The sequence below is a fragment of the Grammomys surdaster genome, unplaced genomic scaffold, assembly GCF_004785775.1.
Source record: "Grammomys surdaster isolate TR1022 unplaced genomic scaffold, NIH_TR_1.0 125672, whole genome shotgun sequence".
NCBI lineage: Eukaryota > Metazoa > Chordata > Mammalia > Rodentia > Muridae > Grammomys > Grammomys surdaster.
Window position 1 is genome coordinate 322,696 of NW_021620509.1, and position 67,716 is coordinate 390,411.

Below are 67,716 nucleotides of genomic sequence, written 5' to 3' on the forward strand. Positions count from 1 at the left end.
GAAAATAATAAAGTGAAATCTCTGAAGGAAGGAGACAGTTCCAGAGATTAAAAAGAAAATATATTCTGTTTTGAAAAATAGAGACTACCATGACAGGGCACTTGGAGTCCAATTTATTTTAAAGATTCATTTTTTTATTTATATGAGTACACTGCAGCTGTCTTCAGACACAAAAAGAGGGCATCGGATCCCATCACAGATGGTTGTGAGCCACTGTGGTAGCTGGGAATTGAACTCAGGACCTCTGGAACAATAGTCAATAATTATCTTTTCAGTAATGATTGCAAGTTTATATATTCTTTTAAGAGATATTAAAGCAGACTTAGATAAGAAGATGACTGAAAAAATTGAACACTAGGTTATAAGTGATAAATTAGACAGTCCTTTGAATCAGAATAAAAAATTGTCAGAGGAGGGCTGGTGAGATGGCTCAGCAGTTAAGAGCACTGACTGCTCTTCTGGAGGTCATGAGTACAAATCTCAGCAACCACATAGTGGCTCACCATCATCCATAATGAGATCTGATGCCTTTGGGCCGGAGTGACAGGGAGAAGGGAAGGATGGAAAAAAAAAATCGTCAGAGGAATCCAATCTAAAGCCTGTGATGAGATTACAGAATGGTACCCCATATAGATGCAATATTCTAAATTAAGACTACAGATTATGTTTAATGCCATTTTAGAGCAATCTCATACAATAACTTATGTGTTTCATTTTGTAGAATTTGAAGTTTAAAGTGTGTACATGTGGATACATCATACAATTGATTTGTATTCAGGATTTCAAGGGGCTTCTTTCTTAAATTTTGAAAAGGATGATTCCAAAATTGCACATTTATTAAAGGTAATAGCTAATAGAGGAGATGCCTTGGTATCAATCGAAGGTAAGGATACTCCAACATGTATCTAGTAGAATAAAACAATTTTTTAGACATTATGACATAAAACATGTTACAGATATATCTTACAGTCATACAGGTCAAGCAATTGTAAAAAGATCTAACTACACTTTAAAGGAAATGCTCATAGAACAGAGGGGTAAAAATGTTAAATGTCAATCAGACAGGTAGCACAGCCTGCTGTGGAAAAACCTGGACTTGAGAAAGTACTGCCGAATTAAATCAACCTATTTATGTGATAATCTCAGAATGGAGGTCAGGAAATGTGTTGCATTGGGGGGAGAGGCCATGTCTGTGTTTCCTCAGGAAATGAAATGTTGTGGATTCCTTCAAAGTTAATAAAGACTCAATTTGACCAGGGAAGACCTGAAAATCGTGGCTGCAGACATGAAGAACAAAACCAAGAACAACAACAAAACAGGTGACATATATGCCGATCCCTCTACATGGAGACAGCTCTGAGACAGGCTGAGATAGGAATGCCTTTTTGTAGCCAATAATCTTGTTGGGTACTGTTAGTGTGATGTTTTTGTACACTGTGTGAAGATGTGTCTCTGTCCTTCCTTCCATGCCTAAAGCCCCTTCTGATTGGCTAAAATAAAAAGCCTAAGGCTTTTAAAATAAGTGTTGCAGTTTTTCTCTTAACCCAGTTAGCCTCCAAATAATTGAGACTACACTTTTATATTTTATCTAACAAGCTTTAAGAGCACAACAACTAAGCAGTATTAATCTATTTTAATCTTCCATGCTAATCTGGCTATCTCCTAGCCCAAATCCCTGAGATAACTGTATTTTGTGGCTTTCTCTGCTTTAGATGTTTTTCTATGGTCTCTCCTGGACTCTCTCCATGGCTGTTCCCCACTTCCTTTCCCTTCTTCCCCCTCTCCTGGCAGGGAGGAAGTCCAGCCCTATTATCTCCCCTGCTCAGTCACTGACTGATCAGCTAGTTTTATTGACCAATAAGGGAATTATTGGGATCAATGTTTACACAACAGGACAGGAGATTCCTAGAATAAGGGTTGCAACCAGTTATGGGAGCAGAGAAATCAGGATTTTAATAATGCAAGGATGAGCTTTACATAGTGTGCAATAACATTATGCCTACACTGTGGCCTGTAGCAAAAGGCAGAGTGGTAAGGTCAGACTTCCAGACAGAGAAGGGAACTCTGGAAAGGGGATTGACATGTGAGACTTACCACCAAGATGAGGAGGAAGTTGAATGTAATGAAACTGAGGAGAGGTAACCATCCACATGGAAGAACTTAGATTAGTATAAATGAGGTAAGTTAGTTGTGAGTTAACCGGGAACAAGCCTAGCTTAAGACTTAGACATTCATTACTAAATAAAAAGAACTCCTTGTCATTACTTGGGAGCAAGCATGGACATAAAAAGGCCCACTGTAAATTAACTATTTCTATCCCCGTCTAGCTTCCAAATGATTGAGACTCAGACTATCATTTACTTATTTTTTTTACTGGATATCTTAGGGTTTTACTGCTGTGAACAGACCAAAGCAACTCTTTAAAAGAACATTTGATTGGGGCTGGCTCAGGCAGAGACAGGCAGATTTCTGAGTTCGAGGCCAGCCTGGTCTACAGAGTGAGTTCCAGGACAGCCAGGGCTATACAGAGAAACCCTTGTCTCAAAAAACCAAAAAAAAAAAAAAAAAAAAAAAAGAAAAAAATTGGGGCTGGCTTACAGGTTCAGCAGTTCAGTAAATTCAAGGCAGGAACATGGCAGCATCTAGGCAGGCATAGTGCAGGCAGAGCTGAGAGTTCTACATCTTCATCTGGAGGCTGGTAGCAGAATACTGACTTCCAGGCAGCTAGAATGAGAAATTTATAATCCACATATACAATGACACCCCTTCTCCAGCAGGGCCACACTTTCTAATCCTGACAGTCCCTGGGTGGAGCATATACAAACCATCACACTGAGGATTGCCCCTAGTCTGTATTTCTATTTGCTAGGCTGTCTACTTCCCAGCTTAGTCACCCAAATACTTGCTGGTTGAATCTGGGGCATTTCACTCGGGCATATGCTCCTTGTCCATCATATCTAATGGCGACCTGTTTTCTCCATCTTCTTTCTCCTTTACCCCACTTCACTCTCATCCACTCTCCTCCTCTACTCATGGTCCCTACTTTCAACTCTCAGCCTAGTAAATGAAAATACCACCTATTTCTATTTTCCCCAGTAATTGACTGTAGCCACTTTATTTTAATCAATAGTTTTCAGTAGCATCACTTGGTGTATGTAAGGATCTGCTTGTCAGGGGCAACCAGATCTTGAGGACCACTATCTAACATTTGAATACATGGTAGCTCCAGACCAATGCCCAACAGTCCACCATTACATTTACCATCCAACATTGGGCACAGAATCCAAGCTTACACAGAAGATTCATGTATTAGAAAAAGTCCAAGCCGGGCAGTGGTGGCGCACGCCTTTAATCCCAGCACTTGGGAGGCAGAGACAGGTGGATTTCTGAGTTTGAGCCCAGCCTGGTCTACAGAGTGAGTTCCAGGACAGCCAGGGCTACACAGAGAAACCCTGTCTCGAAAAACCAAAAAGAAAAAAAAAAAGAAAAAGTCCAAGGTGGAAGGCAGGAAAAATGTTTCCCTAACAATCGAAGTTTCTCATGAAGGCCCGGTGCTCATGGCTCCTTTAAGAGACTGCCCCATGGTACAGCATGGCTGGCAGCCTGGCACAGTGAGTGAAGAGCACATGCCAGCCCAAGGAATGCCTTCCGTGGGTCCAGAAACTTCTCAGAGCTGCCAGCCAATGCTAGCAGGCTAAATACAGCAAGTGCAGCTCCGGAGCCAGGTGGAGTGTGAGGCTGATGAGAACAGCAGAAGCTGCCACCAACTGCCATGCCTGAATCAGGGGATGGGGCTGTGTGGTGCCCGCTGATGATGAGCGGCAGAGTACAGGAAGATGAGATCCAGAAGTCCCAAGCACAGAGAAGCCTCTGGTGTGGAACAGTAACTAGCAATCCCAAAATATAAGCGTTTATATAAGCTTGCATAAAGAGATAAATATTAAGTTTGGAAGTGGACGAGAAATAAAATAGGATCTCCAAAGGAAGGAGAAAGAAAAATAAGTTAAAATGCTCTATAAATGTACATAATAAAGTCTCTGTAAAGGAGAGAGAGAGATTAAAAAGAAAATACTTCCCATGTTAAAACACAAAATGGGGCTGAAGAGATGGCTCAGCAGTTAAGAACACTGACTCTCTTCCAGAGGTCCTGAGTTCAATTCCCAGCAACCACATGGTGGCTCACAACCATCTGTAATGGGAGCCAATAGCTTCTTCTGGTGTGTCTGAAGACAGGTATAGTGTACATTAAATAAGTAAATTTTTTAATACAGAAAACAATGTAGAAGAGAGTAATTGGACCCTTGTATAATTTTGTTTCAATTATCAGCATACAAATAACTCTATTTTCAGTAATGATTACAATTTTGTTTATCCTTTTTAAAGAGAGATCAGGATATAACAGACTTAGAGAAGGAATAGACAGTAAAAAAATAAATGTTAGTGTGGAGGCAATAGAAAAGTGATTGGGGAATCCTTGATTCAAAATAAAGGATCTTCAAAAGAATTCAATCTAAAGCCTATGGCACTATCTTGTGACAAGACTGCAGAATGGCAGCCTATTCAAATGCTATGGCACTATCTTGTGACAAGACTGCAGAATGGCAGCCTACTCAAATGCTAGACAAAGAGGCTTCAGCTATAAACCTACTTAATCAATTAGATATTATATTAATATCGTCAAGGTTCAGTTACTAAATGAAGGTCTAGATGCTAAATTAAGAGTACATATTAAGCCGGGCGGTGGTGGCGCATGCCTTTAATCCCAGCATTTAGGAGGCAGAGGCAGGTGGATTTCTGAGCTCGAGGCCAGCCTGGTCTACAGAGTGAGTGCCAGGGCTACACAGAGAAACCCTGTCTCTAAAAACAAAAAACAACAAAAAAAAAAGAGTACATATTATATTTGATGCCACCTTAGAACAATGCCATACAAAAGCTTATATGTTTGATTTTGTAATTGAAAATTTAAAACACGTATGTATGTTGATACATCATACTATTAATACATATTCAGAATTCCAATGGACTTTTGTCTTGAATTCTGAAAAGGATGATTCTGAGATTGCACATATAAATTTTCAAAGGTAATGTACATTGCTGTATTAGCATACATATAAAATACACAGTGGGCACAGATTAGCTAAAGGCGAGTCTCTGCTCTTTGAGAAGGTAAAGCGTCTATTTTTTTATAAGTTAGTTTGGACTGTATAACCAAACTAATATAAGTTATTATTCATGCCATTTGAAAGGATGGCATGATAAGTCCTGAGGACTCTGTAGCCAACAAGATTTATTGCCTATGCTTAGCTCAAGTTCTGGCTGGAGACATTTTCATGTCTAGCCACTCTCAGAGCTGTTCCCTAGAGGGATTAATGTAGGCATAATTTTTTTTCAGCCTATTAAATGTTCAACTTCTCCTCTTGCCCACCACCCACCAACTGCAGTGGAAGAGAAAAGTTATTAGGATATGGGGAAGTGGACCTGTTGAGCAATAGTTCTTCGGGGGGTGAGCTTGATCTTCTTTGGCAGCAGTTCAGTCCCATAGCAAACACCCAATATGACTCAGCAGCTGCAGTCCAGTCCTCTCAGCAGGCAGACACCACATATGGACCAGCAGCTGTACATCAATCCCGAAGAAATTTCAAGGCTCACCAACCAGCCAGAGGTAAGGCCTTAGAAGCAGCAAGCTGCTGCAGGAACCACATTAGCAGTTCTTTGGAAAGTTTCAATGGCAGCATTACCACAAATGAAGCTCAACAATGCTGTGTAAGGCAAACCAATACATGCATGTTAGCAAAGAATAGTGAGGTGGAGCAAACCAATGTTCCATCTCCCACTGTCTATGGGTCATATTTATACTCCTTCATCACTTGTCCTTTTTTGTATCTTTTAAAACAAAACATCCTTTCACATCTATGCCCCAGCAAAACATCGTTTGATATAACTGACTTTCCAAAGAAACTAGAAGTTTCCACTTTAGATCAGCATTCATGTTACTTGTTGTTATTCTTGGTTTCTTTCTTCATTTCTGTAGCCAGGATTTTCACAGGTCTCCCTGGTCAAATCTAATTTTGATGGAATGCATTTCTTGTTTTTCTCCTGTTGAAACAAAGATGAAACCTCTTCCCCAATGCAACATATTTCCTTCCTTCCATTCTGAAGTTAAGGTATGTATAGGCTGATTTAATTCATCAGTACTTTTTAAAATCCAGTGTCTTTCAGCAACTGCGATATCTGTCTTAGTGACATTTAAAAAATTTAAAGTTGCCGGGCGGTGGTGGCACACGCCTTTAATCCCAGCACTTGGGAGGCAGAGGCAGGCAGATTTCTGAGTTTGAGGCCAGCCTGGTCTACAGAGGACAGCCAGGGCTACACAGAGAAACCCTGTCTCGAAAAACCAAAAAAAAAAAAAATTAAAGTCAATAAAATTTTATTTAATCTATCTCTGGGAGATCCCATACCCCCTTCTTTTAAAGTTCTGTAAGATCTCTCTACAATTGTTTTACCTGTAGGATTGTGAGATATATCTGTAACACATTTTATGTCATAATGTCTAAAACATTGTATTCTAATGGACGCATGCTGAAGCATTTTCCCCTTCAGTCTAGATAACCATCACCTCTAATAAGTGTACAATCTCAGAATCAGCCTTTTCAGAACTCAAGGCAAACACCTATTGAAATCTTGAATATCAATTATATGATGTAGTTACACAGGTACATATTTTAAATTTTAAAACTCTACAAAATGAAATATAGAAGCTATTGTAGGACATTGTGCTAAGGTGACTTCATTAGGGAGAATCTGCCCCCTTTTAACTCAGTATGTTGCATCTGTCAGTTAACATTTTAATTCCTCAAGCCTTTGTGGATTTTCCTCATCTAGAACTACCTTTTTTTTTTTTTTTTCTGTCATTGTAGGTTCCTATTTGGATTCTTCCAAAGATTCTTTATTCTGATTTAAAGAATTGTCTAATTTCTTTTCTATTGGCTCAATTCTAGCATTCAAGTTTCAGTATTTTCTTTCTCCAAGTCTGCTTTGCTTTGATCTGTCTTAAAGAGGATGTATAAAATTACAGTCATTATTGCACATACAATTATTTTTATGTTGACAGTCAACGTTGTATGGCATCCATGTGCCATCTTCTATTGTGTTTCTTCATTTTTACTGTGGAAAGTTGTGTTTTTTAATCTCTTTAATTCGCTCCACTTTTGGAGACTCTGTTTTTATTTCTCTCTCCTTTCTTTTTTTTTTTGTTTTGTTTTGTTTTTTGTTTTGTTTTGTTTCGAGACAGGGTTTCTCTGTGTAGCCCTGGCTGTCCTGGAACTCACTCTGTAGACCAGGCTGGCCTCGAACTCAGAAATCCACCTGCCTCTGCCTCCCAAGTGCTGGGATTAAAGGCGTGCGCCACCACTGCCTGGCATTCTCTCTCCTTTCTTTGGATGCTTTCTCTTTGTCTCATTTCTTCAGACACTTTATGTTTTTATATTTAAATTGAGTATTTCTATGACTATGTTCTGTTTTTCTTTTTTCTTTCTTTTTTTTTTTTAGCATCTATGCACCTTTTAAAACACTTCTATCTATTTTACCTTTTTTCTTTAGGGACTTTAATTTTCTTTCTCCTTCTTTTGGAGACTCTATTTTTTATGTGCATTTATTTATTTCTCCCTTACCACTTTCTAAACTTAATACTTTTATATTTAATTTTCTCTAAACTCTTCATTCTGGAGAATTCTTTTTAATATTATTTGACTCTCTTTGTTTCTTTTGTTTTATTAACTTCAAACTATATCAGCCTGTGATGTTTTATACCCAGTCTCTCTCTTTCCTTATTATTTAATCACAAATTCAAACATTTTTTACCTGAGCAGAAGTTTGGATCAGATTTCTTCTGCATGTTCTCTCTGTGTATGCCCCACTTCTGCTTCCTGTGACTGTGCCTTTCACTCACAGGGAAGAGGCCCTCTAGCCCTGCACCTAACTCTGGCCTTAGATTGGCCTGTATTCCCCTGATTTTCCAAGGCCCACCTGACACCCTGGGCTGGGCTGCTGTTTACAAACTCATGCCAAATCTCTCCTACTGCTGCACAGTCTTTTACTGTAGCTGTGGCTAGCCCCATATTAGAGGTCACACTTAGGGGAGAAAGGGGAAGGCAGTGGGGAAGTTTGCCCCATATTGGACATCAAATATTACATTAATTCAGGATTTTCTATGTCTGCTCTAGCTCCCAAATAAAGATACAAGACCTTACATTTTTTAAAAGGCTTCTTGCACTAGAGCTGGGCAGATATTCATCTATTCCAATTCATCTATGGCTGCCTACCCAGCCACATGTCCCATTACCTGCCAACTTAGTCTTGCCCTAATTGCTCTTGCTCTATTGACATCCTCATGGCAACCCCTCTGGTGACTTCCTCGTGGGGAACGCTCACGGTGAATCTCCTTTTCTGGTCTCCCTCAGAGACTCTTTCACTGGGATAGGAGTCCCGCCCCTTCTACTGCCCAGCTATTGGCTGATCAGCTCTCTATTAGCCAATCAGAGATGACTGACTGAAAACAATTCATACACAGCATTGAGACAGGAGATGCATGGCAATGCCAATGTCCAGACAAAAACTAGATCTCTGGGCACAGTAATCAACATCTGAATTCACAGTGCACAAACCATCCGCCAACATATCAAAGGCAAAGCTGCTCTTTGGGGGGTTGGTCTGGTGCTGCTACGTATTCATATGCTAGATTCTGTACCCCAAGATCTGGTTGCCCCTGAGGAGAGATCTTCACATACACCAAGTGATGCTATGTAAACCATGCTCCCCAATTTAAAGTTAACTGGTTAATAAAAAGTTAAAGCTTGTAATTGGGCAGTAGGGAGAGAAAGACAGGACTTGAGTGAGGGGGTCTCTGAAGAGATAGAAGGAGAAAGGAGATGGATGGAGGAGAAGGCTGTCATGAGAGGAGATGGATCGTGAGCCAGTGGCCAGGAGAAACAGCAAGTAACAGGGGTCATTTGACTGGGATATAAGAATAGCTCCAAAACCTGCCCAACCTAGGCTTACAGTCTGTAAATAAAATACCAAAACTGAGTGTCTTTCATGGAGGATAGCAAGAATTTACAATTCATTTAATAGTACTCCAGTAAAAAGAACAGAAAGTTGTGGGGGTTTTTTTTGTTTTGTTTTGTTTTTGTTTTTTTTGAGACAGGGTTTCTCTGTGTAGCCCTGGCTGTCCTGGAACTCACTCTGTAGACCAGGCTGGCCTCGAACTCAGAAATCGGCCTGCCTCTGCCTCCCAAGTGCTGGGATTAAAGGCGTGTGCCACCACTGCCCAGCTTCAGAAAGGTTTGAAAGAACTGGAAAACATGTTCTGGCAAACAGTTGTTACAGATCAGAGACCAAAATTAAAGTTGCAAATGAATGACATTGAAATAGGTTTGGTGAATACAGGAGCTGATGTGACTACTATTTCACAACAATCTTGACATTCAGAATGAACACTTTGAAGGGTTTATATAAAACAAATGGAAGAAAATGTATGATTTATGTGTCTGGCCCTTTAAAGGACACTATACCCTTCAGTGCCTGTTGCCTCTTGGAATTCTGGGCACAGGAAAGGATATAAAAAGACAGCAGAAGCTGGCAAAGAGGGAGTACCATTCAAGAGTATGAATGAGATTACAGGAAACAGAAGAGTAGGCTCAGAGGGTAGAGTTAGAAAAGACGACGGTTGGTGACAGCTTAGCCTGGAGAAGCTGTCCTGAGCCAGAGAAGACACTGTTAGGAGAAGAACTCATGAAGAACCCACAAACAAAGAGGAAAAAGAGGAAAACATAAAACAGAAGATATGAACAACCTAAAAGCAATTTTTGTTTTAAGTCAATAAATTTTTATTTATTGAATATTTATATTAATATATTAATTAAAACTATAAATTGCTCTCTTTCCCCTCCGCCATTCCTTCCATTTCTCTCCCCACTTTTGTCCTCTGCCCTAAATAAACTCCCTCCCCTCGTGAAAAAAAAAACCTATAAATTATATAGATTATAAATATAAAAATAATATATAAATATATATTGAGTATATATATATATATATGTGTATACACACACACACACACACACACACATATATAATGCAGATTTTTGCAGGAATGTTATGCCAAGTAAAGACAGAGAAGGTTCTTAATTTAGATTCCTTTGTGGTTCATAAAGATCACTCACAAGATTTCTGGAAATAAACTGGGGTAATCTCAGCACTTGGGAGGCAGAAGCAGGCAGATCTCTGAGGTGGAGGCCAGCCTGGTCTACAGAGAAAGTTCCCGAACAGCCAGGGCTACACAGAGAAACCCTGTCTCAAAAAAACAAAAAAAAAAAAAACAAAAATAAAAAACAAACAAACAAAAAAAGATTCCTGAGAATAACCCTTTCTCAAATAAAGATATTTAATTAAGTTCTCTTATTAACCCTTTATTATTTTATCTCTCTTTGCAATAAAGACATACTTATTACAACTTTGAATCTCCCACTGAAAAAAAAACTGGCTCTTTTTTTTTTTTTTTTTTTTTTTGGTTTTTCGAGACAGGGTTTCTCTGTGTAGCCCTGGCTGTCCTGGAACTCACTCTGTAGACCAGGCTGGCCTCGAACTCAGAAATCTGCCTGCCTCTGCCTCCCAAGCGCTGGGATTAAAGGCATGCGCCACCACTGCCCAGCCGCTTTTTTTTTTTTTTCAATTTACTCAGGAATCATTTTAAAGTAAATTTTCTTGATTTCTTATACCCCACATCTCTTAAGAGTTCAGTTCATATTCTTTCCTAATTTACTGAGAATACTAATCTGTAGGTAGAATATGCCAGTCCTACACTCAAGCAAACATCCATTTACAGGCATCTTCAGCTATGACCTCATTTTCAAGACAAGCGTCATCAGTCCATCATTCCACTGAGCTGTCTTATATGCCATAGTTTTTCCTGAATGTATCAAAACTCATTTTGAGCAATGAGTTCTGAGTTGCAAAACAAAATTTATTTTTGTACCTGTGTAGCTTACTTTATTCTTCCTTTTTGCCACTTTGTGTGGGTTATTCTTCTAACTATTTCCAAAAATATCTTCTCTGGCTCAGCTTAGCTTCTCATGGCTTAATGGATACCAACTGTCTTCTCACTGTTAGCTTAATTCACTTTTTTCTTTCTTTTTTTTTTTTTTTTTTTTTTGGTTTTTTCGAGACAGAATTTCTCTGTATAGCCCTGGCCGTCCTGGAACTCACTCTATAGACCAGGCTGGCCTCAAACTCAGAAATCCACCTGCCTCTGCCTCCCAAGTCCTGGGATTAAAGGCATGTGCCACCACTGCCCTGTGCTTAATTCACTTTCAACTGTTTTATTTTTCTCAATCTCTTCTCTAGCCCTATATAATCTTCCTTCTTCCTACATCAACTATTTTCCTTAACCCTACTCTCTGACCCTACCCTTATGCCACCTGGACTCTACTAAATCCTAATATCCTCTCGGCCTCTGTTGGATTTTAAATATCCTCTCCTGTTCCCAGAAAAACAAGAGGGAATAGGTACTGAAGGTCATAGAGTCAAGCAGTTCTAATGGCTAAGCATTCCCAAAGAGTCAGTTGGCCAGCCACTGGGAACCCTTTCAAGAGACAGGTACACAAATCACACTATAGACCTGTCTTCTCTGTTTTTGTCCACTGGTTGAACAAAAAGGTAAGTGCTATAAAAGTAAATAGTTTTAGCTGAATAGTGGTGACAAACACCTTTAAACCCAGCACCCAAGAGGCAGAGGCTCATGAATCCTTGTGAGTTTGAGGATAGCCTGGTCTACACGAAGTTTCAGGACAGCCAAGGCTACACAGAGAAACTCTGTCTTAAAAACAAAACAGTAAATGGACTTTAAAAGAATATTTATGGAAAAGTTTGTATTCTAACTTTATCATATTTCTCTTTGAAATATTTTTCTATTAAGTCATATTCCATAAACTTAGCTGGGATAGTGGCATATGTTAATTTCAGTGCTTGGGAGGTGGAGGCAGGAGTTGAAGTCCAGCAGCCTGGTCTCTATAGTGAGATCCAGGATGGCCAGTACTACATAATAAGACCTCATATACTGTTGGGGATCACAAAATAATAAATCAGAGATGGATAATGCTCTGTTATGCTGAGAGGTTTTATAATCTTCCACAGAGTCAAAGTCCCTTTGACCTCTTTTCTTCCTGTATTGAGCACAAATAGACGCTTTGTACAAAATTCTTATCAATCTTACTGGATTCAGGGAGAGAGGAAGACAGATGCAGCTGGATTTTGCTACTTTGTAGTGTGATTTATTTTATGTGCCTGGCTCTTTAAAGAAACCTATGCCCTTGAAATTCTTGGAATTCTGGGAACAGGAGAGGATTTTTTTTTTTACAAGATTTTTTTTTTTAATTTATATGAGTACACACTGTAGCTATCTTCAGACACACACCAGAAGAGTGCATCGAATCACATGACAGATGGTTGCGTCACCATGTGGTTGCTGGGAATTGAACTCAGGACCTCTGGCAGAACAGTCAGTGCTCTTAACCACTGAGCCATCTCTCCAGACCCAGGAGAGGGTTTTTAAAAAGCCAGCAGAGGCTGAGAGCTGAGGACTAGAGTTGGGAAAGAGGTAGGAGTAATCAAGTGGAAACCTAAGGGTTCTTTAGAAAGTCAGTTGGATGGTGTTTTGCTGGGGCAAACATGAACTTGTCATTAAAATGGACACAGGTGTGAAAGGCTAAGGCAGACTCATGAAGGAATGTTTCACTGAAGGAGACACAGGAGAGAAGACCTGAGGAACGATTCTTTGCTAATGTATTGGTCTGCCCTACAGAGCTACATAGTTGCTTTAGTTGAGCTGCATTTGTTGGGACTCCCTAGAGAGAAATGCACTAAAAAACTTCTGGTGGTGTACTACAGTTTCTTGTTGCTTCCACAGACTCGGGCTGATTGGATGCATGCGCTGAGGCAAGGCACGTGGAAGACACGTGATGTTTGGAGCCTATAAATAGGACTCAGTCAACAGAGACAGGCCTGGCTTGCTGATACAGCTAGCTGTGAAATGCCTATGAATCTTTTGTCTTCGCTGATCTTTGTTTCCTCGAGAGAGGCACAGCTGAGAACCCCTGGTGTTCCTGCTGGTCCCTCCTGCTGACTCAAGCCAAATCTAGGTTGAGGCCTCGCTATCTCTGCTAGGTAGTGCTACCGCTGTTGCTAACCCAACTCTACCGAACTGGACTGCTGGTGTATCCATGAAGTGTCTGTGAGTAGATCAAGCTCCGACTGCTAACCTGTGAACTGAACTGCTAGTTTCCAGACAATACAGACAAGAGTTGCTCCAAAGAACCTTTCTAAACAGGTCCGCTGCCCCCACCCCCATCCTTTCTTTTCCAATACCTCTTGTTCGGTGGTGGGCTACAAGGAAAGTTAAAACATTTAAGAACTATCATTAAAAATAAGGTTTGAGGGGCTGGAGAGATGGCTCAGTAGTTAAGAGCACTGACTGAGCCGGGCAGTGGTGCTGCACGCCTTTAATCCCAGCACTTGGGAGGCAGAGGCAGGTGGATTTCTGAGTTTGAGAGTTCGAGGCTAGCCTGGTCTACAGAGTGAGTTCCAGGACAGCCAGGGCTACACAGAGAAACCCTGTCTCGAAAAACCAAAAAAAAACCCAAACAAACAAAAAAAAACCAAACAAACAAAAAAAGAAGTCATGTTACAGGGAACAATTCTATATTGAGTAGCCCAATTATTTTGTTTCACATAAGGAGAGTGTACCTTATAAGGTATCATTGCCTCTTTTTTTTTGTTTGTTTTGTTTTTTTTCTTCAAGATATCACCTTTCAATAATTTCAATGAATCACCTGACTCATGTAATTACATGTAATTACAGCAAGACAGTCTCTGGAGTATCTTTGGGTCTGTGTCCTTCCTGGGTCTCCCCCTTGGAGGAGTCTTTCAGTATCCAGTTCTCTTACCTCCCTACTAGCCCTCCTCCCAGTTTCTAGCCCAGCCCCTTCAAATGGTTCTCCCAATGGTTTCTCCCTCAGTTCCCCAACAGTCTGCTGAAACAGTGCCTTCTCCAGTTTCCCCAATGCTAAGAACTTCTAACTATAACAACTGTTCTAACCTATCTGCTCAGCTCAAATTCTCCTGGTTCAACTGTTTCCTAACAATACCTTCACCAACTGTCATCTCCTTCTGCTAGCTCAGTCCTCTTTCTCAGCCTCAGGTGGCCTTTTTGTAACTTATCTTGTTCACAAAAATCCAAAAGGCAACCAACACTGATGGTCATTGGGTCAAGCCATTCTAACAGCTAAAAAAAAAAAAAAAATTTTTTTTTTTTGAGACAGGGTTTCTCTGTGTAGCCCTGGCTGTCCTGGAACTCACTCTGTAGACCAGGCTGGCCTCGAACTCAGAAATCCGCCTGCCTCTGCCTCCCAAGTGCTGGGATTAAAGGCGTGCACCACCACCACCCGGCTGGTTTTCACTCTGGAATAATGAAAATCTTTGTCCTGCTGAGAGGATTCTTTGTATCTTGTGTACTGATTAATGGTCTTGATTATTTGTCTATGGACTGCTCTTAATTCTGGCTCCAGGTCAGAACATCTTACATGAATGAGCCACACTCCAAGAAATCAGGCAGGGTTCTGCCCACAGCACAAGCTTGTCCCTAGATATAACTTATAAGCTGTAAGAATCCTGCCTAACTTCTTGGCGTGTGGCCTTAGGAAATACTTTACAGAAGTGAGGCATGCATATTGAAAGGTTAATCACATCTAGATCAGTGATTTTACTGTCATCATCATTACTTTTGTGTACAACAATGTGCGTGCCACAGTGTCATATGTGAAAGGCAGAACAACCTTGTGGAGTCAGTCCCTTAATTTTATTTGGGTTCTGAAAATCAAATTCAGGCTTGGGTGGCAACTACTTTTGCCCTCTGAGCTATCTCAGCAGCCCTGGACCAGCAATTTTTTAAAATAGCAATGGTTATGTCCCAATATGTTCAAAGAAAGTTTACTAATTTTTTAAATTATTTTTAAATGTGTATGAGTGTTTTGACTGCATGGTATATGAAGTGGAAACTTAAGGGTTCTCTGGAAAGTCAGTGTGTTGAATGGTGTTTTGATGGGGCAAACACATGAAGGAGTGTTTTCCTGAAGTAGACACAGGAGAAAGACTAAGGAAGTCTCATGAAGGAATGAACGTTTTGTTGAAGCATACACAGGAGAAAGGAATGTTCTGATAAAGCAAGCATATGAAAGGGCATATGATGAAGGATTCTTTGCTAACACACACATGTATTGGTCTGCCTTACACTGCATAGTTTACCTCCATTTGTTGGGACTCTAAAGAGAAAAATGCACCAAAAATTTCTGGTAGTGTACTGAAATTTCTTGCTGCTTCCTTGGACTTGGGCTGATTGGCAGTGATGTTAGCTAAGACAGACACATGTGCTGAGGCAAGACCTGTGGTAGACATGTGATGGTTGAAGGTTATAAATAGGACTCAACAGAGAGTTGTGGGGAGCAGCCCTGCTTATACACTGAAGGCCTAAAATCAGCCATAGGCCTAAAATCAGCAGTAGGCCTGACATACGTGCCTGTTAGCACCAAGTCTTGGGTCTATGTGGAAAAACACTGAAACAGATAGCTGGGAGTTATTGTAAACAGACAGCTTGGTGGAAGGCTGCTAAGCCTAGTCATAAGGCCTTGTAGATGGGTAACCTTGGTGGATAGTACCAACTTAGATAAAGACAAGTGAATCATAGGCGGAGTCATAGTGGTCTGTCCTCTGAACCTTCACCCAGCTGACACTCTGTTCTGAAGATATCTATACTCCCCCTGAACACCCACACTCCTTTGTCATCCCCTTCCCCACATCCTGCCTTTTTGTGTATATAACCTGTGTGTGCAAAAGTAAAAATGGCGATCTGATCAGACTATAGCAGATTGTCTTTCCTTGCGTCGGCCTGTTCTCCACTTTCTCTTTCAGGTGATCTCCCCGGACCCCTATTTAATGCCCTGCTGGACAGGACAGAGAGTGACGGAGGCTAAGCTTGGCTTGCTTATAGAGCTAGCTGTGCAAAGTTTGTGGGTCTCGAAGCACGGCTGAGAACTTCTCCTGGCATTCCTCCTGGTCCCTCTTACTGACTTGTGCCAAGGCCAACATCTGACTATCTCTGCTAGGTAGTGCTACCACTGCTGATTGTGTTTGCTATCCCAACTCTACCAAACTGGACTGCTGGTGTATCCATGAAGTGTTTGTGAGTGGATCAAGCTGCCTCTGCTGACCTGTGAGCTGAATTGCTGATTTGTAGACAACAGAGACAAGAGTTGCTCCAAAGAACCTTTCTAAACAGGTCCACTTCCTCCCTATCCTTTCTTTTCCACTAGCTCTGTTGGGTGGAGGGCTACAAGGGAGGTTAAAACATTTAAGAGCCATCATTAAAAATGAGGTTTGAAATGAGGTTACAGGTATGTATGTGCAACACATTGTAAAGGTATTATTTGGGGATTGTCTATGCCTCCCTTTTTCCTGAGTAATGACCAGAGACCTTTATATTTATATATATGCTTCTTGCACTATAGCTGGGCAGATACTCCTCTATTCTAACCCAATTCTGCTGGCTATTTCCCAGCCATGTGCCCCATTACCAACATTCTTGCCCTGGCTGCTTCTGCTCCATCTGTGTCCTCATGGTGACTCTGCCTGGGACTCCCTCACTGGGATTACAAATTCTGCTTAACTCTCCTGCCCAGCTACAGACTGATCAGCTCTTCCTTAACCAATCAGAGATGAAGAACAGTTTTCACACAACATCAGGATGGGAGATGCTTTCAGTAATAATGACCATGCCAATGGTCAGCCAGACTGCAACCAGATCTCTAAGGTAAAGAAATCAGCATCTGAATACACAGCACACAAAGCCATCCCCCAACACCACATGTGTGCCTGGTGTCCTTGAATTCCAAAAGAGGGTATCATATCCTCTGGAATTGAAATTATGGAAGGTGGAAGATGGCAGTCTTGCACTGATTACAAAGTCTTGCAACTGATTACAAAGAAAGTGTCCTAGTCAACAGCAGAAACATATGAGAAAGTTTCCTTATAATTGCAGGCTAGCCAGGTAACGGTTACCTAGGCCCTGATACCATCATTGCCTGACTAGTGATGATTTGGAGCTTTGTTGTTGTTAAGAGTTATTTCTTTTATATATGTGCGTACACTGTCACTGTCTTCAGACACACCAGAAGAGGGCATCAGATCTCATTACAGATGGTTGTGAGCCACCATGTGATTGCTGGGATTTGAACTCAGGACCTCTGGAAGAGCAGTCAGTGCTCTTAACTACATCCTCAGCTCTTAAAACTATTTGTGTGTGTTTGTGTCTTCAGCTAGAAACTGGAGAGACAGCTCAACAGTTAGACACACTTGCAGAGGACCAGTCTTCAGTTCTCAGCACTCATATGGAATGTCTGTAACTCGGGCTCCAGGGCACTTGCTGCCCTTCACTTGCCTCTACTGGCACTGCGTGCACATGGTACCTTACACACATGCTGGCAAAACACTCACATAAAATACAAATATATTAATTTAAGTCGAAGGGGCACACATGCCACAGCACATGCGTAGGTCAGAGGACAGCTTTGTGGAATCCATTCTCTCCTTCCATCTTTATGTGGTAGCCAGGCTTTTGCTAAAAGTATCTTTATCCACCTGAGCCATTTCACAATTTTCTACTTCTTGTTGTCTTGTCTGTCTTTTTTTTTTTTTTTTGGTTTTTCGAGACAAGGTTTCTCTGTGTAGTCCTGGCTGTCCTGGAACTCACTCTGTAGACCAGGCTGGCCTCGAACTCAGAAATCCGCCTGCCTCTGCCTCCCAAGTGCTGGGATCAAAGGCGTGTGCCACCACCGCCCGGCTTTGTCTTGTCTTTCTTTCTTTCGGTAGGAGGTTGTTTTGGTTTTGTTTGTTTGTTTGTTTGTTTTGTTTTGTTTTTGTATTTTTTTTGAGACAGGGTTTCTCTGTGTCTCTGTGTAGCCCTGACTGTCCTGGAATTCTCTCTGTAGACCACGATGGCTCTCAAACTCAGAGATATGCTGACCTCTGCCTCCTGAGATCAAAGATGTGAGACACCACCACCCTGGAGCTTGTTCTCTTTGAAACAGGATCTCATTGTCAATGTAGACTCACCAAGGTTAACTCTGGAGACCTCTGCCTCCCAAATGCTGGGATTGAAGGCATGCAACCACAGCAGCTGCCACATATGGGGTTTGTTTGTTCATTTTAGACTGAGTTGCAGCAATCTTCTGACCTTGACCCCCAAGTTCTTCAATAACAGATGTGGGCATCACGCTTACTGAGGTTTCTTGGTTTCAAACGAATTTAGAAATTACCTGATCAGCATTTGGGAGACAGAAGCAGGCAGAGCTCTGTGAGTAGGAGGCCAGCCTGGTCTAATAAAAAACAACAAAAAATTACCAGAAGACTTGTCATAGACTTAGATAGGCATTCAGTGACTGTCCTCTAGCCATTGGGGTAATACATTTAAGAAGAAATCGTGTCTATATACTTAATGTATAGCACACAAAAGATATTCAGTAACTCTTTGGAAAAAGTTTTATCTTTAAGGTCGGTTTTAAAACATAAACACATTAATTTTGGCATAAGCAATAGCTCCAGGCCATCCTGTATGTGTTTGAGGCAAGTCTGGGATATATAGGACCCAGTGTCCTTTAAAAAACAAACAAGCTCACGTACTTCCTAATGCAGTTGTGTTAATTATTCAGGGCAGGGAATGAAACTAAGGAAGTCATTCTGAAGCACAAACACGTAAATTGCGCATCTTAGAAGATGGTACTTTGAAGAGTTGTCTAGATAAACCTGAAATTCAAACAGCTTTCCTGGTTTGGGAAGATCTTAAGATTGTTTTTCCCAAGATTGCTTCTGAGCATGAACGGAAGTCGTTCTCTGAGCATTCTCCGGTGATTTAATGATAGGTGTCTGGACAGAGTAACCCACCTTCGTTCTGTTCTTCCGGACGCTCACACCAGAGGGTCAATTTTATTTTCTTACAAAAAATAAAATAAAATAAAATAAAAATCGAGTGCATTCAGAAACCGCTTTAAGGCCTCATCTTCCCACAGTAAAGATGGCGACGCCGTGAGTAAGTTACAAGCAACTCCACTTCCGCAATTTTCTTGCGCCCTGGTCCAAGATGGCGGACGAGGCCACCCGGCGGGTCGTGTCTGAGATCCCGGTGCTGAAGACTAACGCCGGACCCCGAGATCGGGAATTGTGGGTGCAGCGACTAAAGGAGGAATATCAGTCCCTTATCCGGGTCAGTTTTACTCCTTTGGTTGACCGAGTAGCAGAGGGGTGGAGGGTAATCAGGTGTCCTTGGGAATTGGCTCCGGGTGGAAGCCGCTTCCGGTTTTTAAGTTTAAAATCTAAATTCACATAAATGCGAATGTTTGGGGGCAATGAGGGTGTTACGGGTGGCCGGAGGGAGGATGCAGAAGAGATTCCGGTTAAGGGCACAGTAGGGCTAGATCTTGAAGGAAAAGCAGAGCAGTGTTCTGGGAAGGTGACGTGTGTTTCTCTCGCGCCAGGTGTTTGCTCGGGTGGCTGTAGGAATAGAGGGTCAAAAGTATTTCTTAGAGCCGGAAGAAGTCTCGATGCATCACTGCTCATGTTTCATTCTTAGTGATGAAATGAATGGAATTTATGTCAGGACTGAAAACCTAAAGTGTTAAGAGGTAGAGAGATTTAGATGTTTTTAGTTATAAAATAGTCATCCTTTCAGCTAATTCCTCTGTTATGGGAAGATAAAGAGTGCCCTCCTTTTGGTGCGTTCTGTTTCAAAAACCAATAGGTCGCTTGCATTATGTATTGCCTCACTTAGAAATTGGCTGAGTGCTTGCTTAGCATGCAAGATGTCCTGGGTTCTATCTCTAGCACCTCATAAATTGATGTCGCTCATTCATTCTCAGTACCCAGGATGTGGAGCCAGGTGGATTGAAAGCTCAGGTCATTTTAGACTACATAATGAATTCAAAGCCAGTCTGGACTATATGAGACCCTGCTTCAAACACAACAACAATAAAGCATATTATTGTGTTAAACAGAAGCGTAAGAATACGTTTTTGTTTTAATCCCATGTGTGGGGACTATGGGGCTGCTTCAAAGCAGCTGACTGTGATTTGACTTGTGCTCTAGCAGAGGCTTGGTTTTGCTAGCTGCAGATAGTTTCTGTGATTGCATGACAATTGGAATTCTGGGAAAATTTCAGAAGGTATATAAAAGCTAGACTGCTGCTACATTTGGTGCTTGATGGTCACTCAGCTGTGGTTTGTTAGTAGTCTTTCTCAAAGAAGAAACAAGAAAGAGCTTAGATTCAGGTATTCCCCTCATCTCCTACCTCCCCCGTTTCACCCTCCTCCTGTGTTTTTCTTTCTCTCCTATCTAGTGATAGGGGAAGAAGCTGGGGATAAAGGGTGGAAAAAGCAAGAAACTGTAAAGTAGCTAAAATGCCAGCTATAGTGAGGCTTCTTAGAAGTGGTAAAATTTGAAGTATAAACACAGGGCCAGAGGGAGATGGCTCAGTTTGTAAAGCACCTTCTACTAAGCCTAAACCTTAGGTTGATCCTGGAAACCCACAGAAGACAACTGCCTCCTTCAGGTTGTCCTCTAATTACCACATGTAACACCTTGGCATGGCTACACACACACACACACACACACACACACACACACACACACTAGCATATAAAACATAACGGTAGGGAAAGGACACTCAAGACATAAGGACAGGAATGAAGGAATGGCTCTCCTACCGCCCTTGCAGAGGATCTGGTTTGGTTCCCAGCATTTACATGATTGCTCACAACCATCCATAGTAGCAGTTTCAGGAGATCTGATTCAGTAACAAAAACAAACAAACAAAAACAAACAAACAAACAAAAGAGTTTTTACTGCTGTGAACAGACACCATGACCAAGACACCTTTTTTCTTTTTTTTTTTCTTTCTTTCTTTTTTTTTTCTTCGAGACAGGGTTTCTCTGTGTAGCCCTGGCTGTCCTGGAACTCACTCTGTAGACCAGGCTGGCCTCGAACTCAGAAATCCGCCTGCCTTTGCCTCCCAAGTGCTGGGATTAAAGGCATGCACCACCACCGCCCGGCGATCAAGGCACCTCTTATAAGGACAACATTTAATTGGGGCTGGCTTCCAGGTTCAGAGGTTCAGTCCATTATCATCAAGGTGGGAACATGGCAGCATCCAGACAGGCATGGTTCAGGAGGAGCTCTAGATCTTCATCTGAAGGCTGCTAGCAGAATACTCACTTCTCAGGCAGCTAGGATGAGGGTCTTAAAGCCCACACCCACAGTGACACACCTACTCCAACAAGGCCACAATTACTCCAAGGGCCACACCTTCTAATGGTTCCACTCCCTGGGCCAAGCATATACAAACCTTCACTAGTTGTTTCAGAATGAGTTCAAGGCCAGCCTGAGCAATTTAGTGAGACTATCAAGAAAAAAAAAAAAGAGTAAAATTTGAGTTAGGGCTAAGGCTAGATGTTGCAGTATATACCTATAAACCTAGTACAGGGGAGACTGAGGCAGGAAGATTTCAGTGAGTTTAGTTCCAGCCCTGGCTACAGAGAGACCCTGTAACAGATGAACAGCAGAAACTAAAATCAGCAGCGCATCAGGAAGGATTAGTAAGGGAAAGGTCAGGAATGAAGGCTGGTGTTCTGCCTCAGGTGGCTGAGTGAGACTGCTCCCTGAAACTGAGAATGTCTGTGGTGGTCTGTAGTGAGAATTCTAGAATTAAAAACAACAACAAAGACCCCAGAAATGTTATAAGAATGTACTTTTACTTTAATCCCAGGTGTGGGGATATGGGTCACTTCGAACTGACAGCAGCTGATCATGATTTGCCTCAAGCTGGAATAGAGGGATGGTTTTGCCAGCTGGAGATAATTTCTGTAATTGTGTGATATTTGGAATTCTGGGAACTTTTCAGAGGGTACAAAAATGTGAGGGCCCTGATAGGTGGGGGTTGGGAGTTGTTGTTAGTTGTTAAAGGAGGTTGGTTGCAGTTAGTAGCCATGATCAAAGAAGAAGCAAATGAAAATAAATTAGATTCAGGGATTTTCCTAATTCCTGTCTCCTCTATACAGTTGTTTCTCTCCTATCTAGTGTTAGGGGGTGAGACAGGGGGGACAAAGAAGAAACCCACAAAGTAGCAAAGACCAGCTACAGTGGTTCATACCTATTATCCCAGTATGCAGAAGGTGGAGGCAGGAGGATCATCATTCTTAGTTATATAAGGTAGGTTGAGGTTAGCCTGGACAAGAGACCCTGAAGAGGATGGGGGGGGGCAGTATAAAATCCAGTGGAAGTTCTAAGTTTCAGTTTTCTGTTAGGTAAAGGTATAAATTAAAGCATACAATTGGATACTAGAATCTGAAATTCTGACAAAGGCTTGAACTAAAGGCAAAGATTTGAAAGTCACCAGCTTGTGGCTACTAATGGAAGTTAGCACAGAGTCCTCCAGGAATAATGTATGTGGTAAAATGTGGTTGGGGCTGAGGACAGACACTACCAGAAGTGAGAACACAACCTCACAAATCTCCAAATATTCTTTGCTTGCTATATTGTAGGGAATATAGTCATTCTGTTATCTGCTTTGAGAAAGCCCCCAACTTATTCCTTTAGCGTTTTCCTTCCTTTTGCTTATGTCTTTAAAATTGTTAAAAATCAGGCTGCAGAGATGGCTCAGCAGTTAAGAGCACTGACTGCTCTTCCAGAGGTCCTGAGTTCAATTCCCAGCAACCACATGGTGGCTCATAACCATCTGTAATGGGATCTGATGCCCTCTACTGGTGTGTCTGACAGCTACAGTGTACTCATATAAATAAAATAAAATATAAATAAGTAAAATTGTTCAGAATCATACTAAAGAGGAAGTAACCATACTTTTTTTTTTTGGACAAGAGGGGCTGCCCTTGGTTCCAGAGCCAGTGCCTGTGCGTTTGTGTGTGTTGTTTGCTTTTTGTTTTTTTATGTCAGGGTTTCTCTGTGTAGCCCAGGCTGGCCTTGAACTGAGAGATCTGCTTGCATCCTGAGTGCTGGGACTAACGATGCTTGCCACTACTCCCTGGCTCCAGCTCCCTTTTCTCTAAGATCTCATTTTCTGTTTTCAGTATGTGGAGAACAACAAGAATTCAGACAATGATTGGTTCCGACTGGAGTCCAACAAGGAAGGAACCCGGTAAGCAGGCCCTTGGGAGGTATGGGTAGGAGCCTCACCTGGCTTAAGCAATTTGGTATCCCATAACCAACTGCCAGAGCAGCCATTCAGAAGTTTAGAGTTCCTAATTCCTGACATGTGAGTCTTCCAGTTTAGTGACCTAAGCAGAGATGTCATTTGCATTTGCTGGGAATGGTCTGAGGTTTGGTCTCTGTTGCAGGTGGTTTGGAAAATGCTGGTACATCCATGACCTTCTCAAATACGAGTTTGACATCGAGTTTGAAGTGAGTGTGGTAGAATGGGAAGTATGAAGGTTAGTAGAAAAGGCTTGTTAGCTGATTGTTGACAAACTAACCTTTCATGTAGGGACCAAATAAAGCTTTTAAAGTGGGAGGGGAAAACTGAGGTTTGAAGCAGCTATGTAACAGTTACTATTCTCTGTGTCTAGAATCCTAATATGTACATGCCACTGGGGGAATCTTCGGAACAAGCAGTTCAGCCAAGAGATACATATGTTTGATTAGACTAGTTCATTTTTCCTCTCACTTGTCTGTTTTATTATGGCTTTGTAATTTCTCCAGATTCCTGTCACGTACCCCACTACTGCTCCAGAAATTGCAGTCCCTGAGCTGGATGGGAAGACAGCAAAGATGTACAGGTAGGACTGAGTAGGAGGTGAGAAAGAGCAAAGGTAGCCTTGGGGAGGAGCTCAAGAGACAAATGGCTTCTCCAGAGCCTGCTGCTCCAGAGTCTAGAGGGAATCCGGGTCTCCTATGTCAAGCCTATGAAAAGTCCTTAGCTGACCTTGTTCTCGATTCTGAGCACAAATAATCTTCCTAAGTTCCCAAGAGGCTGCTATACATTAAGCCAGTTTTGTGTGTCAACACCTTCCTCTTGTCTTTCTCATAGGGGTGGCAAAATATGTCTGACTGATCATTTCAAACCTTTGTGGGCCAGGAATGTACCCAAGTTTGGACTAGCTCATCTCATGGCCCTGGGGGTAAGTTTGTTATTCTTGGTGTATGCGAGGAAGAGGGAGGGTTCAGGGATAAGCAATATTATACACGTAGCTGAGACTAAACATCCTCCTAGACTCTAGGACCTAGAGTCTCTGGAAAGGAGGCTCAGGTGGAACAAGAGGCATGGACTGTGGCAGTAACCTCACAGGGTTTCCCTTGCATTGCAGCTGGGTCCTTGGCTGGCAGTGGAAGTCCCTGATCTGATTCAGAAGGGTGTGATCCAGCACAAAGAAAAATGCAACCAATGAAGGATGAAGCCTCTGAGGCAGGACAGAGGAACTGTTGCTAGACTCTATTCATTCCTGCTTTCTCCTTTCTCATGATTCCTTCAAGGGGTCACCTCTGGCTGTTACAAAGTAGCTGGAGGGACAAATACAAAACCCAACAAGAGGGCAAGGTCGCAACGTTTCTAAATTAAGCTATACAGAGAGGTGAAAGATTTGGGCCTTGAAATAGGCAATTTGTATCTCTTCTCCAAGTAGAGCCCTGGAGGCATTTTGGAGGCATGAGGTGTAACTGACAGCATATAGCTTTTTGGTTTCTGGAGACAACCTGTCAATAAAAGCTGCTTCCCATGGTGGCCTGTGGTTCTCCTTCATGGCTGTTAACAAGGTAAACAAGCAAAATAAGGAGGTACATGAACAACTACACTAGCTTGGGGGGAGGGAGTGAATGGAAGAAAATCTGGTTTCTTTCCCTGCTATTGGGGTTTACTTTTGTCCTTTAGCAGTGGACCGTGCTTTACTTACTGCCTGAGCCTACAAAGAAGCTTGAAGAATGGGTTTCACAGGTCCAGCGTTCTCTGCCCACTAGGGATCTCCCCATCCTTAGGTGGAGTTGCTAAATGCTTCTCTATTGGTTTGCTGCTAGACCTGGACCTGCATGCTGCTTTCTCATTGCATCCCTCTTGTTTGGGAAGAATCTGTGTTGCAAACCCTTCTATTATTCTTCGACTTTTTGTCTCTTCATCCCTATGGACCATATATGACTGGGTGAGGAGCCTTGGCCTCAGAGGCTTGCAGCAATGGTTGAAAGACCACCACTAGGCAGGGCCTGAAACTAGTGGTTCTAAAGTTGGCTGCGTTTCCATGGTGTCGGTCGGGGAGCCGTGGGGGCGGGCTCACGCAAGCGCCGAGGAGGTAGGTGGGAGGATTCCGAGTGTGGGCGCGCAGGCGCTTAAGAGACTGTGAAGCCGGTGGCCGGTGGCCAGGCGGCACCAACAAAGATGGCGGCGGCCCTTGCGGCGGGAGCAAGCTGGGCAACAGCTGCAGCTAAAACTGCAGCCTGGCCTGCGGGGAGGCTGTTCTGGGGTAGGAGGGGGTGGCCTTGAGCTGGAGCTGGACCCCGGCTGGCCTCCCCCGCCGCCTCACCGGGGGACAGGTATGGGCCGGGACGTTAATGGCGGGGTGGGGTGGGAGAGCCGAGGGAAGATGGATCCAGACCCCAAAGGACGTTCACCACAAAGGGAAATGGTCGCGGTGCCCACTGGGGCCTGGGAGCACTGGGCTCGAAGAACAGCATTCTCGGACCGCGGGGAATATGCCGCCGGACCCCACAGCCAATCAGCAGCCTCGGCCTTTCTGCCCTCGAGGGGGGCGGACCCGGGTAAAACCCTGCTGTGGTGGGAGAGGTGTACAAATTAGGGGTCAAGTAGTTTGTCCTCCATCTCAAACCATTGCCCCTCTGGGCCCAAATACCAAGTAGGATCCGAGAATTGGAGGAGGGAGTGGATTGCAGATCACCCGTTTAATCGGCTTCATTTGCAACCTAGAGGAGCAGGGGTTGAGATTGGAATGCTGTCTTTTGGAGTGATTCCTGCGTCCACAGTGCCAGGTCTATGGCACATCCCACTTGACTAGCCACATATGAGGATTTTTAGAAGTTTGTAGATTATAAAAACAGCTGAGATTGAGATTACCATTGGCTTTTAAATAAATCTGTATTCTATAGACAGAGGGGGTAGGACATGGAAAGGTCAAAATGATGGTCTACTATCCAGTCATTTGTTTACTCAAGGAGTACTAAGGTGTTTTTTGGTTTTTTGGGGGGTTTTGTTTTTGTGCCAAACATTGCCAGGTCCTGAAATGCAAGAACTGATTTTATAAACGTTATTAGTGCCCTCGGTACATGAAGAAGCCAGCTTGCATGGTAGCCTGTATCTTATCTCCCTTCCTAATTCAAATGCTGCCCCTCTGTTCTCCTCAGGTCCAGCCTGTGGGGTGCCCACAATGCCCCAGGCTTCTGAGCACCGCCTGGGCCGTACTCGAGAGCCACCTGTCAATGTACAGCCCCGAGTGGGAGTCAAGATACCATTTCCTCCCCGGGCCCGCAGCAAGGAGTGCCGAAACCCAGTTCCTGGGCCAAACTCCATGTTACGACCTTTGCCTCCCAGGCCAGGTCCCCCAGACGAAAGGCTCAAGAGACTGGAGTTGGGTCGGGGTCGGACCTCTAATCCTAGAGGTCCCCTTCGAGCAGATCATGGGGTTCCCTTGCCTGGCTCACCGCCCCCAACTGTGGCTCTGCCTCTCCCATCCCGGACCAACTTAGCCCGTTCTAAGTCTGTGAGCAGTGGGGACTTGCGTCCATTGGGGATTGCCTTGGGAGGGCACCGTGGCGCTGGTGAGCTAGGGTCTGCACTGAGCCGCTTGGCACTCCGGCCTGAGCCACCCACTTTGAGACGTAGTACTTCTCTCCGGCGTCTTGGGGGCTTCCCTGGCCCCCCTACCCTGCTCACCATACGGACAGAGCCCCCTACTTCCCATGGCTCCTTCCACATGATAGCTGCCCGGCCTTCTGAGCCTTTCTACTCTGATGACAAGATGGTGAGGACTTGCCAGCACACGTGGTCTTCCATGCTCATGTTCCTCTTGCCTTCAACTTTGTCATACTATGGCTTTCCTGTGTTCCCTTCTCCAAGTCCCGTTGTCAACCCCTCATTACACCAGTGGATTCTTGTCTTTTCTGAGACCTTCTAGATCTTATTTTGGGTTGTATGTGATTCTCCAACTTGGTGTGCCATTCTAGTCCCTAGGGACTTAGCCCGAGTATTTAGAATTCTTCTTTGGGTCCTTAGGCCCTCTCTTTTAAGGCAGCTTTTCTCCTAGGACTGGGCCTAGGCCTAATTAATCCCTAGAGCTGAGAAGGGGTGGAGTTAAGAGCACCTCTACTGAGAAGGGGTGGAGTTAAGAGCACCTCTACTGGTGTGGTTACCCATTTCCTGAGCTAACTGAGCTAGGCTGCTTGCAGTTGGAGCCAGCAGGAGAGGGTGCAAGAAGGGGCCACGGGGGCAGGAGGGGGGTTTGGGGGCAGTAAAGTGGGTGTGGGGAGCAGCTGGGCAACCATGCCAGTGCTTAGGGAGTTGCCTCAGGAGCTGCAGCGGCGGCTAGCTTGGCAGCGGAGTAAATGGGGACTAGGTATGACAGCCATGGCTGAATCTGTGGTACACTCAGCTGTAATGGGTTTACTACTCATGACCAGTGAGGTAAGATGACCAGTGAGGGAAGCAGGGTAGAGCTGGGCACAGATGGCGCTGGGGAGACATTGGCAGCATGCTATTGAAAACGCCAGGAGAATATGACTGTCCTCTGACTTTCTAGGCTCACCACACACTGCTTCTGGGCTCTGGTCATGTTGGCCTCCGAAATCTAGGAAATACAGTAAGAGCCATTTTCCTGTCCTTCTCTGTAAAAGCAATGTGAGATGGTGTTGGGGGCGGAGACAAGTGCAGACCTAGGCAGGGCATGCAGGAGTGCACTGACACTCTCTTAGTCCTGCTGAGCACTGGTCTGGAAAGGTAACAACAGCAGTGTTCCCACTGCCCCCCCCCCCCAGTGCTTCCTGAACGCAGTGCTACAGTGTTTGAGCAGTACAAGGCCTCTTCGAGACTTTTGTCTGCGAAGGGACTTCCGACAAGAGGTGCCTAGAGGAGGCAGAGCCCAGGAACTCACAGAAGGTGGGCAACTACTCCTGATACTTCTCTCTCCCCCAACCCCTTCAGTTCTATCCTCCCAATACTCATGGTTTCCAGACCTTCAAGCTGGTGGTTACATCCATTTTCCTCAGTTTCTTTTTGGCGATTTTCTAGCCACTGAATCTCCTTCCGCCTGCTCTTCTAGACATTAACTTTGAAATCCCTTCCCCACTGTCCGACCAACAGCCTTTGCAGATGTGATTGGTGCCCTCTGGCATCCTGACTCCTGTGAAGCTGTGAATCCTACCCGATTCCGGGCTGTCTTCCAGAAATACGTCCCTTCCTTCTCTGGATACAGGTGGGGAAACTGAGTGAATGGGCTTTCTCTCTGACTAGGTCTGGGGTTGGAGCCAAGCAGAAGCTCTAGCAGCAGTGTTCTGAGCCTTGAGATTTCCTACACTGTGGAAAGAGGGACCCACATTTGGGCAGGGGATACTGTGTGGACCATGAGGGGATTAGTTGCCTATATTCTGTCTGGCTGTAGCCAGCAGGATGCCCAAGAGTTCCTGAAGCTCCTCATGGAGCGGTTGCACCTCGAAATCAACCGACGAGGCCACCGGGCACCACCAATCCTGGCCAGTGGTCCAGTTCCTTCTGCACCTCGCCGAGGAGGAGCTCTGCATGAAGAACCTGAATTGAGGTAAGAGTTGGTCCCCCTTGCTCCTCTTCCCAGTAGTTCATCAGCATTCAGTCGTCACAGAACTGGGCTAACTGAAACTGGAAATGTAGGGCTTAGGGGAGACTCTTTAGCACAGGAAAAAAAAAAAAAGAAAAAAAAAGGAAGAGGGAAGCTGAAAAGTACTTATAGAGGCAGAAAATAGTGTCAGGGATGCCATTAAACTGGGGAAGGAGAGAACTTCTACAGTCAAATATGTCAAAAGAGCTTGTAGAGGGAGATTATCTATCTATCTATCTATCTATCTATCTATATCTATCTATCTCGCCTTTCATCTTGGATTTCCCCAGAAAGTTCCCCGAAGTATTACTTACTCCTTTGACTAGAAATTTAGGGAAGGAGCTGGTATATGGACAGGGAGCAGGGTTCTGTGGATAATTTCTGTGGTTTGGGGCACCCAGTATTACAGCTGTCTCACAGGTTGCCCCCTTCCTTTGCTCTGTGGTAGTGATGATGACCGAGCCAACTTAATGTGGAAGCGCTACCTGGAGCGAGAAGACAGCAAGATTGTGGGTATGCAATGGGGCAGCAGAGTGGGAGCTGGGGCTCGGGAGGAGGAGGCACGGGAGCAAGGGTAGATGCCGAGTGTGGGAAACGGTGTGTGGAGCTGAGCAGCAGCGTTGTAGTTAGAAAGGCAGATCAAAGGCACAGGACGAGACAGGATTCTAGGAGAGCACTTCAGGCATCTGACTATGACGATGACAACTTCTCCTGCCTTTTTGCTTCTACCTAGACCTGTTTGTGGGCCAGTTGAAAAGTTGCCTCAAGTGCCAGGCCTGTGGGTATCGCTCCACGACCTTCGAGGTTTTTTGTGACCTGTCCCTGCCCATCCCTAAGGTGGGATTCCAGTAGATTCCAGGAGTGATGGAACATGGGTTCTGTGACCCACCCTTCCCCATCCCTAAGTGTGGGTGGGAACAGAATTAAAGCCTGGATTTTAAAAAGATTTTTAAAAAAAAGGGGGGGGGAACTCAATATGCTGACCCTCACTTCCCCTTTCCCCCTAGAAAGGATTTGCTGGGGGCAAAGTGTCTTTGCGCGATTGCTTCAGCCTTTTCACCAAGGAGGAAGAACTAGAGTCGGAGAATGCCCCAGTATGTGGGACTTCAATGGGGGAGCTAGTGGGAGGGGGGACCTGGGTGGGTCTGTCTAGATAAAAGGAGATGCATGTCTCTCTGACTTGGGAATAACAGTTACACGTCTGAGCGTGTGTTGGGGGTCTCAGGTATGTCCTACTATGCCTAGGTTAAAGGAGGGGCAAAGCAATGAGACACATACTAAATTTATGTGTGAGTTGGGGTGTCAGAAAGACCAGTCTAGGTGGGAGCACACTGACTAACACTATTTGCTGTTTATTTAGGTGTGTGACCGATGTCGGCAGAAAACACGAAGTACCAAAAAATTGACAGTACAAAGATTCCCCCGAATCCTCGTGCTCCATATCCTAATCTTCAAGTTCTTATTTCTCTTAGGGTATCTCCCATACAGTGTTTCCTCACCTTCAATGAGTTTCCCTGAGGGAAAACCTGCCACCCCAACTTTCTCTGCCACCTTTCAGGACGTGTTGGGGGAATGGAGGGTACTGAATTTATTACTGCAGTCCCTGTTAAAGACCCTTAGCCTCCCCAATGCTCCTTAACCAGGGCTTAGATCTGAACCGATTTTCCACCTCCCGAGGCTCCATCAAGAAAAGTTCAGTAGGTGTAGACTTCCCACTGCAGCGACTAAGCCTAGGGGACTTTGCCAGCGACAAAGCGGGTGAGTCTGGCAGGGAACGTCCTAAGGAATCTTCAGAAGGGAGACAAAACTTGTGGCTGTAGAAACTGATGTTATCTAACCCGCAGGAAGCCCTGTCTACCAGCTATATGCCCTTTGCAATCACTCGGGTAGCGTCCACTATGGCCACTACACAGCCCTGTGCCGGTGCCAGACTGGTTGGCATGTCTACAATGACTCCCGGTGAGAACAACCTCTTATTCAACTCCTGCCCTACCCCACTGTAGCCCTGGCACCACCCCTTCCTATGAGGTCTGAAAAGATAAGTTCCTGACAAAGGGTAGATAGAGAGTCTCTCTTGATCTCCACCTGGCTACTCCATATTGAGTCTTGTAGGACAGAGGGGGAATCTACCGGAATGACCACAGCCATTTTCCATTTCTCTTCTCAGTGTCTCCCCTGTCAGTGAAAATCAGGTGGCATCCAGTGAGGGCTACGTGCTGTTCTACCAATTGATGCAGGAACCACTTCGGTGCCTGTGACACCATCTTGAAGCCCTGGCACCTGTGAAAATCTTCTCAATACCGTTAAGCTCCCAGGCTCCCCACTTACCTCACAGACGTCTATTTTTGTGTCTTTTTAATCGGGGAGGGGAGGAGGGTTGGTTGTAGCTCCCATTATTTTTTTTATTAAGAAGTACCCTTCCGCCTTGTTTTCCTGTCCCATGTACAGAAAGTACCAGGCCCTTGACCATGTACAGCCCCCAGAACCTCTGCAATCTCACTTTTTTTGTGAATAAATTTATTAAGAAAAAGTAATGTTCATGTTTGTATTTGTGGTTAAGAGGAAATGGGTATCTAGAACTTTGGTTCAGTTGGAGCCTTTCTGGGCCGCAATTCTCTGGACAGGTGGGGGCGCTCTCACAGCAGAAGGAAAAGAACAGGGATTGCGCTGGCCTCAGGCTTGGACCCAAACATTCAGTGATTAGTAGTACTAGGCAAACAAACCTTGAAATCTGTGAAGTTGCGGGAAAGCCTGAAATTAAAGTGCAGGCATTGGCACGCCGGTTTTGCCTGAGTGGGGGCTGTCCCTCGAGGGCAAGGCATCCAAGAACCCCTGTTGACAAACAGTGGTTTCGTTGCCGGGCGGCCCTTGCTCCCGTAGGCCCTGGCTGTTGTTAACATCAAGGAGCTGTTTATGGAGCCTTCTCCCCACGGACTGGCCTCCAAGAGTCTCTCTCTTTCTCCCTAACTAAAGCTCGTGGGGCCCTCCCATCCTCCAGGGTTCTCACCACAGACCTGGGAAGCTTGAGCTGGGGAATGCTACTCCCGAATTCAGCTTTTCGCTGCCCTGTCCCTGGGGAAGGCAGTGCTGGTTACTGCAACTAAGTCCGATTAGGAAATGAACAGGTTAACCTGCTCCACTGAACTGACTCCGAAAGCCGCTGTTGCTCCGCTGGTAGCGTCACTGCCAATATGGTGTTTTCATTGGTGGATGTATCCAGAGCTCACCAATCCAGAACCTGCATTCCAGGACCCACCAATCCAGAAGCAGGAATGTGAAACGCAGCCGCGGCCGCCAGAATGGAGTCGACGGAAAGTCGGAGGGACCCTAAAAGTTAGGGGCGGGGATACCAGACTTGAACCTGTTCACCAGCTGAGGCTGGGAAAACTGAGTGCTGCAGAATTGTGGCCTGCCAAGGCCTTGAGCTGGGGAGATAGGGCGGGTGTGGCCCTTATCTGCACACCGACTGGATGGCCTGGCCCTAGGGCCTCTATATCACTCACTTTCTCGGGTTCCCCCTATCTCGTGGGTAAGTCCTGGCCTCAGAACCAAGACCTCACTCTTCCACCAGCACGAACACGCGCGCCTTGCATTAGTTGCTCTTAAATCGGTAAGTGTCCAGAGGTGGGATACGGGACCAGTGAGGTTTTCTACAGTTGTAAACCAGGGTGCCTCCCGGTCTCCCGGGGTATCTCGACCGTTCCCCAGGCCTTGCGATGGGCCGGACTGTGATGGTGCTTGGCGGAGGTATCAGCGGATTGGCCGCAAGTTATCATCTGATCCGAGGGCCCAGTCCTCCTAAGGTGAGTCTCCGCTAGTACCAGAGAAAGACTCATTTAATACTCTTAACATTTCCAGCAAAAGCTGGATAGGTTTTTGTCCCGTGAAATATGCACTTCCCCCGATCCCCAGTCCCTTTACCCTGAGCTGACAGTGTCTCACTTTTGGCGCTAGGTGATCTTAGTGGAGGGCGGCAAACGTTTGGGAGGCTGGATCCGCTCAGTCCGAGGATCAGATGGTGCGATCTTTGAACTTGGACCGCGAGGAATTAGGCCGGCTGGAGCCCTAGGAGCCCGGACCCTGCTCCTGGTGAGCGTCTTGTGTGTAGGACAGATAGTGGAGGAGACGTCTTGAAAGGAACAGAATTGCAGAAAGGAAAAACGTTGGGTCAGTTTTTCCTTAGTTTCTCCTCTTCCTGAGGGCTTGTGGAGAGCAGGTTTCTGAACTTGGCTTGGAGTCCGAAGTCTTGCCTGTGCGAGGGGATCATCCAGCTGCCCGGAACAGGTTCCTGTATGTAGGCGGTACCCTGCACCCCCTACCCTCTGGCCTCAGGTAATACCTCATCTCACCAGTACATACATTCACCTTCCTGTCGTGCTTCCCAGCCACAGGGGGTCAAATGGATGAGAATAAGCCCCCGGAGCTGGAAAGGTGAATCTGGGAGTTTTCTTTTCACCATGCCTTCCTCCATGCAGGGGGCTACTCCGTCCTTCACCCCCCTTCTCAAAACCTCTGTTTTGGGCTGGGCTGAAGGAGTTGACGAAGCCCAGGGGCAAAGAGCCTGATGAGACAGTGCACAGTTTTGCCCAGCGCCGCCTTGGACCGGAGGTGACATTGCTCAGAGGTGGTCTCAAACCTCTCCCCTTCTGCTGCTGAGTCTCTAACTCACACTTAACCCCGGGGACTCTTGTATCATTTAAGGATGTCCTTTATCTATTGCTGGAATCTCTTATTGTTGGGAGTAAATGGCTTCCTTTCCTTCATCCTTTTGTTACAGTGGGAACATCTCCAACCCAGACTCTATCCTGTCCTTATTCCCTCACAAGTAGGGCCAATGGGACTCAGTCAGGATGGCTTATTCCTTGAGCCCTCAGTCCCAGTCTTACCCTTAAGGTGGCGTCTTTAGCCATGGACAGTCTTTGCCGAGGAGTGTTTGCTGGCAGCAGCCGTGAGCTCAGCATCCGGTCCTGCTTTCCCAGTCTCTTCCAAGCTGAACAAACCCACCGGTCCATATTACTGGGGCTGCTGCTGGGGGCAGGTGAGGTGGAGCATTGGTTCAGAGGGTGAAAATATAAAGCCTGACGACAAACTGAGGTACAAGGGGTACTATTTTAATCTTTTTCCCTCCCTCCTTTTAGGGCAGAGTCCACAGCCGGATTCCTCATTAATTCGTCAAGCCCGGGCTGAGCGATGGAGCCAGTGGTCACTTCGTGGAGGGCTGGAGTTATTGCCCCAGACCCTTCACAATTACCTAACAAGTAAAGGAGTCACTGTCCTCAGCGGTCAGCCAGTCTGTGGGCTCAGCCTCCAGCCAGAAGGGACCTGGAAAGTAAGAGAACCCTCTGGAGTGTAGTGAACCTGTATCAGTGTTACTAGTTTTGTTGTTGTTGTTATATTGAGTATTGCAAAAGTTTCATATGTAAATGTGCATGACTCAGTTTTATACCATAGCAAAATAGGCCCTCTGGGGAGGAATGTCAACTTCTCTGCGCAACATCCATTTCTTTAAATTTGGTTCAAACCTTTAAAACATGATGACACCATTTCCTCATATGGCCTAATATTCTGTTGCCTACGAGTTGCCATTGCTACACACGTATCAGTCAAGATTCATAAAGGCGTCAAAGCCGTGCAGTGTTCCTTGGATATGTCTATCACCTTTTAAAGTCAATGATAACTTTTTGTCCATACATTTCTTCATCTGGGAAGAGAAAAACTGAAGAAAAAAAGCTCAGCACTGAGAGCACGCACTGCCTCTGCAGAAGGCCTGAGCTGCACAGGTGCCCACCCGCACATGCACATATACACAAACTATGTTACTATCTTTGTCAAAGTGGTTAACTAGGTCAGGTTAAACCACTTAGCACTGGACTTGTGTTTTCTTGCCTGAGAGAAGCTATGTGGATACTGGCTACCTCAGGCTGCTAGGCTTTGTCTGTGAACCTTCCTCAGAATGCCCTTAGGTATCCTGTGAATGGAATGCTTTTGAGCGTCTGGGGACAAGGGAAGAACCACCCACCTTCACTGAACTTTCCAGAGCATCTACACTTGCCCACTTTCTGGATTATACAGAGGGTTTCTTGGTTGTTGTTGAGATGATCTTGTCACTCATATTCTTCATCCTGGGTCAGCACCTAGTCTTCCCTGCCTCTAGAGTACCTGGGAAACTGAGACAGCAAATCTCACATTATCCATAAAGTCCGAATAACACCATCTTTCAAATGTTCTTATCACTCAGGTGTCTCTAGGGGACAGCAGTCTGGAGGCTGATCACATTATAAGCGCCATTCCAGCTTCAGGTAATGGAACAGCCCTTCCCTTTTCCTAGCCATCAGGGGGCAATAGTGTGCCTTCATATGCCAGCAGGACCACACCAGGCTCCTGAGCTGGCCATTCCCAAGGAACTCTGGTCAGACAGAGCTAGCCTAGTATGAATGCCTGGTCTTCAGAGCTCAGCAAGCTGCTCCCTGCTGAGGCTGCACCTCTAGCTCGAGTCCTGAGGACCATCAAGGCTGTGTCTGTCGCTGTGGTGAACCTGCAGTACCGAGGAGCTTGTCTGCCTGTCCAGGTATAACAGGAAGAAGAGTGGCGACATGGGCTCAGTGAGAGCCATTCCCTGTGACTCAGAAGACATCTTCCGTTCCAGGGATTTGGACATTTGGTGCCATCGTCAGAAGATCCGACTGTTCTGGGGATTGTGTATGACTCGGTTGCTTTTCCTGAGCAGGATGGGAACCCCCCAGGCCTCAGAGTGACTGTGAGAGGAGGCGTGGCTTAGGGTGGGGTTTCCAGCGGGCTTCTCTGTGTTGCAGCATAGGCAAGAGCAGAGGGTGGGGTTTCCAGAGCGCTTCTCTGTGCTGCAGTATAGGCCAAGAGCAGACTGGTCCGTGCTGTGTCTCCTCGTAGGTGATGTTGGGAGGTTACTGGTTACAGAACCTAGAAGCCAATGGCCATCAGTTGTCTCCAGAGCTGCTCCAACAAGAAGCACAAAAAGCAGCTGCTACACAGTTAGGACTGAAGGAACAACCAAGCCGCTGCTTGGTCCATCTACACAAGGTGAGTTGACATAAATTCTTATTTATTCCCCACTGAAAGCCTTGAAAGACCTTCAAGCCAAGGCCTTGGAAATCACTAATAAACTTTCCCTTGCATCTTCTCTCTCCTTAGAACTGTATCCCTCAATATACACTAGGCCACTGGCAAAAACTAGGTAAGCCGGGAAAGCAGCTGGGCTGAGGGGGTCAGACCTCAGCTATAACATTCCTTTCATCCTTACCTTTCAGACTCAGCTAAGCGATTCCTGACGGCCCAGAGGTTGCCCCTGACTTTGGCTGGAGCCTCCTATGAGGGGGTCGCTGTCAATGACTGTATAGAGAGTGGGCGCCAGGCAGCAGCTGCTGTCCTGGGCACAGAATCTAACAGCTGACCCCACTTTCCTACTCCAAAAAGTAAAAGTTGGTGGAGCTTGGTTGGTCTTACTATTCTGTCACCCTATACACTTGTCACGGTTGGGTGCTGGGGGAGGATTAAGTGGCCTGGGATACAGAAATCACAAGCAAAAGTGAGACAAAGTCCTTTATTAGAAAAGATATCAAAATCCCAGCCCCTGTACCCAGGCCAAGACTAGAGGAGCCATTCCAGCACTTGCAGGAAATGCCCGGCTAGGGGTTTCCTCCACCAGACAGCTTCTCAGTAACCATAAATAGAATAAATATTCACAGAGGTTCCAGGAGAAGCCAGGTCACTCTTGGAAAAGAGTAATGTCCATGGACGAGGAAGGGACTTGGGATCCAGCCCTGCTCCTACCCCAGGGGCAGAGGACTCCCAGGATTTGTCACATAAAATGACATCAAAGATTCACAGTCATAAGCCCTGACAGGTAGCCCCTAGAAAGAGGAACCTCCAGGTCTAGAGGAGCCCAGCTCCAATCTAGAGGTGAGGAGAGGTCCCTGCCCCCCCAGCACAGCACTAGAGTTAATTCCCTCACATTCCTCCCAAAGCTGTGAGCAGAGGGTGTGGGGAACACAACCCCTCCAATTCAGTTTCATGATTACAGTGGGCAAAGAAACGTCAGTGTGAGCCGTGGGGAGCTGTGTGGTTGGCAGTAGGAGGAGGGCCAGGCCTAACTGGGGGCCGGCGTTGCAGCATCTCTTGACGGAAGGCCTGGGAGGAACCTGGTGGGTATCGGGGCCCAGAGGGAGAGCGGGGCCCCCGAGGGTCAGTCCCAATGTCTGCAGTGATGTTGGTATAGAGAGGACCCAGCTCTCGTGCCAGCAGTCGGTACGTCAGTGAGTTCATCCCATCTTGTGTCCAAGAATTCTGGGTACGGACCAGGAGGTCAAATCTGAGGTGAGAAGTTTTAAGGCTTAGATCTAAAAGGGCGAATCTAGAATGTGGGGACATTTAAGAGCGTCTGAAAGAGATCAGAAACCCAAGAACCCAACAGCAATTCCCTTCCTACCTGTGGGGATTTTCCTCATTTCCTTTATCCCCTCTGTGCTTGACCATCTTATAGTGTCCCACAGAGGTGGGTGGCCGAGAGATCTTCATCCCAGCCAGGCGCACCCTGTTAGAAAAGCGAGAGAGTCTTGGAGGAGCTTGGGTGGAAAACTGCTGGTGTTGGGTGAATGAGAAAAGCAGACTCACTAAGGAAGGGATGGCCTGGCTTGGGGCATAGAGCATGATGGCATAGGCTGTCACACAGAAACTGGTGGTCTGGGCCAGGACACACAGAGTGTGATGGCCGGGACACGGACACAGAGAGTGGTGGCATAGGCTGGCATGTAGAGAACTATGGCATAGGCACACAAGGAGCGGTGGCCTGGGCCAGAACACAGAGAGCAATGGTGCAGGCTGCCACACAAGGAACGACCTTACCTGTCTGGCAAGGAAGAATGAATAAATAAATAAATAAATAAATAAATAAATGCTGCCAAGCATGACAAGGCGGGACAAAAGCAAACAGAAAGAAGGTAAGGTTGGCTGTATCAAAGTCTGCAGGGCCTGGTGCCAGGTGCCCTGGGGCCTTACAACAACTGGCAAAGGTAGATATGTAATTCTTGCATCTGCTTTCTAAATGGCTCCTAGAAGCTGCCTATGGAGAAGAGAGGGAGGCCCTTTTGTCTAAAGTACAGAAATGTCAGACCCAAACTCAGCCACCTTGGTCTCTTACCCACTGGGCATTAAAAGTGGAGTTTACATATGCTAAACACACTTGACCACCAAGCTGCCCCCCTAGACCAGCAATTCTTATTAAGAAATAGTGTCTGAACTACCCAACTGCCACGTCAGAAAGAGCAGAACAGAAGCAGGTAGATGATCAGGACCTTAAAACAAGCCTGGATTCTGAAACACAGAAGCAAGAGGTAAGGGTGGTTTGACAAAGAGATGAAAAAAATCTAGGATTTTTGGAGTGTGAAACACACACTTGGAGATGAGAATTCGCATAAAAGATGTCATTTCATGGGACACACGGGTAGGAAGCAAGGGATTCAGCATCAAGCTCAGATGCACTACACATGAAAACAGTCACTGGAGGCTAAAGGTAAGAAATGTTTCCCATGCCAAGAAATGAGTTGGCATTATGCAAATCAGCCCCTAAAAACAAAACAAAAAGATGGGTTGGGCAGTGGTGGTGCAAGCCTTTAATCCCAGTACTCTGGAGGCAGAGGCAGGTGGATTCTGTGAGTTCATGGCCAGCCTGGTCTACATAATGAGTTTCAGGATAACCAGGGCTACACAGAAACCTTGTCTCATAAAATAAAAATAAAAAACAAACAAACAAACAAACAAAAAAAACCCCAACCCACAACCAAAACCAAACAAGGGTGATTTGGGGCCATATGGAGCAAAACCCTTCTCCCCCACTCTCACAGAAGTAGTTTCTATGGAAACCTAGCAAAACAAAGAAATAACTTGTCTTTTAGGCCCCTTCCTGAGATCTAGAATTCCATATTTCATATTTCCAATTAATCTTCCCCCCTTTCCCAAGAATATCATCAACCAGATCTACCTAGAGAACTGCAATCTGCCAGAACGGGCGGCAGTGGGCAGAGCCTGGGCTCAGTGCAGAACCAGGAGGTCAGGATTTGTGTTGAAAACTGTGGTCAGGGTTTGAGAAGGAGATGTGGCAAGAAGTCTGACCTGGTAGCAATGTCGTCATCCTCGCCACCCCAGCCCCAGTATTCGTTGGGGAAGCCATTCATCTTCAGGTACTGGTCAGGAGTTAGCGCTGAAACTCCACCAAAGTACTGGGGGTACGGGAGGCTAAGGACAAAGAGATCCGTGTGGTTCACAAGTTTGAACAGTCGTCCCTACCCACAATCCCCTTTGCTCGCTTCATACTACAAAGTTGGCTTCCCTATTTTCTAATGCTCTTCCATGCTCTCTACCTGTATCCAAACTTGTTCATGGCAACAGCAACGTGGCGGGGTCCCCGGGGGTCGCACACATACAGGTTATGGTCATTTTCTGGAAGGAGGTCCACGTCGTGTAAGAACAAGCAGTCCCATTCTTCATCGCGAAGGGCTTCCCTCACCCCTACGTTCAGCAGCTTTGCCCTGTTAAACGTTCCATTTCCAGCCTAAAAGATAACGGAGGGGGGAGCGGGCTGTGCACAGGGAAAGCAGGCTGCATGAGTGCCAAAGTGAAAAGAGCATCTGAGTGGGATATGGAGCCCAGGGAAGGAAGACCAAGATCAGCCGCTGAGCATGGTGGGACCTGACTAATTCTAGCACTCAGGAGGCTGAGACAGGAAGATTCTGAGTAGACTAAAAACAAAACAAGGGCTGGAGATGGGGCTCATTTGGTAGTGTTTTCTAGCATTCCTTAAGCCATCAGCAGCATGTAGAACCAAGTATGGTGGCATGTACCTGTCACCCCGCAGTGCGGCAGAACAGACAGGAGGAGCAGAAGTTAAAGGCCATCCTTATCTACATGAGACCCAATTTCAGAAAACAAAACAAACCCCAACCCACTTTTTTGATTTAGTTATTCACATTAATTAAAACTTTTCTTACATATCAGTATGTGCCTGACATTTCTTTTTGTGATTGCTAACAATCATATGCGATAATTGTTCATTGGCTTCTGCTTTTGTCTCATGTCAAAGGGACAGCTTCCTCAAAGATAATTTATGTCAGGAACTTGGGGGCTGCAGAGATGGCTCAGCAGTTAAAAACAGCTGTTGTTCTTGTAGAGGTCAGGACCCGGGTTCAATTCCCAGCACCCATGCAGTTTCCGTGGTTCACAACCATCAGAAACTCCAGTTCCAGGAACTGATGTCTTTCTCTGACCTCTTCGAGCACCAAATATGCATGTCATGCGCATACAGATATGCAAGCAAAACGCACACACACAAAATAAACCTAATAATCTTTTTTAATTATTAAAGAACAAGTATTTTAGCTCATCCTTGACCAATTCCAAATTTGCATAAGCCACTCAACACAGAAAAAAAAAATCATAGAAAAATATAGGAAAGTAGGAATACCCTAACAGAATAAGCATGGGTCTATCAACGTAAGACGAGAAAGGCGGGGTGCTTCTCCAGTATCTATTGTCCACCGCCTTACAGTTACCTCACAGACCCATCAGATGAAAGACGAGGCCTTTGGGGGTCCTTTAACATTGAGGAATGAGGTGGGGAAGGGGATACCTGGTGGATGACGTAGATACCGTAGGCCAGCTGCTGGCGCTGCAGGAAAGGGTGCAGGTGATAGAGCAGCAGGCGAAGGTGGTGCTCCCGGGCACGGTGGGGCACAATTATGGCTGTTCGGGAGCGAGGCTCACATCCTGCAGGACGGTACCGGCCCCCTGATTCCACCCGGGGATTCCGCTCCACAATCTCTGCTAGTGATGGCACCGGGCTAAAGGACACTGATACAGGACCCACTGTTGGTAGGAAAAGGCAAGTTCAGAAATCTGAGGCACATGGACAAAATGGGTATCAGAATCTGAGAACAGCTTTGGAGAAAACAGTCTGATTCTGAGCTCAGTTCCCCAATGGCTCACTCAAAAAATCGAACAAGCCTTGGATTTCCCTTCACAAAGACTGTTCCTGGAAGCCTAAACCTTGCAGGCAGGCTCTACCTTGGACTAACTACATTCTTATTTTAGGGAATCTATATAACTTTCTCTTGTCCCACACTGAAGCTATAGGAGAAGACCAAAAAGAACTACCTAATTAAGCCAAGACTCATCTACAAGGGAAATAATTCCCACCCTAGGGCATGAAGAGCCCATAAAATGGGCAGGCTGTGGGAAGCTTGTGAGCCAAGAGCCCACTTCTAAATTCACAACACTGGCCCATCTTAGAGTCCATTAGTCTCTCAATTCATGCCAGCCCAAGACTTCTACCCCCAAACCTTTTTCTCTTCTTCACCTTCTTTCCTTTGTACTCACCTAAGAAAGGCGATCTTTCTGGACAGTAGGGCAGGGCCTGAGCTGGAGGAGCCCCTGCAGGTCCAGGGGCTCCAGGCAGGTGACTGAGGTTACTATAGACATCATGGGGATGAGAATAGTCGAAGGTTGGGCCCGGATCTCGACCGAATAGGGCACTAAGACTTCGGAAGCCCCCTAGTGACAGATACATCATAACTGCCAGTTGGGAGCCCACAAGCAGGGCCAATGTGCAGGGCCTCTCCAGCAGCCTCCGCAACATCCTGACTTGAGAGCTAGGTAAGGAGTGAAGGGATTTCTGGAAGCAAAAAGGAAGGGAGCAAGCCAGAAGAGACACCATGAGGTAGAGATGAAAGCGAGGCCAGGGAAAGAAAGAAAAAACAGGCAGAGAACAAAGTCACAGAAAGGAACACTGGTGTGATCAATCAAAAATAAATAACAATAAAAAAGAAGCTAACCAGCTACCAGCAAGTTTCATCCACTTCCCCCAAACCACTCCCACCAGCTACTCTGTCTCCACCCTCAAGAAAGCTTCCAAGTTCATTCCATTCAAGTTCCAAGTCCATTTCAGAAGTTCAGGCTTTACAAGAGAAAAAACAGACACGCACCTGTGTTCAAGCTGTCTTTTTCCGGATCATGGGGGCTCCAGGAGGTGCCCGGGGAGCAGAGATATGAGGCATTATCTCAAATTGGAACTGTCACAGAGGACAGAAAAAAAAAAGCATTCCAACAGCCAATCTGGGACCAGCGGGAACCAGAAATGATCAAGGATGACCAGTCACCTGTACAACAGAGTTCGGAAAGAAACAACTGTGCCATCATGGGCAGTGAGGGAAAGTGATTGGAAAAAGAAAAGATCCTAGGTTCTCAGGTTACCCTGCAGTGGAGTAGTGTCAGGTCTGTAACTAACCCTCTATACTCCAACAAAACGAGCTTGTTTGGGAGTGAGGACAGGGAAATGAATGAAGGCAAAACAAACAAACAAACAAAAACCCTCAACTATTAGAGAGGCAAGACATACATACGTAAAGGGACCTTGGAGTGGCCAGAAAACACAGCAAATTAGGGAACAGGTTATTTCTGTTCTGTAAGTACCAGGGAGCGCCTCCGTAGGTGCAAGGTGCCTGGTCACCTGGGAGCAGCAGGCAACAGCTGTGGAGCGCGGCACGGAGAAAGGTGGGGGTGACGTCCTCTACCCTTTCCACCTTTCTCCAGCACTAATGGGGGGTGGGGAGGAGCGTCCCAGGAGAAGGAACCAGAGAGGAAGGGCTGGGGCAGGGTCAGCCCGCCCACCATTCCTGGGCCGGCTCACCTGGAAGGGCGTGGTCGGTCAGAGCTTTGCGCGCGGAGGGAAGGGGATTAGAACCCCGCTCTCCTCGAACACGCCCATCCCACCCCAGTCTCTCGCGCTTGCCCCTACAGTGCAATGTGTAGGCAACCGGCCCGCGTCCACATTTCCACTCGAGACGCTATCCGTGGTTAATCTGATTTTTTAGCCTTGACTCAGAACTTCTCCCTCCGACCTCCCAAATGTTTCTCCGAGGACTCTCCACGGTCCTAAGCCCACCATACCTGGTCTGCTTCCCGTCGTCACCGCCACCCGGACAACCGGGCAGGTATCGCTGCCGCCATCTTGGAAGCGGGCGCCGGGGCGGGCCCTGACGTCACGGGGCGGAGCCTCGGGCGGAGTCAGGCGCAGAGCCCCTCCCCCAAAACCTGCCAGTCCTTAGTTGGAGGTGCACGTGGGTCATGTGAGGCAGTCTCAGATCCCGGTGCTTCCTCTCGACTTTACAGTCTTCTAACCGGGTTCCATAGCTCACCTCAGTTTTAAAAACATAGCAGCTCAAAGCCCTTGTTTTTCAGTAAAGCTGTGAGACACTTTCAAATGTTTCGGACTACCTCACCCAGGGGTCCGCTGAGCCCTTACCCCAGTGTGTTAATGGCGTCCCCTGTAGCCTAGTGATACTTAGAAGTTGTTCTTCCCTAAGGCTACTGTAACATGCATTTTGTGTCCCCCATGGTATCTCACAGGCCTTGAATTGGAAGTTAGCTAACAGCCAAACATATAACGTGGAGGAAAAGGCAGCATCGGCTCTGATGTAAATATGTCTTCCTAGATATTAGACTAAAATGGACGCTACAATGCTGTACTTAATCCGGTGGCTTCCTCCAGCTTCTAGCTTACTGTTTCTTAGAAACAAATATTTATTGCTGAGGAAACAATAAGACCAATTACTTGTGATGTCTGCCTCAGAGCACCATCTCCTGCGGGGGAGGGGGTGCGGAGGGGCTACATACAAACAATACACCGGTGTTCATGATGACCCAGAAAGTACACCTCATTCATATATGTTGCGATCCTGGCAGGCTTTCCAGAAATAGTCATGTCTAATGGGAAACCTGAAAGATTTTTCTGCAGCATATCCTACTTTAAAAAATTATTCTCATGAAAGTTATTTTACAACTCAGTATAGGTAGGTGACCTGCACTCAAATTCTGTCCTGTCTAGTAAATATCATTTGGAGAGGAAAAAGAAGTTTGTCTTAATTTCCTCCTTTAGTTTTATGTTTCTCATCTGTAACTATATATTCTGTATAGCCAGTTCCTTCAGGAGTTAAACACTATAAACATATGTTCCTTTTTTATATGTCTAAAAATGATTCTTCTTTACCAAACGTTAGACACACTGTGCTGAGCCCTCTTTTTAACTAGATCTTATCTTTGGCCCTATCTTGGACCTGCCTTAACAGCTTTTGCCAGAAAGAATCCTACCAAGCCAGATAAGCGAGCGTTGTACCACCAACCCCTTGATATTTGATCACCACCATCTGCCTGCAGTAAGAATCCTGTCAAGTCAGTTTACCAGGCATTCCCCTGTAAAAGTATCTTTTATTCTCTGCTCTGATTGTTGTCTCCGATGCTTACTGCCTCTGCCTGCTAACCTAGGCCTAGCCCTAGAAGCTTCCAGTGTCTGTACTATCTAATCTAGGCCTAAAATGTTTTCAGCCTCTGAGACTTACTGCAGAATAAATAAGCTCACCCCTTCCTAGTTCTTTCTAAACTCTGTTGGCTGGTGTAACTCTGTTCTGGCTCAAACTCTTCTCCAAGCTGACTGATTTAAATTGGCTTCTCTTCTAGACCTCTGACTGAATAGCTCTGCTTGGCCTCATACTAACTTTGGCAATATGTTTTAATCTTCTGGCTCCTTCTCATTTTCTGACTCATTCTCTCTTGTGTCTAGCCTGTTCCTCTCTCTGCAGCCTGTCTCTGTACAACTGTCCCAGTAAAACTGCCTCCTTCCTCTCTCTGCACTGCCCCTCAAATAGCTTCCCTTTCTTCTCTCTTCTTGTGACAGTTGGGCATATCCTGTTTTGTCAGATCTTTCTCTAATTTGTCACTTTGTCTGCCACTCAGACATTGCTTTCAATCATGGATACTTCCCTCTACAAACTAACTTTACTGTCGTTGTTTGGGATTAGAGGTGTGTACTAAGGACTTGTCTGTTTCCAGCCGGAGGGAGTAAAGGTGTATGATAAGGGTGAGCCACACCACAAACCGGAACAGATTTTTCCAATAAACAACACAATTTCAACACAGTGTGATCAAATATCCTGCAACATCCCTCTAGTCCTTGATGTCTTTCTAGGCCAAGTACAGGCTTACTTGACCCATTGTCAAATTCCATTCTTAGCTTCCAGGCTATTCTGCTGGCCTGCCCTCAGGGAACTAGCAATTGCTAAGGTCATCAGTCATCGCCTGCTGCAGCACCCAACTGTTCTCTCTTTCCCGTTTCTCCACCCGCATGTTCCCAGGTCCCCACTCCTCTCCCCTCCCCCCAGCGAACCCCCTTTATACCAGATCTGTTGCATGGCATAATTTCTCAGAGCACATTTTGACATGGGTCTATACCACCTTGCGCCACTATATTTTGTAAATACCCATAACGCTGGCTTTCCTGCTTCTCTCCTCTTCATTTCTCCTATAATCTTGACTGAAGTCTCCCTTACTGTTTTAAGTGTCAGGACATAACAAGCATGAATGCTGAGATTTGAGACTAGAGCATGAAGCAGGTAGTAAACAGTGCAAGCACGGGAACGGAGATGACACAACAGGTAAAGGCAGTTGCTGCCAACTCCGAAGACCTGAAGTTGATCCCTGCAAACTACCTAATGGAAGAGAACTGGCTCCCACAGGATATCCTCTGACATCTACACATTTGCATCATGACACATGTGCCCACATGTATACATAATAAATTATAAATAAATAAATAAATAAATAAATAAATTAAATGTTAAAAGACAAAAATCAAATTGAAAGAAAAGCGCTTTAAAAGGGTGTGGAACTGAAAGTGTAGGTCAATGGTGGGTCATTGTTTTTGGTTGGTTGGTTGGTTTTTGAGACAGGGTTTTTCTCTGTATAACCCTGGCTGTCCTGGAACTTGCTCAGTAGACCAGACAAACCTCAAACTTTGAGATCTGCTTGTCTCTGCCTACCTCCAGAGTGCTAGGATTACAGGCATGTACCACCATACCCTTCTTCACCAAAATTCTTAATGCCCTGTGTTTATCTCAAGAGAAAGAAAAAGGAATGAAATTGCTCTGATCACAACTTTTCTCTGGTGGAGATGTAGAGGATTATTAAAGTGGTCAGTATTGGAGCTGGGATAGTATGTCAGTGGTTTTTGGTTTAGCCTTGGCAAAAAGTCAAAAGTCAGGAGGTAAGAGGACTATGTTACCAGTTATAGAAACCAACGGTGTGCTAGAAGTTATGCAAATTAATCTATTATTAGCTCTAGAGTGAAGGCTTGATGGTCTCGAGCACGTGTTGCTCTTGCAGAAGACCCAGGCTTGATGCCCAGAAACTTCACACAGCAGTTCACAATCATCTGTAATGCTAGTACCAGAGAGCCAGAGCCCCTCTTCTGGCTCCCAAGAACACTAGACACACACATGGTGCACATATATACATGCAAGCAAAACACTTATACACATAAATAAATATTTTTGTTAAAATAATTTAAGGTGACTGGGTGTTGCTGTGTAGGTCTTTTATTCCAGAGCTCAGGGGGCAGAGGCAGGTAGAACTAGGTGAGACCAGTCTGGTTTTCATAGTAAGTGCCAGACCAGCCAAAGCTAGTACATGGTGTAAAGTTCAAAATGAGATAATATTGGGTCTGAATACAATGCCAGCTTTGAAAACCGATGACTTTGTGGCTAACCATTTGCACTCTGGCTTTCATCTGTAAAACAAATCCCATCCTAAGACTTGTGGTAATCATTGAGAACTAACAAAAGGGCTGGTAGGCAGCGTGTTTTCTATTCTAAACATTAATAGTGAACATGAAATAGGAACTGAGTAGACGCTCTAATTTTTAGCTTAGGGCTTAGGTTTTTTGGGGTGGTACAATCACAGGACAGCTTTGTGGAGTTGATTCTCTTCCACCTTTACATGGGTTCTGGGATTACCTGAGGTTGTTCGGTTTACATCATTGGTAGCAAGTGCCTTTAACCTACTGAGCCATTTCACTGGCCTCACCCTGATTCTTCTGGCGGGAGGCAGGGATGGTTGTCAGTTTGTTTGATTTGTTTTTTTTTTTTTTTTTGAAGGAGCTCACTTTAGCAGAAGAGTCAGACTTATACAGATTATTAGTATGTGTTTTTTTTTTTTCCTTCAGGGAATCCACTCCTGAGACTACTCTACTGGTGCTTTTGTTTCCTTCATTTTGTTCTGAGACAGGGTTTCATGTAGTCTAGGCTAGCTTAGAATTCCTGGTCCCCTTACCTCTCACTTTCAGGGCTGATATTACAGACCTGTGACAGCAGACCTAGCTGCTTTGTTTTTCTATTTCTGGTATGGTTTTGTTTCATCTCTTTGAAACAGGTGGTGCCATCTGGCCTGGTATTCTGCCTCAGCCTCTTGATTTCTGGGGATTATAGGCATGAGCCACTACATCTGGCAGATTGGGTTCTATTCTTGCAAAACTGACTTTCATGTTCTATTATTGTCATTATTTGCTTGTTTTAGGTGTGTATGATGGCACAGGTGTGTGCATGTATGTAGATGTAGTAAGAATTTTGGTTTCTCACACAGAAATATTATGGGAATGCCGGGCGGTGGTGGCGCACGCCTTTAATCCCAGCACTTGAGAGGCAGAGACAGGCGGATTTCTGAGTTCGAGGCCAGCCTGGTCTACAGAGTGGGTTCCAGGACAGCCAGAACTACACAGAGAAACCCTATCTCGAAAAAAAAACAAACAAACAAGCAAACAAATAAAAGAAATATTACGGGAATATGTTTTCAGTTTTAATCCCAGGTGTGAGGACATGGAATGACTTCACAGTAGGTAACTGATTTGCCTTGAGCTCTAGCAGGGACTTGATGTTGCCAGCTGCTGTTGGTTTCTGAGAGTGTGTGACATTTGGAATTCTGGAGACTTTTCAGAGGATATATAAATGCTAGAACCCTGATAGAAAGAGCTGGTTCCTGTTAGTTGTGATTTATTAAGTAGTCCACGCACAAAGAAGAAACAACAAGAAGAAATTAGATATCTCAATGGCAAAGATCAAACCTGCCCGAAGGACTCCACACCCGTAATCAGCAGGAAGTAGTGTAACAATATCACCACCCCCTTTCCTACCCTTGACTTTATTTGGGAATTTCTTTCTCTCTGTCTCCCCTCTATCCTTCTTTCTCTTCTATCTAGTGTTAGGGAGTTGAAAGGGGAGAAGAGGGGTGGAAAAAGGTGGAAGAAAAAACAAAAAGAACCCACAAAGTAGTCAAAAGTCTAGCTACATGTAGAGGCTTTGTTGGGCTGTGGCATGTGGGTGCAGGCCTGGGGTCTGTGGGTTGAGTTGTGTGTCACATGACTATCGCCCCAAGGTGCTGGGGCCGAGGCTCAGGGAGGCAGAGACTCAGGAATTTGAATTGTGTTCACTCCACGATGTGTTGGGTGGACATATGGCTATGAGAAGCTGCAGGGCTCCGTTCCATGGGTGGAGGGAACACAGTCTGAGGGCCCGTGGGGGCTGGAGCTCTTGGGTTGGAGGTCCCCAGGTCAAGGTGGCCAGGAACCAACTGGTTCTCAGCCCTTGGGCTCTCAGGCACTTCTCAAAAAAACAAAACAAAACAAAAACAAAAAAACAAAAACAAAAAGAGGGGGGGTAGTCCTTGGTCTTAAAATGTTTATTTTCATGGCAGAAAATGGATGAAGCTATACCCCCGTATTCTCAGGGTGGGTCTGAGGTTAAATACCTTTTGCAAGGAGGAGGGTCTGGGAAGGAATGCTTAATTGGCTACTCCCTCTGGCCTTTAGGTATCTTGTGAATATGGAGATGTCTTGAGGCTCTGTAGCCTGTGTCACCCCCTCTACCTATGCTACCTGACCTATGGCCACAAACCTCTCTGTGGGGGGCTGTAGCTATGTGAAAGGACCCAGGGACCCAGGAACAAGCCCAAACTCCTACCGTCCCTGAGGGTCTCCAGGGTTCAAGGCCTGCTCGATCAGGTACCCAACTGCTTCTCACAGCCCCACAGCTATTTAAGTGACAATTTTGGAATTTTGGTTTCTTTAAAAAAGCATAGAAATATTATAAGAATATGTTTTTGTTTCAGTCCCAGGTGTGGGAACATGGGGCTGCTTTGCCTAATGCTCTATCACAGGTATGATTTTGTTAGCTGCAGATGGTTTCTGCGATTGTGTGACATTTGGAATTCTGGAGACTTTTCAGAGGGTGTATAAATGCTCGGGCCCAGAGAGGCAAGGTGGGTGGCTGGTGGACGTGGTTTGTTAAGTACTCATGTGCAAAGAAGGGAGAAGAAGGAGAAGGAAGATGAAGAGGAAGAGGAGGGGGAGGAAGAGTGGGGAGAGGAGGGAAGAAATCATATACCCTGGTGGTGAAGATCAAACTTACCCCAATGAACTCGACACTCCTAATCAGGAAGAAGTAGTCTAATGATGACATCACCCCCTTTCTGACCCCTGACTTTATTCAGGGAGCTCTTTCCTTTCCTCCGTATCCTTTTTTCTTTCCTATCTAGTGTTAGGGGGTTGAAAGGGAATAAAAAGGGTGGGGAAGGGTGGAAGAAAGAAGAACCCACAAAGTAGCTACAGGTTGTAAGTCAACTTTGGGCATTGTCCCTTAGGAGCTGTTTACTGTTTACATTGTTTTTTTCTTTTTTTAAAAAAATTAGATTTATTTTGCATGTGTGAATGTTTTGTCTTCATGTATGTATGCCACATGCATGTCTTGTACCCACAGCCATGAACCACTATGTGGTACTGGGAATCAAACCTCAGTCTTCTGCAAAAACAACTGACCATCTCTCCAGCCCTCATTACTGTATTTTTATGTGTGTGAATGTTCACTTGCCTGCATGCCTGTCTGCATGTATGTGTACCAAGTGGTGCCCTAGTGCCTGGAGAAACTAGAGAGGGCATCAGGTCACTGGAACTGGAGTTACAAATGCTTGTGAGCGGTAGTGTGGGGGCTGGGAACCTAACCTTGTCTTCAAGAGCAGCTAGCACTTTTAATCATTGAGCATCTGCTTTTTTCTTTTCTCTCTTTCTTTCTTTCTTTCTTTCTTTCTTTCTTTCTTTCTTTCTTTTCTTCCTTCCTTCCTTCCTGCCCTTTTTTTTTTTTTTTTTTGGTTTTTCAAGACAGGGTTTCTCTGTGTATCCCTGACTGTTCTGGAACTCACTCTGTAGACCAGGCTGGCCTCGAACTTAGAAATCCACCTGCCTCTTCCTCCCAAGTGCTGGGATTAAAGGTGTGCGCTACCACTGCCCAGCTCAGCTTTTTTTCTTCCCTGTGTCTGTCTGTCTGTCTGTCTCTCTCTCTCTCTCTCTCTCTTTCTCTCTCTCTCTTCTAGATCAGATCTTTCACTGAAACCTGGGATTTGCTGTGTAAGCTAAGCTAACTGGCTAGCTACTCTCAGATCTACCTGCCCCATCCCCAAGTATATCCTGTGGATTGTAGAGATGGCTCAGTGGTTAAGAGCTTTGGCTGCTCTTCCAGGGAACCTGAGTTCAATTCCCAGCAACCACATGGTGGCTCACATCATTTATACTGGGATCTGACGCCCTCTTCTGGCACACAGGTGTACATGCAGATAGAGCACATAAAATAAGATCCTAAAAACCAAGTACGTCGTAGAATGCGCCTCACCAAGGGACGGTCTCCTTAGGCCCTTCTTTTCCACTTTCTAAGGCAGGGTCTTCTTCTTCTTTCCTGGAACTCATTGTGTAACCAGGATGGCCTTGAGCTCAGAGATCCACCTGCTTCTGTTGCCTTTTATTGCTAGCATAAAACGTATGCACCGCCACACCTGGCTTGAGTCAGAGTCTTCTTACGTAGCCAGGGTTGGGCTTGAATTCCTGGCAGGCCTCCACTGACTTCCTGAGTGGTAGGATTACAGTAATATACCATCACACCCAGCAGGATTTTCCCTTATTCTTGAGATTCATTTCCACTACTTTCTCCTCTCTTTCTCCTCTTCTCTTCCACTTCTTCTCCTGGCCATATTTGTATGAAGAGAATGTGCCTAATATCATGTCTCTACCAAGATATCTCTCTCTGTCTCTCTCTGTCTCTCTCTCTCTGTCTCTCTCTCTCTGTCTCTCTCTCTCTGTGTGTGTGTGTGTAAAATATATGTCACTGTTTGTAAAAGCTTATATGGCCTTTTGTTAAAGACTATAATGGATGCTTCAATATACTTCAACTCCTCCTCTCCTTCCCAGGGCTAATTAAGAGCTCGGAGCCTGTCCCCATATAAGGTCCTGTCTGGGGATGTTGTTGAACATTGTTGCTTCCCCACCTCCTCTGACTCTTCTGAGCATATTTAGAGCTGGTGGTTTCCTCCAGCTGTCAGCTGGTTGCTCTTGCTGCCAAAGATTTTGGCTTCTTCCCCTACTACCCTCCCCCAGCAACAGTCAATGGGGAAAGCATTCAATTGGCTCAGAAACATCATCCTCATAGCCAATAAAATGTTAATCCATGCCCTCACCCCCCTCCCAGACAAGCTCTGACCAATGAGATACTGCTTTTATTATTGTCAAGCTGGTATGTCAGAGAGAGAGAGAGAGAGAGAGAGAGAGAGAGATTGATTGATTGTATGGGAAGGACAGAAGTGGAACTAGAGCTCCCTGGCTCTCCACCGCCACCACCAAAATAGTGATTGGACAAAAGCCCAGATTTCCTCTGCTCTAACCACAGAAGTGAGCGTGTCAGAGGCAGGCAGCAGGGCTGGGAGGACTTGACCCACATCCTACAGTCTCCTTCCCGGCTCAGCTGAACCCTCACGCATAGCATTGCCATCTGATGAAATGAGACAATCTGAATTCAGACTTCTTCAGGGAACATGGCCCTTCAATCACTGCCTCTTCTTTGTCAAGACTCTCCCTGTCCCTCCTTCCATCTTTACAGACACCAAGCCGTTGTGGCGCCCTCCTCTCCCTTCCTGTCTGCCCTCTTCCTGCTCTTGCTTCTATACCACATCATAGCTCAAAACTACAGAGGCAGCACTTAGATGAACTGAAGATTGAGCTCCTCCTGGTCCATATACAGAGAGCTATCTTCCCTCGTCTCCACTTCTAGCAAAAGCTTGCTGGACTCTTGACTTCAGGATAGCTATTATGTGAAGCTTATATCCTGACTCTGGAGGGCAGAACATGGAAGTTCATTCCTGAAAAAGGTCAGGTGTTGACCGGCATTGAGAACTGGGATACCCATCTTTTTGAAGAGCTAACTGTCTCTGACCCTTTTTCACCACACAAACCCACCCACTTCACCAATCAACTATCAATCAATCACAGAAGTAGCCTTTAAACTCAATACTTTTAAATTTTATTTATTTATTTACACTTTGTGGATATCAGTGTTTTGTCTGCATGTATGTCTGTGTACCACTTGCATGCCTAGCGCCCACAGAGAACAGAAGAGAGCACTGGCTTCCCTGGAACTGGAGTTGAGGATGGCTGTGAGCTGCTGAGACTCAAACTCAGCTTCTCCGGAAGAGCAGCCAGCACTCTTAATGACTCAGCTGTCTCTCTAGCCTCCATACATTTTTAGAGAGAAAAAAATTCTCTACCTCCTCTTCCTCCTCTTTTGAGACAAGGCTTCACTAGCAAGACTTGCCTATGCTATGACATAGCATCAAAGGCTGGTCTTGAAATACTGACCTACCTGTTTCTACCTCCCAAGGAGAAAATGTCTTTGTGCCAGTAAGAACCCTACCTGGTGAACAAAGTGGTTTTTCTTTAAAGTAACATGTGACAATGACTTACAAAGTAAATTGCCAAGAACCCTAAAGAAATGTGAGAAGGGTTACCATAATGACCTACTCTCCAAAGCCCAAACAACGTTCCTCCTTCCCAAGCCCTTGTGCTCAGGGCTCTGCAAAGTCCATTTTGCCTTTATCTTACAGCTCCGTACTGTCCCCATGGATTCTCTTTGTAAGCATGCGCTGCACAACCTCTTCCCCAGGACGCAGCATGAGTTCTTTAAGGACGTGGCCATATAATCATTTGTGTTTTAACTTCACTTCAACAAAGCTCTGCTTGTACCATGAGTTCATAGTATTATGTTCCATAAACATACTGTTGGTCCAATCTTACCACCTAGATGAAGCAACTAAAGATGCCACTGTCCTGTTCCTGCCTCCCCCTGCCTGGTTGGTAGAAGCACCACGAGACCCACCAGAGAGCAAGTATGGGACTGGAAGCAATGCTTGCTAAAGAGAGGAGCGTAGCCAGCCCTTCCTCAGGGCTACAGAGGGAGAGCAGGCACTGTGCTCGACAGTGTAAAGCACAGAGTACTCTGTAATGCTCTGCCTTATGTAGAACTTGACCAGCAAAGCCTGGTCCCAGTGAATACAGCACAAACAGCCTGGACCTCTGTGCCTGCCTCTCACCCTCACGCCCCTGCACTGCATCTCAGGTCATATCAAGCAGTTCCCATTGAAGGTGTCATGGCAGAGGAAGATGCCTTTAGTTTCTCTGCAGTCCACCCTCACCTCAGGGTCTTGCTTGCCTACAGCTCCTTCCCACCTCCACAGGCAGTTTCCCTCCACAAGCCTAGCAGTTCTGCATTTGCCACTTAACATCCGAGACTCTCCACTGACACGTGCAAGGCTGACTAGATTATTCCTCTAGGAAGGGAGCTCCATTTCAGCCAGCGATGCTCCTTGCATTCCACCACCACTGGACATGTCTCCACTCTTGTCAGATCTTTTTTTTTCTTCTCCTTTGCTTTATTGCTTGTTGCCTACTAGACCACATCCTGTTCCTCTCATTGAATTCCATCCTAATCTTGTGTCTTCCAAGATGTTGGCTGGGCTTATGTTGATTGATTTTGGAGTCACTGTCCCAGCCAGTCACTACAAAGGTCACCTCTCATGTCACAACAGCCTTTACTGTTTGAAAAATCCTTGAGCACAGAGCAGTCCTGTAGAGCAGTTATTACTGGTCCATTCCACAGACTTGTAACCCAACGTTATGGATCAGTACTTGCCCAACACCACCTAGTAATAAGATGCTGAATCCTAGCTCAAGGTCAGATCCACCAGCTCCTGGAATGCCAGGATGCTACTACATCATCCCTTCTCCGTCCCTTCTGCCATTCTTACAACTAAGCACCTGTTTGTGTCGAGGGAGTTGTTGGGTTTTGTTCTTGTACTTTCATGTTCTTGTTGACTATCCTTGCCAAGTGTTTATTATGTCTACAGCAGGTGCTTATGTGCTTAAAGAAGTAATGGACAGGATTGCCATCTGACAGTCTGAACTCTTTCCAAATCCTAAACACGGTACTGCCAATCAAAGGATCTGGGCCTGGGACTAAAGATAGGCACAAGTGAGGTGAATCCTTGTGGACTTCCCAGTGCCTTGCAGAGCCTCTACAGAGAGTGACTGTGGAAGGACACGGGCTACAACAACAGCAGCTGCCATTTCTTGAGCACCTACTGAATGGGAGGCATGATGCTAGTTCTTTATTTACATTATTTAATCCTTACAACAAATTTCTAAGGGAGGTATTATTATTGGCACATGAGAAAACTAATGCTCAAAGATGCAGGGCCAAAGTATAACCCACATTTGTCTGACTCCAAAAAACAGCATATAAATAGCAAACTTCAATTTAAAAATATGATAATCCCTTACTCCCTGAAGGCAATCCTACCTTGCACTTTCCTTTTCCCAGAAAAAAAGAAAAAAAAATCAGGGAGAGGAAAGCAGGGCAGGTTGTACCTCATACATAAACATTCACACACACACACACACACACACACCACTTATATTTGTCACCAACACCCTGGATTTCATAGCTAGGATGGGGGATAATGAGTGAGTTTCCCCAGGCTCCTAGCCCCCTTCCCTGGTGCTAAGTAAATATGAATAAATACCAAATAAATACACCGAGGGCCAGGACCCACCCTGTCTTCCCGCTCCCTCCTGTGACCTGCAGGCTAGAGACGGCAGTTTAGTAGATAGGGTACTGTCACCTAGCCCCTTTCCATTCACCAACACATCACTGCCTCCCAGGGCAGGAAGCCAGGGCAGGGCCAGCCTGCGCATTGGGGCAGAGAGGCAGGCAGGTCTCACCCTCTACACCTCCCTACTGTGTTTTAGCAGGAGGCAGATGCAGAAGCCTGTTCCTTCTCCCAGATGAGTCGGAGGCCCCGGCGCCCCAAAAGGGCAGCCGGGACAGTGAGGTTATTTCCGGCCTGCCCAGGGACGCTTCCGAAGGATCTTCAGAATCTCTGCCCTGCGTTGCAGCCAGTCTTGGGGAGGAGGGCGTGGTGTTGAAGGGACTGGCCTCGGGACAAAGAAACTGTACCGCAGACGTGCATTCTGTGGGTTGCCAGCCACCAGAACTTGCAGCGTCAGGGGCTGGGCCAGGGGCCCATGTCCAGACAGTGTCTCTGAGGCTGATGTGGCTCCGCTGTATCTCAAGCTGACTGCCCCAGGAAGTAACACATCTGTTGGGGAGGGCATCAGCGTGTATTCACCATTGAGGGCGTAAGAACCATCTGAAAGTTTCAGGGCTAGGTAGATGCTCTTGAGTCCAGACCCTCCCTGCTGCCGTACAAGGATATGGGTGGCACCAGCAGGGATTGTGACCACATCGCTGTATCCGTACCTGTGAGGAAAAAGTAAGTTAAGAACTCAGCATTTCCCGAATCCCTTCCTTATTCTCTCTCTCTCTCTCTCTCTGTGTCTCTCTCTCTCTCTGTGTCTCTCTCTCTCTCTGTCTCTCTCTCTGTGTGTGTGTGTGTGTGTGTGTGTGTGTGTGTGGTGTTAGGGGTTGCTTCTTCAAGCTTATATGAAGTATGTGTCCACCCTAGAACAGAACGACCAGCATGTATACCTTCCTTACCCTTATTTCTGGACACTTACTACTGCTTATTGACTGTCTTGCCAGTCCTGGCCTCCCTGGGGCCTATCCAATTCCTATTCTTTGCTCAGAGGTCATCGCCCAAGGAAACCTTCCCTGATGCCTTCAAGAGCTCTTGTGCCCTCTCTGTTCAACACGTGGAACATCACATTGTAATTGCCTACTCATGCGTCTCCCCCGAGGCTACAGCAAGTGTTGAGTCAGCAGGAAAGCACTGGGCCCCAAGACTAGAACAGCAACCAGGAGAACAGAGTGGAGAAGAACTGCTCAGAGGACCTGAATTTTTTGAAGGAGCCTGACTGCTTGCTGCAGCGAGAGCCATCCCCGCCGCACACCATGCACTTGTCAAATTTCTTTTTGGAGCCAATGATCCGGTCACAGCCAGCATGGATACAGCGGCCCTGGACACAGACAGAGGAGGTGTCTGGGGAACAGGGAGTTCCATCTGCCACCTGAGGAGTAGAGGAGGGACACTGTTAAGAGTTCTTGCTAAGTCAGCAGGGGTCTGTAAGCTAAACATCTGGAAAGTGGCATTGGAAAATAACAGGTTAGAAAGGGAAGGAGTGAGCCTTCACCTATACGGGATTAAGACGATAATAAAGATACACACAGCCATTGTTCCTGCATTGACTATGAATCAGGTGATGCACAAAATGCTTTAGGTCTCACAACTGCTGTGTAAGATTTCTAAGGGTGAGATTTTGAGGTTTAGAAATGTCACAAATTGAGAGGGTAAGGATTTTTAGTTGCAGGACCAAACTCTAAACTTAATGGTACAGGCTCCAGATGGCCACTAGAGGGCAATAAACTTGTAGGAATTTTGTATAGACTCCCGGAGAAGTGAGGGGGTCCACAGCTGCTAGGGCTTATTTTGCCTTAAACTGACAATTCTGTGATACAAAAGGAGTGTCCAAGTGTTAGTGGTCTTCAGGAAGTCTACCCATTGAGGGACTGGCTGTACAAGAACCAATACTTTGACAGAGGAGTCCATGGATAAGTAAGTCAAGGATTTCCCCCAAAAGGTTACATGCTTCCATTCTCACCAAATGTGGTGCAAAAGAACAGAGAAAGGGAACAGCAGAGATGCAAGCCGGAGCAGCGTCACTGGATGCTGATCCAAAGCCAGGTCTCTGTTCTAATACAGGACAACCATGGACAGACAAGGCTGAGTGAACCTGTATGCTGAAATGGCAGGACTGTGGGATTGCCAGCATGGATCTGCAGGGCATGAAGGTTTCTGGTCCTCACCCGTGGCTCCAGCACGTAGTAGTAGCCCAGTGCCCGGGCCTGGCAGGTGAGTTTGCACTGGTCTCGAGGGGCTACACCTGTGTAGCGCGGAACCCAGTCCATGGGCCCTGGAAAGCTCTTGAAGAGGTCGGTTCGGTGGTTGTAGGCAGCACACTGCTCTTCACGGAAGGTCAATGCTATAGGCATAAAACAAACAACCTGAGCCTCTCTCGCCTCATACCACCCCACATGGCCTTCCGCCTAGTCCCTCGGAACTGTAGCCAGCAAAGCGTGTCTCCCTCACAGAGTTCCAGGAATAGTTCTGGAAAGATAAAGACATTTCTCCAGCAGTGGAGACAATCAGCACCAATACTCAAGGCACTTCCTGTCCACCACCCCTTCCCAGGGCTCCCGTCCTTCACGCCCTCACCTGAGCCGAGTGGGCAGTTCTCAGTGTTGCAGGAGCGAAAGCGGGTACGACGGCCCTCACAATACTTGCCACCATTCCGGGGGGTGGGCCTTGTGCAGTCCCGGGAGGAGAACTGGACACCACCCCCACAAGTCCTGGAGCAGTCACCCCATGGTCCCCAGGGACCCCAGCCTCCAGCCTGAGGAATCTGCGAGGGCACAAAATGGAGACGGGATGAGCGCACTCTCTCCCAGGCTTCGGGCCGTCCTTTCCACAGGCCTCTTATCCACGCCCCGGGCTCTCACATTGAAGTCCTTGAGCTGGTCCACGTGGAGACAGCGGCCACCCATGCAGGCCTGTGCAGATCCGCAGGGAGTGCCATCAGCCCAGGGCGAGTGCTTAGTCTGACACATGGCATGGCCGTTGAGGTGGCCAGAGCACCAGAGGGCAGCACAGGGCGGTGGCAGCTGTGGACAGTGGCTTGAGTCAGGACCAAAGGTCAGCTGGCACTGGCGGTCAGCATCATAGTCCTTGCCAGGAAACGTCACTGGCAGATGCAGGGGGGCCTCTGGTTTGTCAAGGAGGCAGTGCCCTGAAAGGGGGTTAAGATACAGCGTTAGCAAGGGCCTGAAATTTAGTATGACCAGCTAAAGCTGGGCCTCCCCCGTGCCTAAGGTACCCTCAGCTATGCTAGACTGAACGCTTACTACGTGATCAAGACTAGTAAAGCCCTGGTCCATAATATCTCATTTACTTATCACAGTACTGTGGGATACTGGCTATTATTACATCTAGTTTGCCTATTAGCTAACTACAAGCACAGAGAAGTGAAATAATTTACAGCCACGTGTCTACATGTAAACAAAGAACCCAAAGTACTTCCACCTGTCTTCCCCGGCTGCAGAATTTATCATCATCATCTTCATCATCATCATCATCATCACTACTTGTAGTGAGCTGGCCTGATGCTGCTTGTCTTCTAATGCTAATACTGGTTCCTCAAGACCTGTTGCCCCCAAGTTTGTTTTTGTTTGTTTGTTTGTTTTTGTTTTTTTTTGAGACAAGGTTTTTCTGTGTAGCCCTGGCTGTCCTGGAACTCACTCTGTAGACCAGGCTGACCTCGAACTCAGAAATCCTCCTGTCTCTGTCTCCCAAGTGCTGGGATCAAAGGTGTGCGCCACCACTGCCCGGCAATAAGTTCTTTTTGATTGGTGAATAAAGATGTGTATAGCCAATAGCTGTGCAGAAGAGACATAGGTGGGGTTTAGTGTTCTGGGCTTGGGAGTTAGAGGAGAACCAGGACGGGGACGAGAAGCTGAGGCATGGAGAAACCCCCATGGATTAGTGAGTCATGAAATAACGGCCATGTGGGTTGGCTAGTTGGTGTTGAGAGCATCCCAGACAAACATGTCAAATTCTTTAATAGGATTATTGGCCGGGAAACAGACATAACAGCGCAGAGGATAGAGAACGGCTCAGCTCTTGTGCTGATGAAGGCTGATTATAAATATAAAAATTGTATGTGTCTTTTATCTGGGAACTGAACGTTCAAGGTGGGATAGAAACCCCAGATTGGGATTAAATTTTCTATAACAACTACTAGTACTATTTTATTTTCTATTTATTATTTATTGACACTGTAGCTGTCCTCAAACACACCAGAAGATGGCATCAGATCCCATTACAAATGGTTGCAAACCACTATGTGGTTGCTGGGAATTGAACTCAGGACCTTTGGAAGAACAGTCAGTGCTCTTAACCGCTGAGCCATCTCTCCAGCCCCAGTATCTGGGTTTTCGAAACCATTTTTAAAATCACATTTACGTATTTATCTCAGGAGAATAGAGTTTGTACCTGTCACATCACATGTACGGAAGTCAGAGGGCAACTTGGAGAGGTCGGTCATAAAACTATTAGGTTTGCCAGTAAGTAAGTGCCTTAACCTGCTGCGACCATCTTGCCAGCCTTATTTGGAGTCTTGTGGGCAGTTTCACTCTATAGCCCCAGATAGCCTGGAACTCACTATTATACCACTCGAGCTTGCCTGGAAGCCATGTGACAATTCTGCCTTCGTTTCCCAAATGCTAGGATTCTAGACATGTGCTACCACTCATTCCCTTCCTCTTCCTTTCTCTCTCTCTCTCTCTGTCTGTCTCTGTCTTTGTCTCTGTCTCTTCCTCTCTCTTTTTCTTTCTTTTAGAGATGTGGTCTTCTTGGCTGTCCTAGAACTCACTACATAGACCAGGCTAACCTCAAACTCACACAGATCCACCTGCCTCTGAGTGCTGGGATTAAAGGGATGTGCCTCCATGCCCATCTGTAGAATTCTCTAGAATGCTTCTAATCAGTTACTTTAGGGAGCTGGGGAGATGGCTCCACAGTTAAGAGTACTTGGAGAATCTTGAGTTCAATTCCCAGCAACTACATCAAGTGACTCACAAATTGCCTCCAGCTCCAGGGGGTCCAACAGCCCTTTCCTGGCTTCCAAGGGCACCTGCAAGCATGTATATACACACAGAAAATAAACTAAAATACAAACTTTTGTCTGGAGATAGTCTGCAGTCTTGCACACCTTATTGAATGGCAAGGTGATTAACTGATTTATAGCCAGTCCATTTCACTCTTGGACAGTGCTGGCCATTAGAGGGTCAATTCTAATTGTGTGGAGCCAACATTCCTGACACTCCCTTACCTGTGCTAGTTGTTGTCAATGGAAGTGGGAACCACACCAAGACAACAGCGTTCCTCACCCCATCACATACAGTGGAGGAAACAGACATGGAGGACTCAGTGTGGCCCACAGAGAATGTTCTAGAAATAAGAGTCCAGTGAGAGAGGGTAGGAATTGAGTCCCTACTTTGAGAAAAGTGTCAGCAGTTTACCATAGCCATTGTCCAGGAAGTCAGTGATGAATCGGGCACTGCAGGGGGACCAGGGCTCTTCAGGGTCCACATGGGCCATGACAGGAGCCATGACATGGCGAGAGGAACCCCCCTGCCCATTCAAATTAGCACAGGGCTTGGAGTTATCATGGAGCATGTTGAAGACATGGCCTATAAGAGAAAAGGTCTGCTAGTATCCAGAGGGTCCGTCCTGTGTCCTCACGGGGCTCCATTACACTTGGTCGCAGCTGTCGACAATCAGATCCTCCTTCCCGCCCCCTCTCAGATCTCCTCACAGTTCTCTGAAGACTCACTGGGTAGCCTCTACTGCCCTGTCTTGTCGTCCCCAAAGGCAAAGCCCCCCTCTGCTTACTTCTCACTGTAGCTAACACTCCCACCCCTCTACTTCTATCCCCTTCCAAACACATACACTCAAGTGCATACATACAGCTCAAAGTAACTTTCCACCTGCTGTTTTATTTAGTAGAAAAATATCTACGTTTGTCTGTACTCAGAACACAGAGGGATTCTGAACTTGGGCCTCGGGGCTGGGGAGGAAGATATCTTGGTACCCCCATTCATACTCTAGTGAGCCCCTTATATCATTAGAGCATCCTCAGTCCCTCCCTCACATCCACTTCAGGTGCCACACTACCCCAGAGCTGTCTTACCCAGTTCATGAGCAGCGGTGAAGGCTGACTGGAGCCCGTCGTCCTCCACAATAGCACAGCTCCTTGCTGGATCACACACTGTGCCCACATCAGCCATACCCAGAGTGTCACAAGTGGAGACCCCACACAGGTCCTGTGGAGAAGGAGCACAGAAGATGCTTGGGGCTGATATCCAGATTAGTGAGGAAGTAGATGCTGGATACCCAGCATGGTCAGGGCCCACATAGGCACCCCAAGGCTGTGTGGCCGGCACCAGGCTCAAGTGCAATTCCAGTAGCATCTTCTCCATCACGGTCTGTGTAATGGGTGTGCCTCTCTGCGCTGTGGTCCCTTGCCTGTGTTGCTGACTGAGGCCTTACCTGCCGAGTGAACAGAATAGCTGTGTCAAAGTGGTCAGGATCTGAGTCGTCAGGGGTGTTGAGGCCCCGCTGCCAGGTGCAGAAGCTGCGTAGGGTCTGGGCGGCACTTGGTCCCACTTGGGGCCCTTCCTGGCCTGACCCCAGAATCACCAGGCGCGTCACCACCAAGTTGACAGGGTTTCGGATGCTTGGGTGCTTAAAGGCTTTAGCAGCGGCTGCCATGACCGTCAGCAGGTAGCGCTTTAGCCCTGTACCGTGGAATGCTGCCATCTTGTCGTCTGCCACCACCAGTGTCTCCACGAATCTGCTCAGAGAAGCGAAGCGCTTGAAGAGAGAAAGAGAGAGAGAAATGAGAGGAGGGTCCTGAGATCTCTCTCCCCTCCCTTCATTCCTGGGTCTAAAACTCAGCCGAGTTAGCTGGCCCTCACATACCCCAGGATTCCTGAAGTGACTGGTTTGGGCCTTCCCCCAACCCCAAATCCCATCACTTTTGTGGTAATGTTGAAGAATCAGCTGTTGTTCTGAAAAGAAGAGAAGGCTTGCCACGTTTCATGGCTAAGTGGGCCCCAGAAGTGAAAAGCCTCTGGGACTGCCTCGGGGAGGAGGGGCGCTAGGGTCCTCAAGTGTGGCGGGGTTGTGGGAGTGGGGCTAGAGCGCTGAGCCGAAGTGTCTGCCCTGTGTGGTTGGAGGAACAATTCAGTCAGCAGCTAGGGCCACAGCCAGATCTCAGCGTGGCGGGTGTGGAAGGAGTGTCTGGTCTGGATTAAAGCTAGAGAAGGGGAGGGGGAGAAGGGAGGAGACCCAGAAGTGGGAGGGAGGAAAGGATAGCGCCGCAGGCAGCCTTGCAGTCAGCCCACAGTGTGGGAAGAGGATTGACCCAGAGGTATGGGATGCCTGCCTACTCCTGTCCTAGTTTGCAGTTTGCCAGAACAATTTTAAAGGGAACATCAGAAGCCAAAAGCTCGATCCCTCAGGCCTCAAATTTTACTCCTGTAGCTGGGGGTGGGGGTAAAAAATCACTGGGGCAGAGAAAAGAGCCTAGGCCAACAGGCTGTTGGGAGAGCTTTACTGCTGGGAACTGTGTCAGCAGGAGACTCCATGGCCAGGAAGGGGCGGGGTAGGGAGGGGGAGAGGTCATTCCGGCCCAGAGAATCTGACCTACCTCAGGGAATCCTCAGAGCAAAGCAAAGGACTCTGAAGCAGGGAGAAGCCAGGATTTTTCAAAGAAAGGGTAGTGGAGATAGGAAAGGCAGAGAGGAGGAGAGAAGCTGGAAAGCTACAAGTGGAAGTGGGAAGAGAGAGGGTGAATAGGGGTCAGTAGGACAGACATGGCGGGAGGATGATACGGGACGCGATCTCCAGGGTTGCCTACCTTGGTTCTGCGGGAAATGGGACTGGGGCTCCCAGAAGGAGCCTTGACGTTGCACATGGGACCTTGGCTGCTGGCAGGACTCTTCCGGCGCAGGATGTGAGCCCCTGGTCCCCCAGCAGAGTTAAGGGCGCCTCCTTCCAGAGGCTGGAGGTGGAGTTCCGCCCCCCGGTACTGCAATACCCCTAATAGGGCTCCCCCGTCCCAGTGCAGAGATGCCACCGACTCCGGATCTCCGTTGATGATGCCAGTCAGGTAGGTACCTGGTTCCGCCCCACCAAGCATCTCAGGTGCTTGGCCCAGGTACTGCACTGTCAGCCCCTCTACCTGCACCCCAGGGTCCTGTTCCAGTTCTAGTACCAACATCTCCCCAAAGGCTGGCAGTCGGTACCGCAGCCTGGCAGGAATGCCTGAGCCAGGTATGATGCTACTGCCGTTGAGCTTCTCTGGAAACACGATCTCCTCCTCCCGGGGCAGGGGGCTGGCTGACCACGCTAAGGGCAGGAGGGAGGCCAGCAGCAGCAGCAGCCGCCACCGCTCCAGACCAGAGAAAGGCACAGTGTGAAGCGGCAAGAAGGGTTGGCATCTTTGCAGCCAGTGCCCAGTCAAGCCCCTCCTGGGATGCAAGCACATCTGGGACATGGTACCGGTGCTGCAGCTGGAATGGATTGAGGCCATCTGAGGCACCAAAATCCTCCACACCCTAACTGTGGAAGGCTCCTCGTTAAAGCCAGAAGGGCTCGCACTTGTGCCAAAATCTGAGGCAAAGTTTTTAGAGGAGCTAGGGACGTACAGAGAAGATGAAAAATAAAACAGCCCCTGAGCTCAGGAAAAGTGCCCAGGGTGTCTCTGTCCTCCAAAACTTCCTCCTGTGCCTTTCTGTCCCAGGTCTTTGTCTGTGACTCCTTGGCTTCTCCCTCTGCTCAGCTGTCTGGCTCTGCCTCAGTGCCTGCCCTGTCTTTACCTCCTCCTGCTATCTCTTTGTCTCTGTCTCTCTCCTCTTCTGTCTCTTTCGTTTCTGTGTATCTGTGGGTCTCCCCGGGTTCTTCCCAGCCTCTCTCCCCTCCAGCTCTTTTAAGCATCCAGAACCTCCCTCCCTCTGTGTGTGATTGGCTGATCTGTAAGCCACTCAGCCAGAAGCTCGGTCATTAGGACTCTGAAGGATGGATGTATCATTGCTTCCCAAAGACCTTAGTGGTTTTTTCCCCCTTAATAAAGAAAGGAAAAAAAGGGGGGGGGGACTTGCCCAGGAGAAGGGAATCTCTAGCAACCAGATGCATTTTAGGCACTGGGCCAGTTGATGACACATCCTTTTCCCAAATCCCACCATCAGCCCTCAGCTGTCTCTTTCCCAGTTTTTTTTTCTTTTTTTTCTTTTTGTGGGACAGATCCCCAGGGGAGGTAAGTACTGGGGGAAAGGGCCAGACAGCACTCACAGATGAGATTCTATCCTGGGAGAATTCATATCTCTACTGTCCAGCCTGGTCTAGCCTATGCTTCCTCACTTCCTGAGTGTCATTTACACTGCCCTCTACCCCAGAGGCTAACCTGTTAGAGCCAAGCCATCTGGGTTAAAAAGGAAGTGAAGAACAGGTAAGAAAGCATAAGAGAGAAGAAAGAATGGTACCAAGCCAGTGGGAAGAAGTGGTACAGACAGGAAGGCAAGGAGACAGCAGTTAGAACTTTGTTAGAATGGAAACAAGAAACAGGCGACAAAGGAGAAGCTAACTACTTTTCTTTTTATAGGAGGAAGATCCAGAGTAGATCTGTTCTCATTCATTCTCCTTCTTTTCCTCCTTCCCTCCCTCCCTCCCTCTTTCCCTCCTTCCCTGTCTAACACCCCCCCCCACGCCCTGAGTTACTCCTACCCTATCCAAAGCATAGAACAGCCATTCCATCTCCTCCCCAACTTCCTGAATGCCCATCCTCCCAGTAGATTCCCTGAGGCTCTTGGCCCTATTCCTACCCACACCCAACTACCCCAGCACCACACCCCCACTTCCTCAAGTCAGCCAGCCCCTCACCTAGACAAGACCTGTTCTCTCTCTCTCTCCCTCTCTCTCTCTCTCTCTCTCTCTCCCTCTCTCTCTCTGAAACCCAGAATTAATCTCTGCTACTCCCTTGACCCCCACCTTTGAAATCCAATAGTTCCTGGAATATCTAGTAATCTTTGACTCTTCATTCTCCATGGGAGGGAGGGGGAGAGAAAAGATAGCATTTCAGTTTGAGGGTACTAAGAGAACCAAGAACCTGGAACCTAGGATGGGGATAGTGACAGGTGTGTGCGTGTGTGGGGTGTTAGAGGAGGGAGCTAATGAGTTCTCTGCTTCAGAATCGGAGGAGACAAAGAAACCAAAGCACATACTTTCAAGGCAAGGAATCGAAGCATTCAGGAGTGGTCCTATTTCTGCTCACTTCACCCTGTGGCCACTTGTTTCCCCAGGAAATCCCCAGGAAGGAGAGTACACTCAGTAGTCCCTTCCCTTTCCCAGAGAAGCACCACCTCCCCGCCCCTGTCCCCTTATTCACTCTCTGCCTGGTCACCTCCTGTCCCCACATCACATACATCAGCATGCTTCCTCTCCCCCTCCCTTCCTGCTCCCATCACTAATACCTGTCCTGGTGCCTATCATTTCCTGAATTACCCACCCTGTGGTGACTTCCAGTCTTGCCTCTTGACCCATCACATGCCCTGACCCTCCCTGGTCTTGAGCAGAGGGGCTGAGGCAGGAGGAGTCAACCACACAAGGGACGAGGGACCAGAAGGGACAGGGGCAAGAGGAGCTGTCACCAGGATACTCTTATTGCCCCTTTCCATCCCCCCATCTGAGCTGAGAACAAAGAGTGTGACTAAGCAGTGAAAGACAAAGGGCCACAGAGTGGCAGCACCAGCACGTGGGGGGTGCTGGCAGAAGGAGAAGGCACAAAAGATGTAGTGTTCTAGGTAGCCCTCCAAGAGCCCTCATCCCAGTTTCTGCCCGAACTACCCCCAGGACTAAGTAAGCTGGAATGTGTCTTGACTTCACATAGGATGGATTAACACAAAAATGAGTACTCCCCCTCCTACTATCACCAACATTTTGTGTTTAAACTATACTGCAGGGGAAGAGGCCCAGAAAAGGAGAGGGGGCTGTAGAGGGTAAATGGACCAAGCCTCTGCCCTGGCTTTCTGGGGGTCACCTTGTCTACGCCAGGTCTTGGTCGGTTCCCACAGCCAGCGGATCTCTGGCCCCACCCTTTGGGATGGTTCCCATTAGGTCAATTTTCAGTCTAGAAATCTGGCTTTGTCCTCTTCCTCTGCAGCTAAGAATACTCAGTGCCACTCCCCTGGTCTGTCTGCTCCACCCAACTGCACCGCTGGTGGGCTAGGTCCCAGGGACCCTGTCTGGGGGAGATGTGGAGGAAGTCTCTTTCCAATGAGAAAATTGTAGAACCTCAAAGAGTGGGTGGCCCAGCTGGAGCTGGGCTTGGAGACAAAAAGAGACAAAAATCACTCTCCAAGGCAGGAAAACTCTTTGTCCATACAAAATTAGGCTCAGAGTCCTGGAATTATTACATTTCTATGTTGTTAGATACTTCTGAGGAAGACTGTGGCAGGTAAAACTGTCCCGAATGGAGGTGGGATACCAGGAGCTTCTTGAGTCTGTGATTTAGGAATTACAGGGATTTAAGAAACACTGTCAGAGCATCTCCCCCTCCCATTTGTAAAATGGTGCCTTGCACCAATTGCACCCTTGCTCCACCAAAGCTTGTGGCCTTGGCTGTGTATTCCCTTTTGTTTTGGCGAGTTCTCGGATTCGACTTGCCCAACTGCACTTGAGTCCCTTTCCACAAGTCCGATTCCGGACATCTGGAAATTAACACTTTTGGATTTCGTAGTAAAGGGATAGTCATCAAAACTTGGGGTTTCAGTCGAAAGCAGGACTACCACAGGAGACTGACCAAGATGGAAAGGAATAGTCAAGGAACGCCCATACAGAGTGTAACGTAGGGGACCTAGTGGGAGGACAGTTTCGAAAGTAAATTCTAGAGCAGAGAATGGACGTAACGGTAAGTGTAGGATTCAGCGCGAATTGGCCTTAGGAGATACCGGTTAATTTCTCTTCCGCCCAGAAAAGCCGTGGGAAAAACGCCCTTATTAAAGATGACAGCAGGCGTTGTTATTTAAGCGCAAGTGACGCTGAGAAGCGGAATCCGGATGTTGTTCCGTTCGCAATTGACCTCCTTGCCAGCTTCCAAGATGGTGACTCCATTGTGCCAATAGAAGGGAAGCTCACAAGGAGGCGCGCGGGAGCCACTTCCGCCCGATTCTCCTTCCTACGGTCTGCAGCCCAGTAAAGATGGCGGCCCTGAGGGCTCTTCGCTGCCTCCGCGGTGTCGGAGCTCAGGTGCTGCGGCCCGGGTCTGGGATCCGCTTGCCGAGTCAGCCCAGCAGGTGAGGAGAAGACGGCTCTTCATGCGTTCTCTTCAAAACTGGAATTTCTCGAGTCTGAGGACATTTCAAGGGCTCTGTGACCCCTAAGGAAAAGAACGACCCAGGCCCGTGACCCTCCTTAAGAAGACCAGAGTTCTTAGGTTTCTAGATGTAGTCAGCGTCCTGTGGCGGAGGATGGGAAAAATGTAGATGATTTTTTTTTTTAAGGTCAGGAAGCAAAATATGTGGGGTGAAATATTAGGGCAAATGAATGGAGAGAACTTCCCATATCCGAAGGAACCCCCCCTCCTCTCTGAGCCCTCTCTCCTCAGTTTCTCTCTTCCCTCTTTCGCTCGCGTCTTTCGCTCTTTCCCTCTCTCCTCACGCCTTCCCTACTCCCCCTGGCCCCCCCTCCCCGTTTCTTAGTAATCTTAGGTTTACCATGAATTCTCAACATTCCTATTCAGGAAGGAGCTTAAACCTCAGCATTGAATATTGCAAACATCTGTGTCAGTGACTTGGCATTGAAGAATATCCAGCTCTGCAACTCAGGCCATCCTCCCTTGGGTTCACATAAGAGTGGATAGCATATTTAGGAATATATATGTATATACAAGGAATACGTGTATGCCTGCAGTAACAACTAGTGAAAA

The 67,716-nt window shown here is 46.6% G+C and overlaps 6 protein-coding genes and 1 pseudogene across 11 annotated transcripts in view; 4 read left to right on the forward strand and 3 right to left on the reverse strand.

Annotated features, from left to right (window-relative positions):
• Positions 1–10,952: 10,952 nt before the first annotated feature.
• Positions 10,953–11,029, reverse strand: LOC114639117 (annotated as a pseudogene).
• Positions 11,030–19,027: 7,998 nt separating this feature from the next.
• Ufc1 (ubiquitin-fold modifier conjugating enzyme 1) lies at positions 19,028–24,877 on the forward strand. The gene is made up of 6 exons (XM_028787765.1): positions 19,028–19,360; positions 23,232–23,299; positions 23,499–23,562; positions 23,860–23,936; positions 24,188–24,278; positions 24,465–24,877. The coding sequence occupies exons 1-6, from the start codon at positions 19,238–19,240 to the stop codon at positions 24,543–24,545; spliced, it is 504 nt and encodes a 167-aa protein (XP_028643598.1). The 5' UTR covers positions 19,028–19,237; the 3' UTR covers positions 24,546–24,877.
• A 645-nt stretch (positions 24,878–25,522) lies between these two features.
• Usp21 (ubiquitin specific peptidase 21) lies at positions 25,523–31,477 on the forward strand. Of its 2 annotated transcripts, XM_028787723.1 has the most exons (13): positions 25,523–25,677; positions 26,503–27,119; positions 27,894–27,953; positions 28,129–28,249; positions 28,454–28,565; positions 28,752–28,907; positions 29,392–29,456; positions 29,677–29,780; positions 29,951–30,037; positions 30,304–30,382; positions 30,594–30,701; positions 30,788–30,902; positions 31,111–31,477. In XM_028787723.1, exons 2-13 carry the CDS (start codon positions 26,526–26,528, stop codon positions 31,199–31,201), a joined length of 1,692 nt encoding a protein of 563 aa, XP_028643556.1. In that variant the 5' UTR covers positions 25,523–25,677; positions 26,503–26,525; the 3' UTR covers positions 31,202–31,477. The 2 variants fall into 2 exon arrangements, with proteins under 2 accessions (XP_028643556.1, XP_028643557.1); XM_028787724.1 differs by lacking the exon at positions 25,523–25,677 and having other exon boundaries at positions 26,503–26,858.
• A 739-nt stretch (positions 31,478–32,216) lies between these two features.
• On the forward strand, positions 32,217–36,411 carry Ppox (protoporphyrinogen oxidase). Its single transcript, XM_028787725.1, has 13 exons — positions 32,217–32,553; positions 32,652–32,746; positions 32,898–33,032; positions 33,160–33,275; positions 33,419–33,551; positions 33,837–33,981; positions 34,082–34,272; positions 35,182–35,242; positions 35,393–35,511; positions 35,590–35,700; positions 35,850–35,999; positions 36,111–36,153; positions 36,227–36,411. Exons 2-13 carry the CDS (start codon positions 32,660–32,662, stop codon positions 36,367–36,369), a joined length of 1,434 nt encoding a protein of 477 aa, XP_028643558.1. The 5' UTR covers positions 32,217–32,553; positions 32,652–32,659; the 3' UTR covers positions 36,370–36,411.
• A 93-nt stretch (positions 36,412–36,504) lies between these two features.
• B4galt3 (beta-1,4-galactosyltransferase 3) lies at positions 36,505–43,001 on the reverse strand. Of its 4 annotated transcripts, none has more exons than XM_028787787.1 (8): positions 42,915–43,001; positions 41,951–42,124; positions 41,346–41,640; positions 40,600–40,835; positions 39,335–39,525; positions 39,087–39,209; positions 37,405–37,509; positions 36,505–37,287 (listed from the first exon to the last, which is right to left on the reverse strand). In XM_028787787.1, exons 3-8 carry the CDS (start codon positions 41,602–41,604, stop codon positions 37,014–37,016), a joined length of 1,188 nt encoding a protein of 395 aa, XP_028643620.1. In that variant the 5' UTR covers positions 41,605–41,640; positions 41,951–42,124; positions 42,915–43,001; the 3' UTR covers positions 36,505–37,013. The 4 variants fall into 4 exon arrangements, with proteins under 4 accessions (XP_028643620.1, XP_028643621.1, XP_028643622.1 ...); XM_028787788.1 differs by lacking the exon at positions 42,915–43,001 and adding an exon at positions 42,368–42,888; XM_028787789.1 differs by lacking the exon at positions 42,915–43,001 and adding an exon at positions 42,438–42,523.
• Positions 43,002–54,952: 11,951 nt separating this feature from the next.
• Adamts4 (ADAM metallopeptidase with thrombospondin type 1 motif 4) lies at positions 54,953–63,327 on the reverse strand. 2 transcript variants are annotated; one of them, XM_028787769.1, is made up of 9 exons: positions 62,653–63,291; positions 61,281–61,604; positions 60,922–61,054; positions 60,251–60,421; positions 57,674–57,960; positions 57,390–57,576; positions 56,981–57,156; positions 56,009–56,184; positions 54,953–55,316 (listed from the first exon to the last, which is right to left on the reverse strand). In XM_028787769.1, the coding sequence occupies exons 1-9, from the start codon at positions 63,289–63,291 to the stop codon at positions 54,953–54,955; spliced, it is 2,457 nt and encodes an 818-aa protein (XP_028643602.1). The 2 variants fall into 2 exon arrangements, with proteins under 2 accessions (XP_028643602.1, XP_028643600.1); XM_028787767.1 differs by having other exon boundaries at positions 55,051–55,477; positions 62,653–63,327.
• Positions 63,328–66,765: 3,438 nt separating this feature from the next.
• Ndufs2 (NADH:ubiquinone oxidoreductase core subunit S2) overlaps positions 66,766–67,716 on the forward strand; it is a 13,012-nt gene continuing 12,061 nt past the window's right edge. Inside the window, exon 1 of the mRNA XM_028787734.1 lies at positions 66,766–67,084. Within this exon, the coding sequence (XP_028643567.1) occupies positions 66,990–67,084 (95 nt within the window). The 5' untranslated portion in view covers positions 66,766–66,989. The remainder of the gene's footprint in view (positions 67,085–67,716) is intronic.

Bases quoted from the DNA above. Each gene is read 5' to 3' on its own strand.
- B4galt3 (XM_028787786.1), bottom strand. From the start codon at position 41,682: ATGGTGTCTCTTCTGGCTTGCTCCCTTCCTTTTTGCTTCCAGAAATCC. The intron at 39,526-40,599 runs GTATCCCCTTCC...GTTATCTTTTAG, and splicing joins GTATCTACGTCATCCACCAG to GCTGGAAATGGAACGTTTAA. The intron at 37,288-37,404 runs GTAGGAAGGGAA...TTCTCACCTCAG, and splicing joins AATGAGGAAAATCCCCACAG to ATTTGACCTCCTGGTCCGTA.
- Adamts4 (XM_028787767.1), bottom strand. From the start codon at position 63,327: ATGGCCTCAATCCATTCCAGCTGCAGCACCGGTACCATGTCCCAGATG. The intron at 61,055-61,280 runs GTAAGGCCTCAG...CCTTCTCCACAG, and splicing joins CTATTCTGTTCACTCGGCAG to GACCTGTGTGGGGTCTCCAC. The intron at 60,422-60,921 runs GTAAGACAGCTC...TTTCTCTTATAG, and splicing joins CACCGCTGCTCATGAACTGG to GCCATGTCTTCAACATGCTC.
- Usp21 (XM_028787723.1), top strand. From the start codon at position 26,526: ATGCCCCAGGCTTCTGAGCACCGCCTGGGCCGTACTCGAGAGCCACCT. The intron at 29,781-29,950 runs GTGGGATTCCAG...CTTTCCCCCTAG, and splicing joins TGTCCCTGCCCATCCCTAAG to AAAGGATTTGCTGGGGGCAA. The intron at 30,038-30,303 runs GTATGTGGGACT...CTGTTTATTTAG, and splicing joins TAGAGTCGGAGAATGCCCCA to GTGTGTGACCGATGTCGGCA.
- Ppox (XM_028787725.1), top strand. From the start codon at position 32,660: ATGGGCCGGACTGTGATGGTGCTTGGCGGAGGTATCAGCGGATTGGCC. The intron at 35,243-35,392 runs GTAATGGAACAG...CCTGGTCTTCAG, and splicing joins AAGCGCCATTCCAGCTTCAG to AGCTCAGCAAGCTGCTCCCT. The intron at 35,512-35,589 runs GTATAACAGGAA...CTTCCGTTCCAG, and splicing joins GAGCTTGTCTGCCTGTCCAG to GGATTTGGACATTTGGTGCC.
- Ufc1 (XM_028787765.1), top strand. From the start codon at position 19,238: ATGGCGGACGAGGCCACCCGGCGGGTCGTGTCTGAGATCCCGGTGCTG. The intron at 19,361-23,231 runs GTCAGTTTTACT...TTCTGTTTTCAG, and splicing joins AATATCAGTCCCTTATCCGG to TATGTGGAGAACAACAAGAA. The intron at 23,300-23,498 runs GTAAGCAGGCCC...TCTCTGTTGCAG, and splicing joins TCCAACAAGGAAGGAACCCG to GTGGTTTGGAAAATGCTGGT.